This window comes from Hippocampus zosterae, chromosome 13 (assembly GCF_025434085.1).
Source record: "Hippocampus zosterae strain Florida chromosome 13, ASM2543408v3, whole genome shotgun sequence".
In the NCBI taxonomy this organism is placed as follows: Eukaryota; Metazoa; Chordata; class Actinopteri; order Syngnathiformes; family Syngnathidae; genus Hippocampus; species Hippocampus zosterae.
In genome coordinates, this window is record NC_067463.1 from 10,898,039 (window position 1) to 10,968,151 (window position 70,113).

Consider the following 70,113-nt stretch of genomic DNA (forward strand, 5'->3'; position numbering starts at 1 on the left):
TGCGACTTTATTTGTCCCACCTCAGAATTGGACACGTATTTTTACATGATTCTGCTTACTAACGAACTGATATATTTCTTAAAATAACCGGTTTCCAGTATGTAGAAGGGGCTTTTGTTATTTTTGGCTTTAGAGCCACCAACAGTGCACCACAGCCAACAATGTAGAATGTAGAATGTGTTCAGAAAAAAATGATCCTGTCAAGTATTTGTGTGCAGTCATGTCCTTCATATGTACACAACAGGTGATTTCACTCAAAACTTCACTTGATATATTGAACTGTCAGCGAGGTGCTGACAGGGAACACACGCACACACACACACACACACACACACACACACACACACACACACACAGACACACACACAGACACCGTTTCTTATTGAAAGTTGTCACTTTCACGCCTCTTCTTCATGCAGAATTTCATTAGTTGACTGAAGGGGTGTTATGAGGGGAAGAAAGGTGATAACGATTGTAAGGGCCCATGACTGACAGAGGCAGAGCAAAATAACATTTTCAATTTGCGGCATTGAAGAGGTGACGTATAATATGGTATTTTTTCATCTGTCTGTAAATCCCTTCGGAATGCCCGTGGTTGGTTTAATCTTTCCGACCTCAATTCTCTCACTCTAGCACTTCTGTCTCACAGTTCTGAGGTTCGGGGTGTGAATCTCGTTTTCAAGCCTTCGTGTGTGGATTTCGCGTGTTTTCCACGCACTTGTGTGAGTCCCATCTCCCACCCCAGTTACTCCACTTCTCTTTCACATAAAAAAGGACATTATTAATAGATTACTAAACTGTCCATGGGAATGGGTGATCGTGTGAATGGTGGTCTGTATGTGACCTGTAATTGACCGGGCACCACTATAAGGTGGAGCAGTGATAGGTCGACCTTAACCAGACCCTAATGAGTGGGCCCACCACCATTCTAGGACAAGGAGTATCGAAAAGGGATGGACGGACCTCTCTCGCTAGTTGGTGCGTCATCTTCACTTTTCGTTCGCACATGCTGTCCGCCACCCCCATTCACACACACATGAATGCATAATGTGTTTGAAAGTGCATTCCCGGCTCAGATATGACCCTTCATTGCAAATTGTAGCTGTGAAACACAAAGTGAACATTCAACCTCCACAGGGGGAATAAAGAGCCCACGCTGACACAGAAAGTGAATTGAATTCAATCTCTGCTTTGGTTACATCATCATTCTAATTGGCCGTGCTTGTATCTTGATATGACCAAGTTTTTGTGGATCAAAAGTGACTGCAATTGAAATAATGAGGATCAGCACTCCAATGCAGAATAATTAATGTTTGCCACTTCATAATTCTTCATATTCTCTGATGTCGAAATGGTCTCCCTCATTCCCGCGTGCAGTCTATGCAGTGACTTGACTGTGCTTCATTCATTATGAATAAGGGCCTGAAGTAGGCTGCACAGACTCAATCATTCTTGTGCCTGACCTGTCGAATAATAATCATTTGGAATTCTGGAGATGCTAATTTGATTTCTGATCTATATTAATCTGTGAAAGTTGGAGGAACATATGGGGGCATGTTTCATCTTGTTTTTCAAGGACTGGACATAAAATAGTCACTTATATCAGGACCAGACTTTCGGAGGATGAAGAGAGGATGTTTGCAAAAGTAGAAGTTGACACTTTTGTGGTCTACAATACATCAACCATAAATTCTGATTATAGAAACACCATTGCTTTTGGAAATTAAACTCTCTGAAAATATAACATTTTACAGGACAGATGACAAAACGTTCCTTTGTTGGGGAAACGTGAGATGTCACTTGGACAAGAAGCATTTGAGTTTGACTACTGGAGAATGAAGATGAATATGAGACAAGCGATCAATATATCACCATTTATGACCACGTATTTAGACCTTGAACTTATTCTAAGCTTAATGGAGACTTCTTCTTACTTTTTCTTTTCTGATTGACATAAAAATGATTTAGTAGATATAAACACATAACGGGGTAGGACTAGATAAGTTTTTTTTTACTTCATCCTACTCCCTTGAACATAATAACTGTGTTGAATGAAGACTGATTTCTTTCTTTTTACTTTTTTATCTACCTTATTTTCTGTCAAATTATTACTGTATATGTTTTATGTTCAATAAACAAACAAACAAACAAAGACCTGTAGTTTGCCTGTGGCCCATTTATATCATTAAACACTTGCATTTTTCTTCTGTGATGTTTTTAATGCTTTCACCAATGCCTCAAGTGGTCAGTCATTTTGCACACTTTTGCGTAAAGGTTCATTCTTTGCCACAAAATGTATGCATGGATATGTGCATCGTGCACCAACAGAGATCAAATTTGCTTTTTAAGCCTCTTTCCTCACTCTTTACACTGCTGCACTCTGCGGCTCATTTTTTATTTTTTGCTTCTTGAACATGGTAGGTTCTCTATTTGCTTTTAGTGACCTGGATAGTCTGTGGCCTCGTCTCATCTGTTCCCCCACCTCATTACCCAGCAGCACATTTGGCAGTCAGCAAACTTGCAGCTCCAGCTTTCTGCACTGATGCACTGAGTCTAACAACAGCAGCAGTATATCTGGAGAGTGGAAGTTATGGCTCGTTAGGTCTCCGTGTCAGTACATGTTCCTAAGCTATTATGCAAGGTGCCGACATATTTACTGATCAATGTGCAGAAATGGTTAGAGACAAAAATGCAATACAGGCACATGAATATAAATACTTAGGGAAGTAATAGCCTTTTTGTCACACCAGTGGTCAAAAGAACTACTGGTACTTAAAAATTGTACAGCCTAGTCACTTGCCAAAACATTAGGTACAACTGCAAAATCACACAGGTTAGGTGATACAAAAAAATATATATGAATGTTGTTATTCAGTGACGTGGAATGAGGCCGCGAGTGGCCTATTTATAGTGAATTCGTATCTAAATCCATGGTTGTGTCCGAATGTCCACCTTTGGCTGCCGACCACATGAGGGCAGAATCCTGTCTGCCTCACTTCGCAGAACAATTCTCAACAGAAAAAAACATACGTTTGCAACATACATGTATTAAATACATTAGCCTGGCTGTGGAAAACAGAATGCATATAAACGTGCCTAAAAACATTACATTGGAAAAGTGGAGAGAAAATGAGAACTTGGTAATTGTCTCCCGTAGAAGGGTGGTGTATTGTGCCATTTCTGCATCCGTGAGGAATCGTGCGATATGAGTTGAGAGTGTCTGCTCAATAATGTCGCACCCCGTATTTCAGGAGGAAATCCGCAAATTAAACACTTTGAACAATGACATAGTGGGAATAAAATCATTAAAACGCACAGACTAGTAAACTGAAATTGAAAATAATTGTAATCAACGGCCTGGTAGTCCAGTGGTTAGCACGTCGGCTTCACAGTGCAGAGGTACCGGGTTCGATTCCAGCTCCGGCCTCCCTGTGTGGAGTTTGCATGTTCTCCCCGGGCCTGCGTGGGTTTTCTCCGGGTGCTCCGGTTTCCTCCCACATTCCAAAAACATGCGTGGCAGGCTGATTGAACACTCTAAATTGTCCCTAGTTGTGAGTGTGAGTGCGAATGGATCTTCGTCTCTGTGTGCCCTGTGATTGGCTGGCAACCAATTCAGGGTGTCCCCCGCCTACTGCCCGGAGGCAGCTGGGATAGGCTCCAGCACCCCCCGCGACCCTAGTGAGGATCAAGCGGTACGGAAGATGAATGAATGTAATCAACATTTTTATATTATTGTGATTATCATGATGATGATGATGATGATTATTGTTATTATTTTATTTTAATCCCAGACGCACATGGAGATTCTGCATTCCAATGCACTTCCCTGTCAGGTGATATCCAACTACCTGGATGAAACTGAAAAACTCATAGATTCAGCAATACACGAAAATGTATTCATTTTAGTTTATTCACTGATGTAGTCAAAAAAATATTGATTTGTTCTGTGGCATGGTGATTATAGGATCGTGAAATTCAATAGAAACCATTTTTTTGTGCTTTAATAAATGAAGTTGGCATTTAGAAATTGCGTTTTGTATTTCTTTGGGTAGTCTCTGTATGATAAATTAGTTTCTGTAAAATTAGGTTGATGAACTGAAACCTTTATTTGTGATGAATATGCAAAGAACACAGAAATCAGGAAGGGGTCAAATACCGGTACTATTTCACAGCATTGTATACTGTAGCACAAACGACGGACACCAGTACTGCGATACACACGCACCGCCAGTAGGAGGTAGTGGTGTGATCAAAAGTTGCTAACCGTCACGTTTTGACAGAAGAAGAAGTAAGGAAAGCCAGGCGGAAGCACCGCAAACCCAAACAATTAATTACGTTTATCAAGTTATTCAATAAAGTCTGACAAACATTTCAACAGGAACGACAGGCGGAGTAGCAAATCGCTGTTTGAGTTCAAAAGGACGACTTTTACGGTCGCCCTCCCGGACTAAACCCCGGAGAGCAACAGAAGTGTCCGCCTGGTAAGCGCACTAGTTTGCTAACATTAGGTTGAGAACCATACCTAAGTGACTGACAAGCCATTATTGTTTGCTTATTTGACGCGTGTTGATTGTTTGTTTGTCGTTTATAAAACGGGCACGGTTAGACAGTTGTCTGGAGAATTTAGATCGCGCGATATTCTTAAAATTTACCAAGCATCTGTAGCTAGATTTAAACGAGCTAATTTTATAAACCTCAATTTGCAACCGTAAAGGTATTCCTAATTTAGCTCAAACATTGCCGTGAACGACATTCTTTTTTTCTGAATGTATTTTTTATGTATTTCTTCATTTTTACCTTGGATTCATTTCATTACTAGGCTCATGTTATTTAGTAGTCTTCCTTTTATTTATGTTTGCATATTGATACGTCGTTTGTTTGCATGCAGTTTTGCTCCAGATTAATTCAAGTATCAACAAGGCGACATATCACCTCTCTCGAACATTACATGATGAACCAATAACATTTTATTTTGTTAAATGTATTGGTGCTCATCTTTTTATCTGCTCTTTTAAGTAGTATAGATTGTATTAATATGCTGCACAGAATGGTGTCACTGACCTTTTTGAAGGTGAGTACTTTTGGGGACTGAACACATATGTATAACAAGGATTAACATTCTCAACTTCATTAATTAAAAGGATTGCGCCACGCAATGCACTCTGGGAACAGAGTGGCAAGTTTTGGCATTGACCAAAAAAAAAAACTTCATGAAAGGTGCTAGTGAATTGAGCAAATTGTGGCTTATTTTTCTGTGCACATGCATTGGTTTTGCCTTTTATGGGACCGAGCCTCACCATAGGTGAAGGGCAAGTATTAGCATGAGCATCTCGCTTCGTTGCGGTCAACTCAGCAGTTGGAAACCTTCGATGGCCACAAAGAGTTTCAGAATGGGCGGCGGTTGCTGTCAGGACCTGTCTGGACTTGTTAACATTCAAATTTGATCACTGAAATAATCTCTATAGTCTTAAATGTCTTGATTTATTTACATATTTATGGTGCAGCTTCAGTTACTCATGAGGTAATGAAACAAAGTCTACGTATGAATAAATATGAATGCATTCCACTTTGTTCTGTTCAGATATTTTGACAATTGTTCAGAATGGATCCTGCTCTTCTGAGGGAGAGGGAGCTCTTCAAGAAGAGAGCTCTGTCCACGCCGGTTGTGGAGAAGAGACCAGCTGCATCGGATTCTGGATCACACAAGAAAAAGAAGCCTAGAATCGAAAAGGAAGGCTTGTCGGGTTCTAAACCGAGTGCTGGTGAGTGATCATGAGACCAACAGAAAGTACATTTGCTTGCATTGTGCTTTAAACATAATTTAGTTTGTCATACAGAATTTGTCTAAACAAATCCAAGAATTCGATTATTTTGGATACAGAAATCGGGTGTAGAGATGTGGCAATCGATCGATGAATCGATAACTTATCGATTAATCGATAACTTATCGATTAATCATTTTGTATAATGAATCATTTCAATAGATTTTTTATTTTGGAATTGTCAAAATCCTTAGAATTTCAGTTTCTCAACAATATATTTTCTCCAACTTCCATGGTCCTATGTAGACTTTGATGAATCAAAATAAAATGTTTGCTTTCACTGTAGAATACGATTAGCATAATCTTTGCCCATTTTTTGACATGTTACGGATCAACCCAAAAACCAGTAATAAATAACTCTTTGGAACAATAGCAATAATAATCAAATATATTCAGTTAGATCTTTATGCTGTTTAAAACAAGAATGAATAATAATACATTTAATTTTGAATGCGCTTTTCATCGTACTCAGACACATTGTTTTGGATTTGATCAACTTAACAATTGTATTCAAGGAATGCTAATTATAATGAATATCAGAAAATCGAAATACAAAAGAAGAAAGAATAACTCTATATATACAAACCAAAAGGTGTAGAAATAGAATAGCATAGTATACACAAGGGGAAAAATATTTAATGATATGTAGTTTTTCATTTCTTTGTTTTGAAAAATGAACAATTCAGTTACATAATAAGGGGTAGGACTAGATAAGTTATTTACTTCTTCCTACTCCTTTGAGCATATAACTGTGATGTGTGTTTTTTTTCTCTCTTTTAACTATTTCTAATTTTCCTTTTATAATTTTGTTTGACCTTTGTCAACCTGTTATTGTGTGTACTATATATGCTCAATAAAACAAACAAACAAACAAACAAAAAACATTACAAGAGTTTTGACATGCTGATTCCAAAATTACAGTCAGTTTTTTTTTTTTTTTTTTAGCATGCCAAGTTTTTTTAACCAAAACTTAACAGGTAAGCAACATTCCACCGATTAGCTGTTGGAAGTAAGACTTGCCAGCTTATTATGATTGGACTCATCCATAGCTAGTGAAATGAAATGTGTGATAGAGTTCACAGCAATGTGAATGTCATGAATTTACAGTGTGTTTTTGCTTTTGTTTTCGTACGAAGGTGTGTGTAAAAGGAATCTAGACAACTTATCAGTGCAGATTTGCATTTATCTTTTTATTGTCCATTGAATTTATCTTGACTGGTTCTTCAGCATCCTCTCAACCTTTTGGCAGTTTTTGAAGCCCTAAATGCTTTTCCCGCTCCGCGCAGCTTCTATACCACCTCCGTGTTCGGTTCCGATTCACTGGAAATGTCGGTCACCAGATTGCCGCAGTTGCCTGACTCCACCATCTGGAGTTGCTGTTGTTCTTGGTGCTGTTCTTGTTGCTGTTGCTGCGTTTTTTCTTTGGCAAAGCAGCCGCAGTCCAGGAGTTCATAGAGCAGGGCCAAGGCCGCCAGAGAGATCACGGTGAGGATGAACAGCAGTATGATAACGAAGCAGGCCACATTCCAGCCTTGGTGCAGGGGCACCTGGGAGAGAGGAACGGATTCTGGGTACCAGGGCAGATTGTTGGTGGTGTTCGTTGTTGTGATGTTGGCCATGATTCCTGAATGAAAATGGAAGTGGAAAGAAAGTTATTTTCCAGTTTGCCTCTGGCTACAAGACATGATTTGTAGATGGGCCCCATCTACAAATCCATATATCGCAACATCGATACACACATTGCTATTGTAATTTGTATTGATATTGATCGATGTCAATGTCTCTCTAATTCATGGACTGCTGCAGTTTTATTTAAGTGCTGATTTTGCTGAATGTTTTTGTGTGTACATAGCTCCTCACTACAACACTTAAACTGAAAAGTGCTGCTCTGGGCGGTCACAGCGTGGAACAGGCACTGAGATTTGATTGAATATAAACAATTTGTCAATACATGCTGTATTTATGCTCTAGCAAGTACATAAAAATGTCGTTTTACTCTTGTGATTATTAAGTTGTTTTTTTAACTTACTAATCTGCTTCTACACTTATTCTCAGCATGAAAGTTTGATTCAGCTATACATCACACCCATCTCGTGTTTTGATATTTTGTTCACTTGAAAACCGACGAATGTCGGTCAATATGCACAAATAGATCCAACCTCCAGCCAGCTTACATGGCATTTGTGGCCCTGGATCGGATAAGTAGGAGAAGATGGATGGTTACAAGTTAACATCCATACATTGAAATATCAAGCCAAATTTCCCGTTTTATTCACAGACCCATCGTTTTAAATGTTTCCTTTTGAGCGAATGCCGACTGTTCAAAATCCTCAGTCTGCCAGCGTATGCACACGCATATATCTCGAAATACAGACATTCAGACAGACATCCTACCCACTTGACACACATAACACTCAGACATGGAAAGTCACGTACTGCAGCTGACCCAGTTTCCTGGAACGAGATTAAAAAAAAAAGGGTAATCGCGGGTGCCTCTTGTTGTAACATATGTTTTTCATTATGATGAGTCTATGACTCGAAATACCATTTTTCCATGTGAATGGAAACAATGACATGATCACCTGTGGTAGAAGCCACCGTAGGTTCAAGAAACTGTATGCGTATGTCTCAGAAAAAAAAGAAAAACAAAACATTGGTCAACATGTCAACATGCTGACCAACTGTCTATTCCTAATTTTCAAGTTACTTTGTTTACCGAAACAAATACTCCTGCTAGCTCAAGCATTTAATGTACCCTCAATGTCAATTCTTAATGTTTTTATGTCAGGCAAAACAATGAATCAGAATCAAACCTACTTGTAAAAACAAATATACATTATTTACTGAAGTGACAGGCAAGAACAACACATTGATCTGCGATTTTTCTGACTCACAATTTTCCTCAAATCAAGTTTCACTATGTACAGTAACATTTACAGGCTTGACAGAAAAATGATATCATACAATCAAGACGTTAAAAACATTACTCTAATTATGCATAGCCACTAAAGAGGCTGTGTGTGGGAGACAGGCCTTCAACGTTTTTAAAATGGTTCAATAAAAGTAGAACTACTGCTTGCTGTCATACATGTTTGCAAATATGTGTAATGGCGTGTGTAAAAAATATTTTTTGAAACAGAATTTATAAAATGTACTTTTTCTTAATATGTAAGTAAATAAATCTAATATAATCATACATTTTTGAGGGAGAAATGCAATACAGTACTCAAGGTAACTACATTTCCAGTGGGCTTGTCATCGCTTTGTCGTGGCCGGCCAATGCACTTTCGTTTGTTGTTGTGTATGCACTGCTTTTACATTGGTTCTGATTATAGTAAGTAGCTCAACTAGGGAAACCTATAAAATACCACATTACCATACTAATGCATCTGCTGAACCGAAGTGAGCCCCACCCCAGTCCTCTCAAAAGCGCCCTCGAGCCACTTGTCTGGACACACACTTGGCAGTCGGCTCTCACTCATGCACCATCTCTCATTGGCCTAGCTCCTCACAGCTGTCTCTCCATCATTGATTTGTCAGTGAAGGCTTCAGTTTCCACCTCAGCGTGCACACGAGTGTGCGTTTGTGCTTGGCAGCCTCGTTGAAGAGCCAGCGGACACATTCATGTTTATTTTATCGTGTGCATGTTCCATCTTGGCCTCAATGTACAGGAAGCATGGCTGGCTTTCATTCTTCATCCATCTTTGCTCGGACGTAAATATTACTCTGGATAGGAAACCTCCTTTGCCGCGTAGTCTGAGAACAGCCTGCATGCCACACATTCCTGCCCCCCCCCAAAAAAAACCCACACAACAGGAAAAAAAGAGAAGAAACCCACCTGCTTATGTGGTGTTGCGATCGCGCTAGTCAATAGATGCTCTCGCTTCCTTTCGCTGCCCCACCTATATCCTCTCCTCCTCTTCCTCCCTCCCTTTGCGTTCACTCCGCCTCTGAGCTCTCTTTCAGCACCGGCCGCCGCTCCTTGCAGAGCCTCATGGCTGAGAACGGTCTCCTCACAGTCATTGGCTCTTTCCCCCCGGCTTTGTCTCCGACCCATTTGTCACCCAGCCTGTCACAATTCCAGTAGTCTGCCCATGAGCAACTCAACAGTCGTAGTTGCTCCCGCCCACTTTGTTCATCAATCATGAATCACTGCATCACTCTGCTCTGATTGGAACGTCTCTGCAGTCTCCATGGGCTGAGTTTTTTCATTGGGCTCCCGGCACATAATGGGATGAGTCGCGAAGGCTTACACAGAATTCATTATTAGATGAGTGAGCGTAAAGGGAATTGTAGCATGATTGATGATATATGTTCTTGAGAACGCAAATGTGTTTCGACTGAATCAGTGCGTCTGCCATCAAATAGACACTTCAATTTTGCGTCAACTAACTGTAATGTGATTATTCCAAAATACAAATCATAGAGGTTGTCAAGTTGATTGATTTTGCACGTTAGTAATTTATTAATTCTTCCGAACTATGAATGCAAACTGCCCCCTTATTTTTAGCCTATCACTGGGCTTTCATTAAAAATCCATTGAAGTAACACACACACATATCTATCCACAGTAAGATTCCGAGTTTGACATACTTCCCTACACTTTAACTGATTTCCTTACCATTTTCTGAGCGTTGTACTATTTGGGACTGTTCAATCAAACATTTTCACTTCCTGCTACGGCTGCTAGTTGTCACTTCTCGTTTACTGATAACACTACTCTTACAACTGATGGCGTTTTATTGAATCTAATCCATTTTTTCTTCTCTACTTTCTTTACAGAGTCTAGCAATGGCACTTTCAACATTAAAACTAGCTCTGGCTACAAATTTGGTTGTCTTGCAAAGATAGTCAATTACATGAAGGTAAGATGGAAACTGTTTGACCTCCCTGAACGATAGCGACTCGATGTAACAGTAATACTCGATGTATCGTACCCACTGCCACAATATTAGGATGAGCCGCTCTTGCACAATCTAATGAGATCCAGTGGGAAAAGTTGTTAATAATTCAAATGCAGGGATAATATTGCACAGTTTTGATTGATGCTGTCAGAGAGGCAATCATTTAAAGAAATGGTTCTTGTTGTTTGCTGAGGCATATTCCAGCTTTGTGAAGAAGGCTTTTTTTGTGTGCAATAACCATCAAACAAAGCTCGATTTGCTGTTCGAGTCCACTGTGATTTTGCATATTAGAAACCAATTTTTTCTTGAGGGACACAAACAGCTTGTTGATCATGCTGTTATTCCACAGAAGGATCCCATAATCTGACTCAAATTGACAGATTGCCTGCAATATGGGCATTTGATTTCGCACAGATTTGATTGGCTGGATTGAATCAGCCTCTACTGTGCATGTAATGCACATTTTCTTTTTGATGGGCCGTAATGTTTTTTTATTTCGCCGATCGATCAATGAAATACGAAATAAAGTCAAAGTCAGCTTTATTGTCATATATGCTCTATGTACAACATACAGCACATATGAAATGTCTTTCCTCTCAACCACAGTGCAAACATGACAACTGCACACACACACACTCCATTACTACTTCAGCAGGTGTAATGGCGAACTTGTCACTGTCACAGCACACTCACCGCTCCTTTTATCTTGTCTTGCCTTCAAGTAATACATATGCCAAAGCCCCTTGTCAATCAATGCAGTATGACTGCTCTACAAAATCAGGAGTTCCAACACATATCGATAGGTTCTTCATAAAATTTTTCGAAAGGTTCCAGTAAAAGTATTCAGTGATATTTTGTTACGTTTTGAAAGCAGATACATTGTTACTAAAAATCAAGTTTTGCTTTTTTTATATTCAAATCACATTACTTGGTTTGATTATTCATTTATTTTATTCTTTTTGATAACATTTTTAAATGTACAGTAAATTAAAAAAAAAAATAATACACGCATTGCATATCGTTGGTCAGACTCCTGATTGTGTAACGCCTAATACAGTACAGAGTCCCCTTCCAAATAAAGTGCCCCCTTTCAATTACATTGTTTTTTTTTAAAGTATATAGTAAATAAATCGGGTTTTTGGATCCACATATTACTCCATCTCGTGAACGGATCGGTGATGGGTTATTGTTTTTGTAAACTCGCTGATCGACTCCAAAAATCCTTTTCATATCTCATCTGTCAGCACTGGGCTTTTAAACCTTGGGTACAAATTGACATGGGCCTTTGGTTGATCCTCTTGCTAGTCTTAGAAATGCTTCTTCTGTAGTTTTAGAATCTGTGATAGGAGATGAATTTGTCCATTTTGGTACAAGACTGAATTTATCGTTTAACTTTGTGTGCACGTGTTCTGGTTTCACAGACCAGACATCAGAATGGCGACACACACTTCCTAACATTAGAGGAAATTCTGGACGAGACCAAACTACTCGACATCAGCATGAAACAAAAGCAGTGGCTCATGACTGAGGTCTGTATACACAACATTGTCCAAAGTACTGTATTGTCGTTCATCACTTGTTTTTGCTGAGTTCTGCAAGTAAAAATACTAACTAATACTATTCTCTCCTCGCTACAGGCTTTAGTCAGTAATCCAAAAATTGAGGTGCGGGATGGCACGTATGGTTTCAAGCCCAAGTACAACCTGAAGGACAAAAAAGCTTTATTGAGGTTGCTGGACAAACATGACCAGCTGGGCCTGGGAGGAGTGCTGCTGGACGAAGTGGAGGAGGGGCTCCCCAACTCGGCGAAGGCCATCAAGGTAAGTCCAATCAAACATCCCCCTCATGATGGTCATTTTCTTGAACAGCAAATTACATTTTTACCACGCTTTACAGAAATTAATCCTCAAATGTTTTCAGGCATTAGGGGATCAGATCACATTTGTGACAAGACCAGATAAGAGGAAGATTCTGTTCTACAACGATAAACACTGTCAATTTCTGGTGGATGAAGGTCAGTGTTTTTACATGGCTCTTGTGTGCGTCTGCACAGTCACATTTTTTTGTTATAGGTAGTAACAATTGAAGTGGACAAGCGGTATAGAAAATGATGTGGGTTTTTTTCACAATCCATATCATTTGACAAGGTTTGTGAAAATAAATAAAATATTTATACCATATCAAAATATATTTATATTTTAAAATAAATACTATGGTTTCGTAATTATAATATATGAGGTAACATTCTACCACAAAATGGAAAACTGTTTGAACGATCCCTCAGTTCTGTTTGTGTAACATATTTTATTAATTCGGTCGAAATCATCTTTTCTCGTCGAATCTGTCACGGTAGAATTTCAGAAACTGTGGAGGAGCGTTCCAGTTGATTCCATGGATGAAGAAAAGATTGAAGAGTACTTGAAAAAGCAAGGCATCACCTCCATGCAGGAATCGGGGCCAAAGAAAGTGGTCAGTATCTTCCTGGTTTCGAATCAATTTGATATCCAAATCCTACATTACTCCTTAACTTCAATATAACAAGTTACTGGAGAGAGTAACTATTACATTACTTTTTTTAGGGTGGGGGGAAATGGGGAAAAATGCCAGAAATCTTAAATATTTGACAGAGTAAAACTGTATAGATGGTTACTTTATTGAATATTCATTGGACTTTCAGCAAAATTGGTAGACATTGAAATTTGCTATTCGTTAAACTACTATAAGCTGTGGATTCGCAAGCAACTCCCGTAGTCAACATCTGGCCAGTACAACACATTTAACACTGCCTGAGCCAATCATCACTTCTTTAGTTCTTAAAAAAATGCAACTCCATTGAGGAATATAGGTGGTTGGATAAACAAATTCAATGATCTAATAATTGAAGTACTGTACCACCTAATTTGCCAGTCATGGTGTTATCATGATTCAAATGATTATTAGATTGCACAAAAATAACATCATTACTAAGAATCTCGTTTGTCCATCACTGGAACTTGCAAATGCACACCCGCAATTATAAATGAATAATATGAAGCCAACATGAAAAGATGCTGATTGGCCCCATTACTTTTTGAGGGGACACAATCTAATCGGCCTAAAGTTCGGAAAGATGGATTTCTGAGTCCATCTGCCTCGAGAGGTTCGGCCAAGCCCCTTTCCGCTGAAGCTTCGATTGCCTCTCATATTTCACTGGAAATGAATGAACAGCAAACATCACTGCCAAGCCTGTACTGACTGTTCTATGCTCCCTGCAGTTACCAGTTCAAAAGAGGAAGAAGCAATCTGGTCAGCGAAAGAGACACTTCAAGACCCACAACAACCATTTGGCAGGAGTATTGGAGGACTACGCAGATGGTGTGCCGGTCAAAAAGTGAAATCAAACACTTGGAAAGCGGACGGCTCAAATCCTGTATTAGCTTATTTTGCAGCCCGTGTGAATAGTGACTGCTTTGTGGTATCCATTTTAGCTATTGAGCAAGAAGGACGCTTGAAAACAGGATATCAATCTTTCTGGACAAAGCCATCGTTGAAGGGGCTAACACCACTTTGCAAACAAAACCAGGCTGAAATGTGTGTAAATACACCAAAATCTGTGTATAGAAGATATTTTCCGCAATGCTTCTTAAATACAGTTCTATACTGATAGTTCACTTTCCAAAAAAAAAAAAACGTGCAGAAGAAAAAAATCTGTTGTGCGTCACAGATGTCATTCCAGCATGGATCATATTTGATGGCAACATGAGCTAATATTTTCAGTTGTTTTACTTTGCCGGGGCCATTCCATCCTGCTTTTAATAAAATACGACATTTCTTTATAAGGTCTTCTAAATTGTCTATTGTGAAGCATTGTAGGTTTTGTTGAATTAAATATGCACTAAGATACTAGATTTGCTGCATCACAAGGCAGCAGTGTTCAAGTGTAAGGTGTAACACTAAGCTTCGGGAGAAACTGCCATGCTCACATATTTTGGGCAAAATGGATTAGTATTTGGTTCCGACAGTAAGAGATGGGACTGATGAGTAGACCCATCTCCAAATATACACCAAATATCAGGTCACAACAATTACAATGTAATTTTATTCTTTTCATAGGGCTGATTGATATGGTTGCAGAGTGTATCACGAATGTTTCTTATCAATATATAATTTTTTAAACTATGATTTCATTAACGATCAAAATTAAAACATGAGCAACAATACTCTTCAAAATATCTTGCGCTTGTAATTGTGGCACAAATCCAATGCCATATTGTACACTCTGCCGCCAGCAGAATGACTGGGTTGGCTTTCTGCCCCCCCCCCTTTTCTTTTTCAATCAATATTTTAATGAGTGCAATTGATAATGATCAGGTCTCTCTTGCGTTAAATATTGAAATACTGCCCAACCCATTTTTTTGTGTTTAAATTGGGCAAACAGCAACCATTTTATGTTCTCTCCAGAAAAATTCACTGTCAGTGACGCACTTAAAAATTGCTCTAATCAATCCCAAAGTTAAGATTTGAAATAAACGGTGCATTCCTGTGGAAAAAGTTGAACAATTAATCATGAGTACAAAACTGAGCATGTTTAATTTATCAGATCATATAGTTTAGCACAGAAGGAGCGGTATAAAGGTGTTTGGCTTCGTAGAATATACCAGCAAGGAAAAGTACTGATGAGAATAATGTTGAGTAATATGTACATATGTCATTTCACCTTGACCTACTTCAGATTTTGCTATTCACAATTCCAATGTTGCATGTTTAACTAGCAGTGTGGCTGGCTTTAATGGTTTTCTTCAAGTGATGGTAGTTGGGCAAAATCTTCATTAAGAAATCGAGCTGTAGAGTTTGAGGCTGTAAGACAAAAGAGAAGAAACATTTAAGCAGGGTGATGATTTTTGAAATGATTGTGAAAGCAATCCTGCCAAACCATCGAACAATATTTGCATCCATATACCTGTGGTCTCTCAGTCTGCACCCGCCTCATACATCCAGAACCATAAATTACTGTGTTCTCTGGTATGACCTCGCAGGTGTTCACCTGGCAGAAGGCGCCAATGATGCAGCCACTGGTTAGGATTACATTCCTACCTACATCAGCTGGACAATACAATAGAAGACACAGAGTAATTACAACAGAATGCTTCTATTTCCAATCTGTGATAAGAAAACTCACCTTTTGATTCGATAACATTGTTGTCGCCAATTTTGAGGGCTTGTGACACTGCAGAATCAGTCAGGGCAAATGTGTAATGTTTGGACAGGCGAAAAGCTTTACAAAAGTTCAATTATGATTCAGAAAGGTAATGACAAAGAAAAGGATACAACAGCCAACTTCAAATACATTATTGATACCAATGGTCATCGTCTTTGGTTCCACTTCGACATCTGGGGTGATGTTTTCTGGATAACTATTAAAATAGAAACAAGGATGTAAAATAGGTATCCTGTTATATATATGCATGTTTTTTTTTTAAAGACTAGGTCGTTTTCGGATTTATTCCCTCCACACTTCCTTAATCCCTATACAGTAAAGAGGATTTTATGTTGATCGTTCACTCCTCAGTCAGATGAAAAACAGTTTTGACAACAACCTCCCCAACTAATCTCCGTCTTTCCCTTGATAAATTCGATCTTCTCATCCTGATTCAAATTTGGTGCCAGTAAATAGTGCAATTAATTCAGCTGTAGATATATCCCCTAAGGTGAAATACTGCCATCTGGAAATGAATTGGAAATATCAAAATACGGTTGGCGAGAGCTACAATTTGGTCCAGGGATGAATGAGTGGACAAGGAGTGATTGCAAACAGACGAATATTTATTTATTTTTTTGTTTACATCAGTCGTGACTGACATCCAGTGTCACCTGTTAATGATGACAGCTTGTTCCTCGATCAAATTGCCTTCTCCGATCACAATGGGTCCCGCTTCTGCAATAATTCGTGCTTTTGGGTGAACCACTGTCCTTGGGCCTGAGTTAAAGCAAGAGAATACAGCGTAATTGGATGCAGTGTACCGATAGTAGTTGCTACATTATCAATCGTGAAGCTGCTTAAACGCTATACAAAGCGAAGCAGCTTACCTATTGTAACATCTCCTTTGATCTCACTTTCAACACACACCACAGCCCCTGCTGCAATCTTGACGCTGGAAAAACGAACATATTACATACACGTTTGAAAAAATTGGCGAACAACCGAGCACCGCTAACAAGCTATACACAACGTAGACGCCCAACTTAGCTACACGTTAGCTACACGTCGATTTATTCGTCTTTTGGTTAGCCTCAAGCACTAAATAGGGCCGCCCGGCGTCGTTAATTGGTAGGTTTTCCTCGTCCTTACCTTTTCTGGGAGTTTTGTTTATCTGCCATTGTGATGAAATCAGAAAGGATCTGTACCTCGACACTCGACTGCACTCGATAATCGACTTGACAGCCTTACCGTTGAAGGTAGAGGCATGCGCAAATTCTTCCCCTCCTAGGCATGAAACAGATTTCCGAACCACTCCTCTTGTGCAGTCATTGCTCATCAGTTATTTTTAGACGCACATAAGCTGCAATACTTTGTTACTTGTTTGATTATATCAATAAAATGCTATCTGTATTATCCACCCAACAGCGTTATAGTGTTGTCTTTGCGATCAATTCACCAACACAAACGTATATCCATCGAAAGGCAAATCACAAATATAATTAATGCTCGTTTGTTGGCATTGCCAATGTACTTTGACCCTTCTCACTTCCACTAATACAAAAAAACAGGATCAAGTCGGAAGTGGTATTTGTCTGCCATGGGAAAAAGGAACATAAACAAAAATATTAGGGACGCAACTTCAGTCTCCGCGGTTAAAAAGGTACAAGAGAGCGAAATGGCAAAACCGAAGAAATATAGCATGTTTTGCTATCCAGTTATTGCCTCACTAATAGCCATTTGTGTAGCACCACTGAAAGCTGAACTGTCTTCCTGTAAGTATATTCGGTAGAATTCAAGTCGCATTGTCACTTGGATGGCAAGGTTAGCAAGCTAATAGCTAATTAAATCACACCGTTCTCCACGTGACTGAAATATCCAATTCCTTATCTCGAGAGATCATGCTATTTCACCGAACCCTACATATCTACTAACTATAAGACATTTGATTCAATCCCGTGTGCGCAAGATAACAAATAGAGACATTTTTTAAACTGGCACTAGAATTCAGCAGCGTCTATGCATTCACGTAAATCTTAAAAAACGACCTTAAGGCTTTTAAAATTCCCTCTCGGGGGTATTTGTCGGATTAAATGAGCATGTGACTGCAGCCGTCACAAAGCCAGCCCACTAGCTCACATGCTTCTGTCTTGCAGGCATTAACGTTAACCGTGTATACCCATTTCCCCCTCACCATCAAATTCCACATCTGTTTCCTTTGGTATATTAGTCAAATCATGCTGATTGGAAGTACATTTTGCGATGTAAGTTAAAGTGCATTTCTATCTGACTTTCTAATCAGTTGTAGGACATCAAAATAGCCTTTCTCTCATTTGTGTGGGACGAAATTCCATCTGCACGTCATTATATAAGGTAAATGTACTGGTTCGAATTAGATTTTATTGATTTATATTCTTATTGTTGTAAAGAATATGCAGGTGTGGCCGGTTGTAGAAGACAAGGAGCAACTTCACCATCATTGCATACTCAGTGCACACAAACGCATACATGCAAAGTGGATGTCATTACTCATGATGTGCTTCTGTCTCTCTCTACAGTTGGATTGTCTCAGTCCAAGCAACACTTAAACCTAAAGATGGATGAAGCTTTTTTGACAGTCATCAATGAACTGGATACCGAGGTGGCAGTGTCCTGGGTGTCACAGCGATGCTATCAGGTAAATGTATGTCCACGTGCACCTAATTGTCCGAATCTGTATGTAATTTTTCTTCTGTTTTGGATCCGCTAGTGTCTTTATCAACAGCTTGGAGTGGTCCCTGCTGTGACAAGCCCAGGTCAGCCAAGCTCGGAAGAGTTCATTGTTAGCACACAACATGAAATGACACTCCAAGTCAACACCACCCCTGTCAGCCTCAACCTCTGCTCGTAAGTTGGAAAAAAACACAATAATTGCTTTTAGTAGAACAGTAAATGAAATGAAAAAAAGAATAATGTAAGAAACAACAACAACCATGTCCAATCTCTTTGCTTGTATTTCCATTGTTTCAGAGTAGATCTTTGTACTTGACGTTCTTCATTGTTTGCTCCATATTGCAATCTTTGTACTTTCTTGCTGGCTAAAGCTTTTTTGGCTCCTCACTGCTAAAGTGGTTCTCTTCAGAATTGTAAGCGCCAATTGTTTGAGTTGTTTTTGCATGATGTGACAATGAAGTTCTTTTTCATCTGCAGCGTCCCGTTCCACTTTGGGGAGCAGGGCAACTATTCTCTATGGCTGACAAATATAAATAACTCGGCGGTCAACTGCTCAATTGTGACTGATGCAGACCCAGTAAATAGTTACATACGTAAGTCCATCACACAAATTATACTATAAGCGTGATTTTAATTGTTGATGCAGTGTAACTCTTGTCCTAAAATCTGTGTAGCCCTTTTGGTGGCATTCCTTGTCTTTGCTGGGCTGGGAATATTGACTGCTTTGGGAAGAGCGATATTTGCGTAAGTCATGAGATCATGTGTAAAAATAAATGATGGCCGAATTTAAATACATTAAAATGTAAAATGAAATTCATAACCAAATATTTATCTCTTCAAAAGACTTGATTTAGTAAGGAGCGTCCTCTTCAGAATTGGGGGTACCATGGAGACCGAGAGGCTGATCAACTCTGTGAGTATTTAACCCAGAACTTGTGGCTTTTACCTTCATTTTCAGAAGCATGATGTGTGTCTTTGACTTAGGTCCTTGAATGAGGTAGCATGTATTCAGTGGTGAATGTCTCTCTCCAGGAGCTGGGCTCCCCTGGCAGGATGGTGATGCCAGTGACTGACAACATCCTTCCACCCCCACCCAATCCCAGCAAGAGGCTGCGATCTCTCGACACATTCAGAGGGTAAAACTGGCTGTCTTATTTTGTGCCATGTGCCCCACTCGCCTACTTAAACTTTGTTGGTGGACCTGTTTGGTTTGGCAGTTGTATCACCTCTTGACATGTAACAGAATAGAGGTGTGCTTGGCAAAGGAATGTAACTTCTGTATAATTTTTTTTTTAAACCAGAGTTGGAGAAATGTTGGTTGTAACTAATTTGATTTATGCTATCATGTTAATTACCGGTACTTGACAGGATCTCCTTGATTATTATGGTGTTTGTGAACTATGGAGGAGGGCGATATTGGTTCTTCAGACACGAGAGCTGGAACGGTGAGGGTTTGTTGCATTGTCTTGAAATACCCCCCAAAAACAGATCCTGAGGGACTGTTTGCTCTTTGTTTCATTGCAGGCCTAACTGTTGCAGATCTGGTCTTCCCTTGGTAAAAATCCAAGTTTCAACCGTCATTTCCATTTTCATGCACTTCTCGTTTATGTTTGTCATGGTTTCTAGCGCTCACTTCTCTTTTCAGGTTTGTTTTCATAATGGGAACATCTATCGCACTTTCAATCAATTCCATGCTCCGCTCAGGCTCCAGCCGTACTTCACTGCTGAAGAAAGTAGTGTGGAGAAGCCTGCAGCTCTTCATTATTGGCGTCCTCCTCATCAATCCCAACTACTGCCAGGGATTTTGTGAGTTTGAGCTTCGTGTGTGTTTTTGCTACTCTGCTGTGTTCAGCTCTGTAAATATTTCTACTCCACACCGCAGTGTCATGGGACAACTTGCGGATCCCAGGTGTGCTGCAGCGTCTTGCCTGGTCATACTTTGTTGTAGCCTGCCTAGATTTGTTGGTGGCAAGGGCTCATCTTGACATCCTACCAACGGTTAGACATGTTTATATACACTTCAGAGCTACAAAGGTGTAAATTACATCTAATTGCATCCTGACTGTGGTAATGTTTTGTTAATATGTCTATGAGGAAATATATGTCTTTTCCTCAGGATGCATGGTGGTACTCTTGCATTGAAGTATTGCTCTACTGGCCAGCCTGGGTCTTTGTGCTCCTCTTAGAAATCCTTTGGCTCTGCCTCACTTTTCTGCTTCCTGTACCAGGCTGCCCAACGTGAGTTAAAGATGGTGGAGTGTGTTTGTGTGTACAGTTTGGGTACTTACGATATGTTGTCATGTAATTTCTGGAAAGGATGCATTACCACCACTAAAGCGGTTATCTTTTTGCCAGGTCGGTTTGTTATTGCCACAATCCAAAAAGTTGTGACCCAAAAGTTGTACAACTGGAGCCTAAACCAAAAATAACCAAAGAGTGACTTCGCCAGAAACATTTTTAGCAAAAGTCCATACCTAATTCCACTGAAAAATCAGTGGCCGATCCAAAGTGGGCTGTGCACAAGATTTACTCAAAATCCGACTCATTTTTCGGCTTCTGTAAATAGTGGCTACATGTTTTCAAAGCCAAACTTTGCCATGGCGATAGGTCACATTCCTGTTTTATAACATTTTTTTTAAACTGCCGTCATATTTCTGTGAATTTGATTTTCCTCTGTCCTCTCTTTTGAAACAGTGGCTATCTTGGTCCAGGTGGGATTGGCGACATGGGCATGTATGTAAATTGTACTGGTGGAGCAGCTGGTCTTGTTGACCGCTGGCTGCTCGGAGAAAACCACATCTACCAGACGCCCTCTGCAGGGGTGAGTGACAGACAAATACAACTGTCTAACTAAAATGGACACATACCAGACATTAGAAAATATTGCAAACTTTGTGGACTAAAGTTATTTTTCATTGAAGGTCATTTATGCCACTCACATACCATATGATCCTGAGGGTGTTCTTGGCAGCATCAACTCCATTGTCATGGCTTTTTTGGGGTTACAGGTACATATTTCTGTCTCTTTCTTAGCTATTTTAGTTTCACTTATACACAAGTAGGCCAAATTATTATGACACAGCAGTTTTAGAGAGAAGAACCCACAATGGTCTCTGCCAAGAAAGCAATGCATATTTGACATATAAGTCACAAAGCCACAGACGGAAACAAAGAAATACCGTAACCTACCATGAAACCTGTTTTTTTTTTTTGCACCCAGCAAAGGGTGTCTTGAATCTGTGCAAGGTACAATTGAATGTAAAGACTGTCATGTCCTCAGCTACAGGTAATAGTTCCTCAAAAAGATGACACATAACACAGATGCAGCCAAAACACAAATAAATGGCTAAAGAACAAACCGTTTGCCTTTTCTGAGGAGCATACAGGCCAAGCAGTTAAGAGGAATGGGGGAAAAAAATCATGCTGACAGGGGCACACATCTCATTGAGTTTTGAGAAATATGATCGATTGCTTCAAAAAGTTGCGCAACACAATAATTAGTGTAGTGTACGCAATGTCTGATTTCCAATTGCTCATTTTCAGTAAATTGTTAGAATCCCCCCTCCCTCCTCCACCCATGTTAGGTCAGTGAACATTGTACCTTTATATTTCATAACAGAAAGGTACCAACAATTTTCTTTAGATGTGTGTAGCTCATGAGAGCAAAGAAGAACTCCACTGCAAAATGCTTTAACCATTGTCTCTTCGACTTTCTCAGGCAGGAAAGATCATTTTACACTACAGAGATCTTCATTCAAATATTATAGCAAGGTTCCTCATTTGGGGTCTCTTTTTGGTGAGCACTTCAGCTTTATAATGTTCAAGCGCGTGTTATTTTCGAGAAATTGCAGTCCTTTGATATGATGGAACACTGTACAGTACTTGGATTACATTAGTGATGACATTTTTTGAACGGGTAACTTTATTAGAATATATTTTTAAAGTAACCATTAAAACTCTGCTCATGGAATACTTTGTGAACCACACGCGCACGCTCATGACAATATGGGATAATATATCAGTATTTTGTGTCACATACAGGGCATCGTATCAGCTGTTCTCACAAAGTGTTCCACAGACCATGGATACATACCTGTCAATAAGAATCTATGGTAATTATGATGTTCTCTGGTCTTTCATGTTTTTTTTTTACTCAAATACTTGAATACAGCATCCCCTTTAATTTTAGGTCTCTGTCCTATGTGACAACACTGGCCTGCTTTGCCTATGTACTGCTTGTTGTGGTCTACTACACCATAGATGTGAAAAAGTGGTGGTCTGGAGCACCGTTCTTTTACCCAGGTGAGCACTGCACTCATTGTCACAACGCTAGATTCCAGTTTAGCAATATAGAAAACACTTAATAGACCTTTCAAGCCGAAAATTGGGTACACCTGCATGGTCTTATGGAATTAAATACAAGTGCTGTGGCACACATTCTGTCATGACAAAGATGGTGTGTGTTTCAGGAAATAAGAACAATAAAAAATCCCAAAGCTAAACAGTATCACAACAATCTTCCACCTATGCTTTTTTTTTTTTTAAATCAGGCATGAACTCCATCCTGGTGTATGTGGGCCATGAGGTGTTTGAGGACTACTTCCCCTTCCGCTGGCGCATGGCCAACACTCAGTCCCATGCTGAGCACCTCACCCAGAACCTGGTGGCTGTTTCTTGTTGGGTTCTCATCTCCTATGTGCTGTATAGGAAAAAGATATTCTGGAAAATATAAGAGGTGCTGTGATTTTGGACTCAGCCTTGCTGGATTAATCTTCTAAAATGCTCGGAATTGGACAGTAGGGGACACAACTGCATCCAGGCTGTATTTGAAAATCTCTATGACTGTTCTGTTTGCATGATTTTGTTTCTTAATGTTTTGGTCACATGCATACTGGATAAAGGACACGGAATGACTTTTGACATGGCTTTCTAGCAGCTGACTTGTGCTAGATATCTTGTGACTCAGGAAGTAATGGGACCAAAATAGATTGTTATATTGGGAATATGATGATGGTCAGAGTTAATCTTTGTTTTCCTCAACACTAATAACTGATTTTTAATTCCTGATTTTGCACAGCCTGCGAGTATGAAAGTAGTCACGTGTAGCTGTCTAGCCCCTTTGTAGGCCACTTGGAGCTTGGTATTCCTCCAGTCGTCACCCAGCAGCAAACATTCACCTTCACGTTTGATATTTCTATTTCATGTAAAACTGAAATTGTTTGAATGTATAGTCATGAACCAAGTGCTATTTCAGACCTCTGCAATGCCATAAATTCTCTGTATAACATTGAAGTAATTGGGGTATTTTATGTCACTGTTTTGTCTGTTGGGTTGTAAAGCAGTAGGCATGACTTGTTTTTTTCCCCTGAGGTATCCAAAAATAGTTACCACAAAATAAATTAACTTCTGTGCTGATGACCTATCAGTTAGTTTGTTTTTGGGTAGCCCATCTCTTAAATTAATCCACTTAATTTTGCCTTGACTGATCTTTTGCTTGATATATTTGCCAGTGTCTTGTTCAGACTTCCTAAATATCACTTGGTCATACACAAACCCCATTGCTGTCAATGATATTATTTTGTTTTGTAACCTATACTTTTACTGTTCATCTATTGAAAGGATATTAATATAAAAAAAGACACACACACAAAGCAGAATATTGTTGAGGTTGACTTTAAATGTGAGTTGTGTGTTTACAATTTACCTCTGAAAAATATACATTAAGATATACCGGTAATAACTGTTCATATCTGACGTTTATGATGTATTTGGCATGTCTACGTTAAACTGCATCTCGTTTAAATGCATTTGATTTCTCATGTACCTGCTGACTGAGTACACTTTTGCATGATGAACGCAGGTCAGTTTTTGTGGAACAAGTCAGCAATGTTGTCTTTATAAAAAAACATAAATGTAAATAAGGGTTTCAGATCTAATCATTGATTAATAACTGTATTCCTTTTTAATTTGCTAACAAAATAACCCTAAAATTTACCAAAATATGCACTAGCGAGAGCAGAACCACTTGTTTGAGTACATACCAAAAATCTGCATTTGGAGGGACATGTTCCTGTTACTGCAATTGTTAGTTTCTCTTTTAATACAAATTATAAACCTTTTCCGAATGGAAACAAATGGTGGCATTGTTTTGACTGTTTCAACCCAGCCCCACCTCCCAACCGCCACATCCACAACTGTTCTGTTGCAAACTATACAGTAGTTTTATTTTCTTTGCACGAAGTCTTCAATACCTTAAAGCAAAAATGTTTCCTTTTTCTTGGTTTAACGTTGGATTTGCTTATTTGATGTTTCTACTGTTGTGAACAGTGAGCTTGTGTGATATTTAACCGTTGTCCTGTGTTAAAACACGTCTCCATACTTGTTTCATTGCTCAACACACCGTGGGAATGTAGACTGTAACGTCCTTGAGAGGAAAAAAACAGATGTGTGAGTGGTTGTTGATCTCGCGATAGCACCGAACGCTGTCAATGGGTGTCTATTGTGAGAATTTTCCTATTCACGCGCGACTTTACAACTTTCCCACGCCTGTTGTTTGGGCGGCTGGTCGCGGCTCCTGCCTCCCTCACTTTCTCACCATTCGGTGACCTCCTGTCAACCCCCGAATTTGGACCGTACTCCTCCTGCTGCCTCCAGTTTGGTTCCGTTGGCCCTGGTGGTATGGTGATAGTAGGCTCGGTGTGGGGTGCCCTCAGGAGGGGTCTCGCGATTATTCGGGGAGGAAGGGGGGCGTTTTTTGGAAAATGGCGCCTGTTGTTACTGGGTAAGTGGAGATATTATAGAGTAAATGTTTCCTTGCTCAATACTGGTGTAGACTATCTGGGTTCGCGTAAGTTTGAGAAGGTTCTGTGCTCCAGAGAGGTGTTCAAACAAAGTTCTGTCGGCAGTACCTGCCGCATGTGGTCGCACAGTGTCAAACTATGTCAACAAAGCTAGAGACCCAAACGTGGATCGTGCATGCATGAATATTTATTGAGGTTCCATTAGCGAAAAATAGTTTTCCTATTTACAGTACAAGTTTTAATATTGTACTTATCAATAAGTAACTTTTGACATTCATCACGACTCTGATCTGTTCCTGATATACATCTTCATGATTACTTGAATGTTTTTTTCTAGGTAACAATACTATCACTACATGTGTAATAATAATTCTAATTTTTGAAGTCACGTTCAACTTGCATTCTTTTTGTAGGAAATTTGGTGATCTCTGTCAACCCCAACGTTTAACAAGGTAAACAAAATATGTAAAAAAAAATAATGTGTGGCATTTATTATTGTTACTCTGTTAGGCTCTGATTAGGTAGAACCGGACTGGATAATACTGAGAGCCGTTTGTAATTGTAATATTTTGTCCAACTCAAAGTGTTAACATGATCTTTTCAGGGAGGCAATGCGAGTGTACTTAAAGGAAAAAGATGATCAAACAGTCCTTATTCTGCATGCAAAAGTGGCACAAAAGTCCTACGGCAATGAGAAAAGGTATGTGTGCGTGTGTATGTGTGTGTGTGTGTACTTGGTTTCACAAAGAATGTCGTTTTTTGATTATCATCCCTATTTATTTATTTATATGGGTAGGTTTTTCTGCCCTCCACCATGCGTCTATCTGCTGGGAAGCGGCTGGAAAAAGAAGCTTGAGGCGATGCAGAAGGAGGGCTGCACAGAGCAGGAGGCTCAGCCCTGTGCTTTCATCGGAATTGGCAACAGTGAATTGGAGATGCAGCAACTCAATTTGGAAGGGAAGGTGAGAACTCTTGTGCCACTGAAGGTAGTGGATATGAATACAATGTTACTACTACGTATATATATATATATATATATATATATATATATATATATATATATATATACACTACACTGTACTACATATACATATTATTGCGATTCTATGCTACTGCATACTACAACCATAATAATAAACTTTGTTAGATTAATGCCTTCGTCATTGTGAAGCAAAGTGGAAATAAAGTGTTATTTTCCTTGCACATTGTAAAGACGTAAAAGATTTACGTAGACGGTACATCATTGTATGAATGATGTGTGTCCTTTTAAGGTGAGCCAGAACCAAAAGAAACTTCATAATTCAGAATTTCCCCACTGTAGGGCTCAGAATGTCACGCTGTGTTTCACCTCTGCTGAAACAACTTTGGTGTTTTTGTCCCCGCACTAGAACTTCTGCGCTGCTAAGACCTTGTATATCAGTGACACAGACAAAAGGAAACACTTCATGTTGTCTGTGAGAATGCTGTATGCCAACAGCGCAAACATTGGAGGTTTCCTCAGTAAGAGAATCAAAGTCATCTCCAAGCCTTCCAAGAAGAAGCAGTCCTTGAAAAATGCAGACTGTGAGTATGAACGTATACACAATATGCTCTTTTTGGAATGTGTTCGATAGAGTACCTATTCTTGTCTTTGCCGCCGTGTCTCACAGTGTGTATTGCATCGGGAACAAAGGTAGCTTTATTTAACCGCCTGCGATCACAAACAGTCAGCACCAGGTATCTACACGTGGAGGGTGGAAACTTTCATGCTAGTTCCTTGCAGTGGGGGGCCTTCTACATCCATCTCTGTGAGTACTTCTATCCACTTAAAATTGTCTGTTCTGTTGAATTCCCTTTCCACTTGCTCTTTTCCAGCATTGTTTCATGTCATGATGTCATACATCATCATTATGCTTTTTCTCATTTTCTTCAGTGGACGATGACGAATCTGAAGGGGAGGAGTTTGCTGTGCGAGACGGTTACATTCATTACGGCCAGACAGTCAAACTGGTCTGTTCTGTAACTGGCATGGCACTGCCCAGATTGGTATGCATGTGACTTCACATACACTCGATGGACAAAATAATGGGGTAACTTGGCCAACCTCCAGGCAAAATGGAAGACAAATAATTTTGGAAAGTGTCTGCCTAGTTATATCTATGCATTTGTAGAGAAGAACATTTCTGAAGTCAAATCAGAGTCACAGTCTCCGAATGAGGAAACTATTTTCATTCTAGTGCTTCACAGTGTTTTGTGCTTTGATAGAAGCGAGGATTGTTCAAGATGAAGATTTAAGCACTTCAGTGTCTCCATTTTGTACCTGATTAATTCATTTTAACAAATGTCCCAATTGTTTTGTCCATACAGTATTATCAGAATGATGTTGCTGATTCAAGAGAGAATTCCAAATGTTGAATAACTAGTCTTGCCATTACCATGATGCATGGAGGATTTGGAATGTTATTTACTGGTTGGTCGCTATACTACAGTGTATTTATTGATTTATTTTTTAATCGGCCTTCTGTCAGGTCTTTCCGGAACACTGAAGGTTGTCATTGTACAAAATGTTTTTGTAGGACAACAAATTAACCCTGGAGAACCCACAGGGTCAAATTCTGCCCCTATAAATCCTGCGACTCAAATGCTACCCTTAAATCTCAAAGGGTCAAATTTGTCCCTCATCCTAAATGAGGATTAAAGCATTAAATATTTAGAAAACCATATTTTGATGTTCAGTGAACATATAGCTGTCATTTAATGTAAAATTCATCATTTTCCAAAGAAGAAAAGGGATCTTGGGTCCTCCACGGTTAAATTTCGGAAAGAACAAAAGGGGTTTAAGTCAATTAAGGAATACGACGTTACAAGGTATGCCTTTTGTCACTATGTCCATACACCTTATTTAATGAGATTTGATGTTTGTACAACTGATGTGCCATGATGCTTCCAAGCTAGTATGTATCTACTGCTAAACGTGCCCCCCCCCCCTTAATTTCTAAGGTCATCCGTAAAGTGGATAAGCAGGCAGCGTTGTGGGATGCAGATGACCCGGTGTCACAACTCCACAAGTGTGCCTTTTACCTGAAGGATACAGAACGGATGTACCTCTGTCTCTCACAGGATAGAATAATTCAATACCAGGTAGGCAGCTAAAGCAATGCAATTCAAGTTGGCCAGAGAGTAAACCAAGTATGATATACAGGTACTTTCAATGATGAGTAAAACAGTCGTCTGCACTTGGCGGAATCTTAGGCTGCTCGACGGGATTTTGATGCCAATTTAAGGCTGCTTTGTGCAGTGTAAAAAAGAAAACAACACACATACTGTATATATATAAAGAGAGGGAGAGAGGGAGAGAGACACATGAGGCTATGGCGCCATCTCCTGGCAATTAGATTTTGTTTCGCTCAGAAACAGCGACTACTGTATTACTTTTTTAGTAAATAACAGGATAGATTTTAAAAAAAAGGCGATAGGTGAATTTGCATGAACCGAATTGTGAATGGACAGTGGAACACTGTTTGCATTGTTGAATGAATACCGCTCAAAACAGCAGAGATTTGAAGCAGCGAGGTGGCCAATTCCTTCTTTTTAAGTTTTGTTGCTGACAGGAGTTGAACAATCCAGCCAAGAAACTGAAATAGTCTCCATGTGTCCCCACAAGGCTTCGTTAGTGGCGCTGCATGTGAGCAAATGATTGAAATGTCTCGCAGTCACGTCTTCATTCTGATTGGTTAGTTTTGTTGCACGATGAAAGTTTTTCCAAATCAATAATCAAAAATTAAATGAAAGGCACAAGATGGGGCCACAGAGGAATTATTTTTCAAAAGATAATTTCAATGCAGTGAGGAGAAAAGTCTGTGAATCCGATGGAATTTTTGTCATTTTCTGCTTAAATCCGTCATCAAATGTTGATAGAACAGAATGAATAAACTGTCGGCTTAAACTAACACCATAAAAAATGTATAGCTTTTCATATTTTTATTGAAAATACCATGTAAAGCATTCACAGGACAGGGAGGAGAAAGTAAGCATACCCTTTGATGTAATAACGAATTGAACGTCATTTGACAGAAATAACCCTCAACCATACTTCAACGTAAGTGTAAAATGATTTTTTTGCTTCAGGCTGCGCCATGCATCAAAGAAGGAAACAAGGAGATCATTAACGACGGCGCCTGCTGGACCATCATCAGCACAGACAAGGCTGAGTATACATTCTATGAGGGCATGGGCCCTGTGAGCACTTCAGTCACTCCTGTACCTGTCGTGGAGAGCCTGCAGGTGCGCACGCACACACAGAGTTTGGACAATGTGCTTTTTGATGCCTTGAAACAATCTTTTTTTAAGTTTGATGGCTGTGTCGTTTCAGTTAAATGGCGGAGGAGATGTAGCCATGTTAGAGCTGACTGGACACAACTTCTCCCCGAAACTAACGGTGTGGTTTGGAGATGTGGAGGCTGATACCATATATAGGTATGATAGTTGTGAGTACAAATGTAGACTACTGTACTCACAAAAAATAGTTAGTGATATTCTTTCAGTTTTTGTCTTAAGTTCCTAGTTGAACCTGAAATGCATTTGACATTTCAGGATTTTAGCTAAAATTTCACCTTAAAGCGCAATATCCTAAGTCTTTGTGAGGAGTATACTTTGTGTGTGTGTGGACTTAAATACGGAAAGCTTTGTGATATTCATGTGTCTTCCAAGATGTGGCGAGATCATCCTGTGTGTGGTGCCAGACATTTCGGCTTTCAGAGAGGGCTGGCGCTGGGTCAGGCAGCCAGTGCAAGTCCCGGTCACGCTGGTCCGTAACGATGGAATCATCTATGCCACCTCGCTCACCTTCACCTACACTTCAGAACCAGGACCCCGACCTCACTGCAGTGTTGCTGAGGCCATATTGAGGACACACACCAGCTCCTCATCAACAGCATCATCATCCCAGACCTCTTCGTCTTCACCTCCCTCCTCACTGGGCGCACTCACAAATGGCCAGGTGGCTTACCGTAGTTGTGACTCAGGCATGTTATCAGGGTCATCAGCCATGTCCATGTTGTCATCGTGATACTCATAGCAAGCGTGTTATTTTTGAAACATGCACAATGACTAAACTGTTTTGCGTTTCTGAGGAGGACCTTCTGAAGAACACTTGATGAAAGCGCAAGTGTTTGGTTCCATCTAGTGGAGTATTTTGGACACGCGTGCCCCTTTCAGGCTTTTGGACTCAAGGCAAAGGATGGGCCTTTCAGCTCGTTTAAACCCCATGTGTTATAATTTCTACAATTTTTGTAGATTTTTGCGTATTGTCATCTTTAAATCAAAGACAAAGCATTAAATTTGTGTGATATGAAATATTCCAATTCATGTTTTATATATATATATATAGACTTTTATATATATATAGACTTTTATATATATATATATTGGGGAGAGCACAATACTGCTTTTATTGTCCATAGAGGGCAAAAATACAAAGAAAAAAATAAGAACTATATGTGTATATATAGCGCTGATGCCACTGAACATGTCGAGTGGTAGAAGGTAAAATAAACATTCAGGAATAATAGTTTTACAATTTTTGAAAAATTGTATTGTTGCATTATATAAACTTATTTACATCGACTGCACCATATGGGTTATTAAAAACCGTAAGGGCAAACGACATTGTTCATTGTTGTTTGCCAGGAACCATTGCTGCGGCAGTTTTTGTATAGAGATAAGAGTACAAAAGATGTGACTTCTTTGTATTTCTGCTTTGTTATACAAGCTTTTGCTGAGATTCCGTTTACATACCATTCAACATAGAAATGTCGCTCTTTCGAATCGATAGTTATGGAAATTTTATTTTGATTACATTATTGAGCAACATGAGCAGTACAATATATTAGAAAACCTGATGATTCAGTTACTGCACACTATAAACAATAATAGACATATTGTTACATTGAAACCTCTGTGTTAATTCAGCTAAGGGTATTAGTTATCAGGGATACCAATCATCCGTGAGTGAGTCCTTCTGATACCGAAAAGGGCAAAGGGATGTGTTGTGGCTGCAGGCTACAAAGTACGAGCTGTAAGTGATCGTTTTTTGTGTGTTTTGCAATGAAAGCCATTCATTGTCATGTCGATCGTACTTTTCCACACAAATCGGCCGATCATGATTTGGCGGCCGATTGACCAAACGGCGCAGCACGAAATTCAACACACTTTCTTGTCGGTATCTAGGGAGACCCAATACAGCTCTGGTCATGGGTCTAATTAGATTTTGTGTTCCTATTCAAGAACCTAGTGCACCCTACTTAACTCAATGCTGCAGGGGCCCTGTTGGGCATGGCTACAGGTCAACGCCGTGTCACTATTTTTAAACTGGGAGGAGATTGCTGGAATGAAACCTTACACTTTGTTAGGCTACTGTTAGCGCGGCTGTGAGACTGTTTGTGTCCTTTTGCGCTATTAATGTACTTGCATAATCATATGGGTTCTACAGCCAGACTAGGTTGTGGAGCATGTCTGCTGAAACACACACACACATAGACCGTACCATAACATGCAGGCAAAGTTAACTGGCATAGTTGTTGAAACGAGATTCATCCGAGTCTCCGACCCATCAAAGCCATGACCAATGTCATGCTATTCCTGGTTGTATCAAAGCAAAAGCCTAAAATGGAAACTTTTTATGCCACCTAAATCAGCACTATAATCCGAAAACAAATCAAAGACAGAAAATAAGTATATGGCAGTCAGCGGAACAACTGTTAACGGCATTTTATTTTCACCCTCAACACATTTGGGATGGGGGTTGGCGTATGAGGAAACCTAATAATGTGATGAGACCCTGCTACCGACTGAGACAGAGAGAGATAGTGAGAGCGGTGTCTTGAGGTCTTGACACGACTGTGAAAGAAGACTGAAGTACTGCATTTTGTTTATCATATACAAAATAGATACCAAGGGAACACTTGGAAGCAGGATTAAATACATCATTTGTTCATCTTCATCCTCAGGATTTTATACTGTTCTTTGATAACCACGTCGTTCTTCAAGATGGAACAATTTCTGGATGCGCCATCATCGGCTTTGAACTAAGGAATATAACTCAGAGATTTTTCCGGAATTCCACAGGGCAACGGTTTAGGCACCGTGCAGTTGCCCTCGGTACTTGAACGTTTTGTTCATTCCTCAGTCCGCATTTCATTTTTGTTTTCAGGATTTCCTCAACTTTCGACATGCTTCCCTTTGTCCTGTTTTTATTCCTCATTTTCCCTGCTGCTCTTTTGGTCGTTGTGCAAAGTGCCGGTGAGCTGCCAGGCGTCAGTTTCCCAAGTGGGGGTACAGGTTTCAATCCAGGGGGTAAGTTGACTGAATGAATCACACAGGAATTCCTGTAAAGCATCATGAAGTAACATGGTACTCCAAGTATGCATATTTGTGAGTAAAGACCAATTCATTTTACTTTTATGTACTTTTTCTATTCAAGTAATAAGACTACTGTTACTTTTCTAACATCACAAAGCATTACATTTTAGAATACTTCCACATGTGGGTAACATCAGAATTTCTGAAAGTGGCACCTTTCACCATCACCACTAACTACCGGTAGTGCATTTTTAATCAAGTAGCAGAATTAGTCAAGAAACGGAGTTACTTTTAAAATAATGAGTATAGTAACTAATTTACTCTTTAAAATTTAGACTTGCTTCCAAAGGATTTCCAGCTTGTGGGGAAAATAAAACAAATTGTGCCCCCTACCTGAGGGCCAAGCATACCCCCACCCCCCGCATCCCTCTCATTCCCCATCTCCTTTTTATTGGATTTGTCCAGATTGTCCAGGAAAATGGGTGGAGATACTTTGTTGTTTTCTATAGCGGTGATTCCCGAACTTTATTGAGCCAAGGCACATTTTCGAAGTTTGAAAAATCACATGGCACACCACCAAGAAAAAACAGTCACAAAAACAGAATACAAATGACAATTTCATACTTTTTGCCATTTATTTGTTCTTTCTGTCACTATAAGTTGCTGGCATAGATGGACAACAATACATTATTTGTGATTAATAAATAATTGTCTCACCAATTAAGTGAAAGTTAAGCTAATGTGTGTACTGGGGAATCACTGGTTGGGAATCACTGGTCTATAGGCATGCATTTCTGGGCTGTGACTGTCTTTAGATATTTAGAATATACCTTTCTAAACACTGCAATATAAAAGGCCTACCTGTGTTATGTAAACGTCTTAAAACAAAAAGAAAAATACTGTACATACAAAAACTCGCACATGTAGCTCGGAAAGTCTTTGCCTTAAACACTTGAGAATTAATAGCCACCATCAGCGAAGAACTGCAGGATTTCATCAGAAACCAAGGAAGCGTGACCTTTGCTTTGGTTGTAGTGTACGATGTTGAACAGATGGGAAGATGATTTAGCAAATAATGCCTCAAATAACCTCACGGCATCGAGCAATAAGGTTAATGTTGGTCCATCGTTACTCACTGAAACCTTTCCTTTAATTCAACGTACAATCGTATTATTTTTCACAGAGCTTTCTGGTATACGCGTTTCACAAGCAGATATTTTGACTTGTTGTCTCTCGAGCCGCCCATAGCACAAAGATATCTGAGTCACGGAGACAAAAATGGGCTGTGACTAAGAGACCTGGAAAAACAATAATCTGTAGGTCATTTTCCACTACAGTATTTTGGTCTTCTCTATTCAGATCCTGATTTCGGAACATGCTATACAGTCCAACACCTACACAAGACGGTTTATTTTGATAGGTTGAATGATTAACCAGCACGTATTTTCTAGAATTACAGTATATGACAGCCAAACTGTCTTCCTCTTACATCATATTTTAGGACACCTCTGTCCTAACCTCACGTAGAACATTCAGTTCTTACAAATTAAATATTTACCTTATAACAAAGGGGGGTGGAGGGGGGGATGGTAGCGTAATAAAGGTATGTTGTTGTCTAATTGTTTATTTTATAAATTAAAACAAATGTCAACAAAAATAAACTATTTCATTTGTTTTTTAATAAAAAGAAAAAAAATAAACGAAAGCGCCGTCTGTTGGAGCGACATCGAAAGAGCAATCATATAAACAGCGCATGGTCTGTCGGTTCGAGAAAACATTTCAACAACACAAGGAAGGCAATTCTCCGTTAGAACTGCAAAATAATTGCAATATGTTGTTTTCAAACTAAAGAACCAGTCAATCGCTTTAATTGTGACTTATTTATTTTTTCACTTTGAACATGCAGTACAAAACACAGAGAACACTATGTCCTGTCAGTCCAAAACGTAATAGGAATAAGTTAAAATTTCCTAATGAAGCATTCATTTATGTATTGATTGAAATAGTGTTGTATACTGTACGGTAATAGTGTCATTTATTTGTCTTTTGGACCTGTGTAGACCCATGCATGGTGGTGTCGCCACCGTGTATAAGTGAAGCCGATCGTTACAGCCTGGAGGCTCTGCAGAGCATCCATCAGATGATGGATGATGACAAGGATGGAGGGATTGAGGTTGAGGAGAGTGTGGAGGTACGATGTTTTCTCATCCTTCCTGAAATAATTTCATATCCTCACCAAGTTGCAAGAGACATGCAGGATTAAAATCAACGACAAGAGGGGCTTTGGCTGAAGAAAAAGTGCTGTAGAGACATCAAGGGAGTGACATGAGCTCGTCACAGCTCAGTCCCAAGATGTCTTCAGTCATCAAATGAAGCTTTCATCTTTATCCAAGGCTACATTTCTAGACACTATGCAGACAAGTGTCTGTATCCATTTTAAATACAGAATCAAACGACGCCACGCGAGGTCACCCGAGGCAAAGAAGTCCGAGGTGAGGGACCAGATAAAACCCCTATGGTGAGACAAATTACATAAGAGTGAGAAGGGTAAGACGCCCTTCCACTCGCCCTCGGTGAGTGGCGCTGAGCAGGTGCGGGCATGCTTATTGCTTGTAAGTCACCCAAGTTGATGAGAGGATAGAAGCATGCGGGTGATGGGATGGGATGGGTTCGAAGTGTAGTTGTTGCTCTTCCGCATCGAGACGAGCCAGATGAGGTGGCTCTAGCGTCTGTTTCGCATGCCTTCTGAACGCCACCCTGGTGAGGTGTTCTGGGTCAGTCATAAAAGAAGGAGAACTTGGAAACAGCCCAGGACATACTGGAGAGACCATGCCTGCCGGCTGGCCTGGGAATATCTCGGGAACCCTCCGGAAAACCTGGACGAAGCGGCACGGGAGAGGGCTTCCCTGCTCGAACTGCTGCTCCACTAATGAAACCCATAAATCATTGAGCAAATTTGTTCAGTCTGAATGTATGCATTTAGCTGAGATTTTATTTAGGCTGTGAATAAAATGGCCTTCCTGAATGTCAAAAACATTGGTGTGCAAATTATCCAATTACTAAAAAAGGATTCAGAGCACGCAATCATAATATTGTATATCAACCAGAAACAGAAACTGCATTTATATGACGTGTGGAAGTCAGAAGTGTTGATCCATATGTGCAGCTCAAGTTCATGAATTTGAAAATGCTTCACCAGCCAAGTGTAAATGTATGCTGGTAAGTGGAGACACATTGCTTCCATAGCACCACTCCTCAATGTATACACAGACTAGAACGCTAAAAATACACTTTTCCAGTCAGACCTGGACACAGGGTTGGTGAGCAGGCACGTGTAACTTAGCCGGTATGCAGATAAAATGTTTTCATTTGCTTTTGGAGCGTCATGTAAATGAGGATAATGTTGACAGACCATAAAACCTGCAAAGAAATATGCACAGGAATAAAAACTGTGGAATTCTAGCTCAGAATATGGAGACCTGACTGTATTTTGCCAAAGCCTTTTCAATTTGATAAGCCTAAAAAAAACAAAAAACACATGATCCTAAAGCAGAAAACATAAGCAAAGGAACAATACAACTGATCAATTGATCAGATTAGTATTTTGGATATAAACTGTGCTATGATTTTTTTTCAAGGTGTTTTCAACCTGTCGCTGCTAACTCCAAACCTTTTCTTAAAATCTTGCAGTTCATCATTGAAGACATGAAGCAACAGCAGACCAACAAACATAGCCACCTGCACCGAGAAGACCAGCACATCACAGTGGAGGAGCTTTGGAAAGGCTGGAAGTCATCTGAAGGTGTTTGTCCAGAAGATGAAATGTGTACAAACATTTGAAACTTTACCAAGTCTCACTTGTTTTCTCACTTCCTAGTTCATAATTGGACCCAAGACGACGTTATCCGCTGGCTCAGGGAGTTTGTCGAATTGCCGCAGTACGAAAAGAACTTTAAAGACTTCAAAGTCAATGGAAACACACTCCCGAGGTGATAATATTCTGTGTCCAAGCAAATGTCTGAAAACACACTCATCTTAATTAAAACAACAAGAACAACAAAAACAGCACCCCTCTGCCTTTTCTATAGAATTGCAGCCAATGAGCCTTCATTCCTGAGCGGCCAGCTGAGAGTTCAGGATCAGAGAGACAAACAGAAGCTCAACATCAAAGCTCTTGATGTTGTGCTGTTTGGACCACCGTCCCGTAAGGAACATGGATGAAGGCTTGTCTCTTTTAACACAAGTTTCCTCGAAATGTGAAGGACAACTCGTGACAATGACGATGCTCGGATTGAATTTTTACTCTCAGAGAGCTCCAGAGATTTTGCAGGTCTTAAATGATCAATGTGTGGATCAATAAAGCCTCTGGCTCCATCTTGCAAAACTGTACTCATATTCACGGTACATTGGGTGCAAGATAACACTTCATTTCACCTGCTATTGATTATGACGACATTGCAAAGAAGCAATCAACCACTTATCCATGATACATGAAAAATACACATTTTTTTAATCACAACCATTTTTTTTCCCCTCACAGGCCCCCCTCACAATTATATGAAAGATCTACTGCTCATGGTGTCAGTGGTGATGGGAGTTGGGGGCTGCTGGTTTGCTCAGGTCCAGAACAAAAGCAGCAAGATCCATATCAACAAGATGATGAAGGATTTGGAAAGTCTGCAGCGGGCTGAACAAAGCCTCCTCGACATGCAGGAACAGTAAGCACACAAGGCAAATTCCACCGTTCATCATCACCAGGAATTGATGTTATCAACGTGACGGTGCAATTTGCCTCCTATTCAGACTGGAGCGGGCCCAGGAGGAGAAACGTAATGTGGCGGAGGAGAAACAAAACTTGGAGGAAAAGATGAGGGATGAGATCATAGGGGCACAGGAGGAAGCCCATCGCCTGCAAGAGCTGAGACAGGGCGCCGTCAGTGAACTAAGTCGCCTCCGATATGCAGAAGAAGAACTTGTGCAGGTACCTCACATGCATTCATAGCTGGCACCATGCAAAGTTCACTCCAATTTAAACAAAGCATTTAAAGACTGACAAATATGGCGGCCTCAGGTCCGTGGAGCACTGAGGCAGGCCGAAAAGGACATGCATGCTACTTGGACTGCCTCAGAAGTCCTCCAGCAGTGGCTCCAGTTGACACATGAAGTTGAGGTCCAGTACTACAATGTCAAGAAACACAGTGCTGAATTACAGCTCGCCACTGCCAAAGAAGAGGTGAGACATGGAAAAATACAGTTGAAACAGGTGTGTCAGAAAAGTTCCGGCTGCTTCATCAGGACAACACACCTGCTCACAGAGCCTCCAAACAGTTCCTGGCCGAGAAGAAATTTGTTCTGCTAGAGCAGTGTCCTTACTCAACCTAGCTGGCTCTGTGTGATTTTTAATTGTTTTCCTCCTCCCCAAAACTAAAAACGGTAATCGGTGGAACAGGTTTTAAGAACTGAACCACATCAAGACGGTCATGACGACAGAACTGTGGAGGATCTAAAAAAAAAATTAAATAAAAATCCTGCGTGGCAGAGAATGCCCGGGGAGCATGTTTGATTCCAGGGCGATGGCTATATTTGTGACACCAGAGCCGGAACCTTTCTGACATTCATCGTACGCAACGCAACTAATCGTGACTCATCATTTCATTCTGAATATCTTCTTGCATCCTTTTCTTCAGGCAGAAAAGATTAAGAAGAAGAGGAGCTCAGTGTTTGGGACTCTGCATGTGGCCCACAGTTCATCTTTGGATCAGGTTGACCACAAGATTCTCGAGGCAAAGTGAGTCGCATAGTAACTATCGTTAGGTTTGACTTTTGGTCTCCCAAAGTAAACAGGTCTCTCCAAGAGGAGATAAATAAAGCACTAACGTCTATCTCTCTCCAAAAGGAATGCCTTGTCAGACGTAACCGCGTGCCTGCGGGAGCGTCTCCATCGCTGGCAACAAATAGAGTGCATCTGTGGCTTCCCCATCATCAGGAATCCTGGCCTTACCAACCTCACCGCTCTACTCTACTCAGAGTCACTTGCTGCTGGTTTTCCACGAGTCCCTCAGCCATCTCACTTATGGCACAGCTCACTTCATGGGTCAATCGAGGACCTGTTAGAAGAGTCTTCCGCGGCGATGCTGTCTCAAATTCCAGGTGAGGTACTTCTGCAAGTTTTGTCTTTGTTGTTCAGCGGTTATGTGGAGTGACTTGGTCGTTAATTTGAAAAGTCCGCCGACACTGACTCCGAGTTGCAGCCCTTTCAAATCAAAAGTTATGATTGTATACTATGTGTCATGAGTAAAAGCAGAGCCTTCATTTTAAAACTGATTCTGTAACCTCAAGTAGAGTATGTTAGCTTGCTTGCTAGATATTTTTATTGTTGCGCCCCGATAATCTTAGGGAAAAGTTAAATGCAAAGAAGTCATTGGACAAAATTGGACAAAATGACGCAGTCCCAACCTCCACCCTTATGAGTTTAAAGCGGTGCCCAGCATGTGCCAAGTAGTAATCGTAAGTGTTTATGTGAAAATGAAGTTCTGATGATGTGTTAGGCGTGGCCCACCTTTTTGCACTTCTTTCTGTTTGCTGGTTTGCAACGATTGACTTTGCTGATTGGCTTACACGATGTCTTCTAGTTGCAGGTGTACCACTTAAGAGCTCCCCTCGACCTCGAACGTCTACCATACGCCGGTCACGCCGTCACGGCGTCACACAACCGCCTACCACTCTAATCTCGGCAGACCCCGACCTTCTCATCCCAATTCGAACTCCCTATCCTTGTTTCGATGAGGATGACGGAGTCTTTCGCAAAACTGTAAAGAAACAGTAAGTCTCTGGTACCTTCATATTGCAGTACAATGTTTTTCAATCTTTGATTCAAATTGTCATTATCCTTTTCCTTGTTTCAATAGAGACTCCCAAGAAAGGTTCTCAGATTCCGACCATTCCACTTCACCTCCTCATAGCAAAATGTACCCTTGTTCCCCTACTGATGGCTCCCGTCGAAAGCTCTATCGTGACGAAACAGAACCTCTTGTCGAAAGGTCTCTGACAAAGCCTGCGACTAAAGAAGCGGAAGCCGACGTTGAATCTCCAGTTCGAAAAATTTCTCTGGAAGAACTTGAAGCCCCTGTAGATGTTTCCTGCCGGAAGATGGTGAAAGATAAAGCTCCGGACTGTTCTTTGGAAAATCCTTCGATGATGATGTCAAAAGATGGATCGTTAATTGAGGCGTCATTCAGGAGGCGATCCAGAGGTGGGAGTGAAAGTGCACCGGATTTTGTCATTAGAAAGGTATCGGCCAGTGAATTTGATGCAGAATTCCCACCTTGCAAAATAGAAATAATAGAGGACGTAACAGACAATTTATCGAGGAGTCTACCAAAAGATCGAGGTGAGTTTCCACTTGAAGTCAGGAAGATTGTTTGGGATGAAGTGGAGGCATCAGAATTGGGACAAAAGAAGTTATCAAGAGCTATGATGGGGGCTTCGGTAGACACTGCCTCAAGAAAGCTGCTGGATGGTTCCGAGGGTCCGTTTGACTTGGTCGCCAGAAGGATTACGAGAGACTCAATGGGAATGTCCTTGGATGGAAGTCCTTGTTGGCAGCTTGATTGCTCTGTGAGAGGGACAGCCAAAGACAAAATGGCTGAGGTGCCTATAATACCCTCAAGAAAAATCTCAAAAGAGGGGTATTTTGCAGACACTTTTTCTGCACAGGCTGTCCCCAGAGAGGAAACAGAGCAACAAATGCACCACACATCTTCACCGGAGAAGCTAGAATTGGGTTCTGAAGCCTCAATAAGTCGGAGGCAATGTAAAGCGGAATGTGACGTACCTCTGAGAAGGAGAGCACCTCGATTGTCGAGAGATGAGCGGCTTACACAAGAAAATAACCCCCTCGACTCACCCATAGAAGCATATCGTCATCAAGTAGTGAGGGACGAATCTGAGGAGTCTGAATCAAACTTAGCGCCCTGTGAAAGTGAGCAGCCAGACCTTACCGCGACCTCCGACGTGCCATGGAAGCCATCTGCAGATATTTTTGCACTTGGTCCATTGAGCCGGCTTGTTTATGACGGCATCCTAGAGAAGTCTTGCAACTCCATGGCAGCAACCCCAACGAGCCTTTCTGCCTCACCTCCCAACATTCCCCAGAGCTTTCCCAAGATTCAGGCAGTGTCTGAGCCACCAGTGGCGCCAGCAAGAGGAATCGACCAATCCAGTCCATCCACGGCTGAAGCGAAAGATGACAGAAACAGGGATAAAGAGAAGAGCAAGAAGTCTTTGAAGCTGAAAAATCTTTTCAAAAAGAAAAATGAGGCAATGACAGAGAAGGTACAAAGCGGTCTCCAGAAACTCTGACGATGAGATTGAGCACACATTTATCTTATCCACTTTTTTTTCCCCCCCCGAAATGAAATCATCCAGCGGAGGTTTCATTTGAACCCTTTCAGGTACAGCGGTTACTACAAGTAGACAGTTTATCATGTTATCAGGTTACAGGGTGCATGAAAGGATTGAGGTTTTGTGAAGAATGTCTCAAAAAATATTGCTTCATTAATACATCAAAGTGATGTTCTGCCATTGTCTCAAAGTAATGGCCCGAGATTTGAAACAAATAAGCACCTAATCCCTTCAAAAGCCTCCTTTTTTTCCCTTTCAGGAAAATGTACGCTTCACTCGGTCATTTGATGGACGTCCATTTATGTTGACATAGGGATCATAATCATGTAACTGAGTCCAATTGAACTCCAGGTGGGTGTACAGCGTGCTTTGAAGGGGGTTTGTATTTTTGGACATTTTGACATGGGTTGGTTGTACATTTCTACCTGTTTTCTTGTCTGTGGATCGGAGATCAAGTCACAGGGATGACACATTTGTCAAAATAAACAGATTTGATGACACAAAGGTCTTATAGATGTGCCGCTTATATATGAATGTGATCATCGAAAGGCGCCCTTAGTATTATTGACAGATGAATGCGCAAAAATGTAAATAATTCATTCATTAATCTCTTACACTTTTACTTCATCATGTTTTTGTTTGATGATTGGCTTTGTACAGAATGGCCAATAATTGTGTTGTATTTTCATGGAAAACGCTGCATATTTGCTGACTATATTTTTTGTTCATTTCCAAGCAATATCAGCACTTTGGATGTGTTTTGTCTGAAAACTAAAAGTTTCTAACTACTGCCACGCCCCCTTTGTAATAAATACAATGTTGTGTAATCACAATCCCATTTATGTTTTGCCAGATCGAGTAAGCATGTTTCAATGAAACTTGAAATATTGATGTCATTTACGGATCAACGTGACCCTCATTGTTTACAAACTCAATCAACTTGAGCAATGTTTCTTAATTTTATATACCTGTTAATGAGACGTGTCACTATCATGTTTAATTGAATTGTTTCAAAGCGGATTTGAGCTTTTTTTTCATTACATGATAAACTTTCTTTGTTTCTTTATTTGAGGCCTACAATTCTGACGCAACTGTAGAAAGCCTAATATTATTGATTGCTGATTCCGCACATTTCCTTAAGAATAAAAGTCATTAAGCATTATGAATGTCCTACATTTTGCCTTCCTGTGCATTTTTTTTAATCCGTTTTGAGTCACAGCGTTCTTTTGCAGCGTGCGCGTGGAATGCAGTAAAAAGTCCTCTCTGAGTCCTAAGAAGAAGAGAATAATTACATTTTAGAAAGTCACTTGCGAAGAAATACAAATTTATGCACAAAATAACCAAAGTTTAATTATTTTAGCATTTTTTTTCTTTAAAAAAATAAATAAAAGGGAAGTATGGATTTATATGAGAACTGTACTGTACAGTTCAAAGCTTGACAAGTACTGCATCGTTTCTCCACCAGGGGTCAGGAGTGCTTCATCGAGACCTGTTTATGATTCGTGGTTGTTAGAGTAAATCGGATTTGGCCGAATTTCTTTCCACAATGACTTTCATGTCCAAAACATTCATTCATTCATTCATTCATCTTCCGAGCCGCTTGATCCTCACTAGGGTCGCGGGGGGTGCTGGAGCCTATCCCAGCTGTCTTCGGGCAGTAGGCGGGGGACACCTTGAATCGGTTGCCAGTCAATTGCAGGGCACACAGAACGAACAACCATGCGCACTCACACTCACACCTAGGGACAATTTAGTGTGTTCAATCAGCCTGCCACGCATGTTTTTGGAAAGTGGGAGGAAACCGGAGCACCCGGAGAAAACCCACGCGGGCCCGGGGAGAACATGCAAACTCCACACAGGGAGGTCTGAGCTGGAATCGAATCCGGTACCACTGCACTGTGAAGCCGACGTGCTAACCACTGGACTACCGAGCGCCCAGGTCCAAAACAATAATTACCAATTATTGTCCATGGTAAATAGTATAATAAAGTGTTTCATTTGAAGGTCATTTCTTAAAGCGAGCAAGCCTGCGCTGGTTAGTAGTAAAGTTTTAACCTCAAGAGTAAAGACAGTAAGATTTCAATTGCACAATGAACAACAACTTGCCACTAATTGCCACTTAGTGGCAAAGTGGAAAGTTGTTGTTTTTGGCCATGATTTTTGGCTAAAAACGGCTGACTATATACATGGTCGTTTTTTTTTTCTGCTAAAAACGGCTTACTATATACCGGTACTTTACATGGTTGTATTTTTCGGCTAAAAACGGCTTACTATACATGGTTGTTTTTTTTTCCGTTGAAAAACGCCTTACTTATACATGGCCTTTTTTTTCGGCTAAAAACGCCTTACTATACATGGTTGTATTTTTTCCGTTGAAAAACGCATTACTATACATGGTCATTTTGGGGGGCTAAAAACGCCTTACTATACACGGTCGTTTTTTTCGGAATAAAACATCTTACTATACATGGTCGTTATTTTCGGGTTAATACGCCTTACTTTTCATGGTTGTTTTTTTTCGGCTAAAAACACCTTACTATATACATGGTCGTTTTTTTTCAGCTAAAAATGCCTTCCTATAGATCAGAGGTGGGTAAACTACGACCCGCGGGCCGGATCCGGCCTGTTGGTCTTTTTAATCCGGCCCGCAGAAGATTGGTGCACAATTAAGATTTGATTGCATTCATTTCGTTTGGACTTGTAATGACGGGTATTTCAACACCAGATGGCGCAGTTGCTTCAAGTTGCAGAGCACAGGGAGGGAAGGGAAGACGAAAGAGGGAGAGAGTAATGACCATGGAGGGGGATGTGATATATATCTGATTAAACGAAGCGGGTAACAAAGTACGAAACATTCAGGAGACGCCTGGAGTCGGAAAGACTCAAATCTACGAGACTTTGAAAAACAAGGAAGCGATTCTGACACGGTCTGATTCTGGCAATTTTCATGTTCGGAGTGAATTGCTTGTGGCACGAGTAAATGAACATTTCCGAGAATGGTTTAATTGTTAGCATGTTAAAAATGTTCCGCAAACTGGACCGCTAATAAGAGAGGAGGCGAGTTCCATAGCGGTAACTATGAGCATCGAAGACTTCGAAGAACCTGTTCTGGCCCAGCGTCGGGCGCGGAGTATGGCCAGATATGGTTTTACAATGCGGCTCAGATCTGGGCCGAACGCGGCCCACATCATGGATGCCAGACGTGGGCCACTGCAGGACCGTCATTCATTGAGGTATGTGGGCTGAGTGTACTGCCGTGTCTGCCCCAGAGCTGGGCCAGACCAATTTTGCTGACTGGGTATGTTGTTGTTTGTGTTTTTATCATTTGCAATTGAATAAGTAGACCATTTCAGAATTCGAAATTTGGGACTCTCTCAATGCATAATGGGACTCATACTTTTCTGATCAGTGAGTCCCTGGGACTCACGGCCTGTAAACTGTAAAATTATCACTGCAGAGATTACCGCTTTTTCTGCACTCAGTGATTGACTTCTATGCAAAGTCATTTATCAACTTGTCTTCCGTGCCATGTCATGCCTGTTGAGTATTGATTTACTTCATATTATACTATATACCGGTACTTTACATGGTTGTATTTTTCGGCTAAAAACGGCTTACTATACATGGTTGTTTTTTTTTCCGTTGAAAAACGCCTTACTATACATGGCCATTTTTTTCGGCTAAAAACGCCTTACTATACATGGTCGTTTTTTTCGGCTAAAAACGCATTACTATACATGGTCATTTTTTGGGGCTAAAAACGCCTTACTATACACGGTCGTTTTTTTTCGGAATAAAACACCTTACTATATACATGGTCGTTTTTTTTCAGCTAAAAATGCCTTCCTATAGATCAGAGGTGGGTAAACTACGACCCGCGGCCCGGATCCGGCCTGTTGGTCTTTTTAATCTTTTTAATCTTTTAATGCACTAAAACATTAATTCATAAATGTATATCATATGCTTTTATTTTTGTTTTTCTCAGTATAAATAACACATACCCTGACTGTTCTACTCTTTGAATGAAAACACTTCATTCAAGCGTTAGGGAGTCCAAGGGGTTATGATGGAGGGGTGTTGCAAATCATGAAGACCTGCCAAGTGGTATGATAGCATTGTTTTATACATGTCCTCGGCTAGGCCTGAGCTTCAAAATCAGTCCTTGGTCCTTGGCCTCGAAAGCAAGTCCTTGGTCCTTGCCGTTGGCCTCTGAAAATTTCTCAAGTCCTTGGCCTTGGCCTTGCTTCGGAAAATTTTCCAAGTACTTGGCCTTGGCCTTGGCCTCGGAGTCCAGTTCTTGGCCTTGTCCTTGACCTTGGGTTGCCGGTCCTTGGACACAACACTGCTAAGTGGCATGGAAAGGAGAAGAAACCAGTCCTTAATTGGAAGGAAATTATTGTAATTTGTACTCATGTATGTAAGTAGTAATCAGAAGAGAGCCAATCAGTGTCTGTGCCAGAACAAATGCAGAAGTTTTCATTAGGTCCGCTCTGAACACAAAACAAGATATTTGCCGATTGTCTATTTAAAACAACTACACATTTGCCTTGCGAAAGTACGCATAGTGTGGGACTTACAAAACAAAACACCACTGACATACTAACACTTAGCAATGAAAACCACTGCTCAAGAAACTAGGGGCATTTGAACACAAATGGTGAAGCAGCGTAGACAGCTAATGTAACAATCCACACAGGCATATATTCTTTGTCCTCTGTGAACAACAACTATCAAAGCATCTTACTGAGTGATATAGAGTGGTTGTAGAAGAGGAAACTATTCTTCATTAGTATTTGAGTTACTATCGTATCATATTTCCTATTGTGGCCAAGGCGGGCACATTAGAAAGAGAAAACCATTGTGGATACATTTTAAGACCAAAGTAGAAACTTAACTTTCGCTCCTCAATGTTGTATGTGTTGGCGTTAGTGAGTGGGGCCGCAAAATCAAGACCGCTTGCACACTCAGAAATACAAGAGTTGCTTTACAGAGATTAATAACATGAAATGAAACCCACCTAAAATAAATGACAATCAATTTACGGTTAACATGTGAGCCAAGTGCAGAGTGGCTAAACGAAAACTGACAGGCAGAGACCAAAGTCCAGTGTGATCCGGTGATCTACATTGATAACTTTGATTCATTAGCACTGACCAAACGGTAAAAAGTGGGACACACAGATGCCACTGCTGGCCGTTCTCCAGACAAACACGCGCACACACACGCGGTCACGCCTTTTAATGATGTTCCCTGATAACAAAATAGATTACTGGGTCCTCACACTCAGTAGGTTCCAGTCCATCTAAATCATTTGACGGACATGTTCGCCATGCCCCAAAGCAAAAGCTGGCAGAGACTTGACAGCTCAGTAACTAACCTTGAAGTTGACTTCAATTTATGATGAGGAATGACGATTTTTAATTCGACTTCCAGCCCACGTTCCAAAAAAAAAAGGCTGGTGGTTCTTGCAGGCAACATGCTGAACTTTTTTTTCTGGGAAATTGTAAGCTTGCTCCTAGTTTGAGTGTTTTGCTCTCTTCAAGGACACTCACGTCCAACCGTACCCTTGAAAATACAACATATTTAAACCCAAATAATGAGCTCTCCTTGAGCACATTCAGTTGTGTTTTTCGGCCTCAGCAGAGCTGAATCACTCACTGATTCCTTCCAAAATATTACAGTTTGGAATTTGTAGCGGCAGAGATCACTGCAGCTACCTTGCTCTCACTGTGACATTACATCAATGCATAAAATTGTACTTGCCGTGATACATTGCAATTTAACTTATTCCACCTGGCGTTGCGAGAAAGCACTTTTAACTCCAACTCAATTCCAAAGAGGGAGCTAAACAGAAAATATGTATGACTGAGTGGAGCCTGGAGAGCCATTGGATGCAAAAGCTAAACTGTGCTGAAAAATATTCACGTCAGCAATGCAAGGCGGGCTTGCAAAGGGGCCATTTATGTGCAAATTGACGAGTCCCCAACTATCATGTGATTTTGTCCTTGAACTGCGCTTGCTGTGCTACTCCAACATGTACATACATGTCCACTCATACATGTACATACGTACATGGATGAGAGATATAAAGCTAACATTTCTCAGTATTATTTGGACTTTCTCCTCATATAGTGACTTCACTGTGTCAACCACAATATTACCGGTACTGCATGTGAAAGGTGTAATGTACTTTATTTAAAGATCAATAATGCCACTTAACTATCTGCACTACATGGGTAGATCTCTGCTTTTGTCTTCTTTTCAGACATCACATCATTCTTTTTCCAAAATCCAAATTCTTTTCAGGTCAGCGTTTAAATGATGAACAGTTTTTGCCGTGGTGTGCTTTCTCTTCAACCCGCCCCATTCTTTTGAATGTAATTAGCTTTTCTTCCAGACAAGAGAATAAAGTTTGCTGCCGTAGACAATGTTGAATACATTGTCATATTTTTATCATGTGAAGGGATATTTTACTAATTTTGGTATTTTCAGAAGTAGAAAGTTAATATTTGGGCAATACCGATTTTGATAACCTTGATCATTATTTTTCATGCACAGCTTGCAAACTTCACATGAGCTGTGATTCTGAGTCAAAAGCAAGTGACAAAACACGTTTATAAAGGTGTTAATTGGACGTGAAAAATAATAGAGTGATCAGATTCATTATACAAAAAAAAAACTCTTTTACTGCTGAAAATAAAAAAAGGTTATTATCCCTTTAATAAAACATTTGATTTGGTTGCCTGAGATTAACCTGCAAAAAATAATAATTAAAAAAATTAAAAAGCCCCACCATTTTAGAAAGTTGCTCCTCAAATAAAGTTGTTGATTCGCAAAACTGTCCTACAAAGAAAAATGCATCATCATCATCATTATTATTACCATTATTATCATTACTGTTGCTGTCGAGCTGAAACAAAAATCTCTTTCTGGTGATTAAATGCCAATCCTATCCTGGTGATGACCAGGAGTGTTTGAGAGCACGGCACTGTGAGTGTGGGTGAGCGAATTGATATCGGCCGGCTTTGGAATACAGTATCCTTCAAAATGGAGGAGAAACAGATGTGGAGTTGTCTTTTGTGATTAATCGTCGGACGCCCAGCACATATTTTCATATAAAGCACATCTCGGAGCGTCAGAGCAGCCATCTGTAATTGATGACGATAATAAAGAATTGTGCAGACAGTCTGCACGACTGCGTGAAGATGGCACCTGTTGTAGTTGTTGAACAGAAAAAAAATAGTTCTTTAACAAGGAAAGCCTGAATGCAGCCCAACGGCCCTTAAGATCCTCGGGGGGCGCTGGGGGGTGGGGGGAAGCTGCATTTCAAATGAAAAGTCTTTCTCTTTGCGCGTGCGGGCACTTTTCTGTTAATTGTGTTTCATATATGCAACCATTGGGTAGCATCACCGCTGATGCATTCCTCTCTGGCTGTATGCATCACCTCGAGTTCATTTGCTCGTTTTGTCTGCGTGTGGGAAAGTTGAATTGATGTTTATGTGCTCAATGACATGCGCAAGGTCAGTCAGTGCCTCTGCTTAGAAGATGAGACTTTCACTGTGTGCTTTACAGCTGCTGTTGCAGTCTGTTTGTCACTAGATGGCGATGTGGAGCTTTAATGAAGCCAACTATGATGGCTGAACTCAAAGTACCATTGTCTGCCCTTCAACTTTGTGTATACGATTGATACAATTTGAAAAGTGTCATTTACTCCTCGCCACTGTGTGCCGCAGAGATTGTTTTTTTTTTGGGTGATACTCAGCCGCGACGCAAAAATAATAAATAAATAAATTTTAAAAAAGCTATTTAGTTCAGCGCAGAATTTAAATCAGCCCGGAATTGTCCACCTTTCTCTTGCAAGTTTAATTGTTTCATGCATTATTCACCGAGAAATGATTAAAAATGTTCAAAAAGTGAGGTTAACAATGTTAATGAATGTGAAACAAATGTGACCCATTTGAAGGCCATGAATCCCTTTATGTACCCTGTAACCTGAGAACATGATACGCTGTCCACTGTTGTAACCACAGTCCCCGAAAGGGTTAATAGCGCTCTTGACAGTATCAATCATCAACGCCAGGCTTTTCTTTGACAGTTCATTCTCCACCAAAAGTCACACCCCTTAGGACAGGGGTGGCCATTAGGTAGATCCTGATCTCGCGGTAGATCTAAGACAGGTCCCAAGTAGATCCGAGGAGGAAGAAAAAAAAAACAAACAACCATTTGTGTGTCTTTGTACATGTTAGTAATATATTTTTTGTGTTAATATACACTGCACACTAATCAGTCTCATTTTCACAAAAAAAAATATTTAAAAAATAAAATAAAGCAGGTAAATCTTAAATTTGTGTGTGTGTGTGCGTGCGCACGCCGGTAAGGGTAGATCCCGTGAGGTTAGTTGATCAAAAAGTAGATCTTCGATCCAAAAAGTTTGGGCACCCCTGCCTTAGGATGTGGGGTGAGTTTGAAATAATATTTTGAGCACCAGTCCTGGAACTTTTTCGACACATCATGTATAACGTTACTTACTTGTTCAGTTATCAATACAAGCTACACAAATAACCTTTCTCACAATCCCTCACTGAAATTCAATGTGTTCCCAAAGTTTATCCAGCAGTCCACAAAATGTGTCAATCTGACAGCGAATGATCTCCATATTTGCCTGGAGATTGAATGGCGAGCCTGAAATCAGCCTGGATAAGCTTCAGCTCCAGCTCCTGATGTCTCTGAACTGGATAAGCGCTATAGAAAGTGAGTGGATAGATGCTGACTTTCCAAGTCACTGATTGAGAAAGTAGTTCACTCATCTCACTTCCATACAAGCATCCAAGGTTCTGTTACTACTCAATAACGGTGTGAATCTGAGAGGGAATGCTCATGTGTTTTGATGCAGTATGTGTGCTGTGACCAGCCTATAGTGTAGTCTGCCTTCGGCTCAGAGTGAGCTGGAATAGGCTCCGGCTCCCTGCGAGTAGTTTTGGAAAATGGATGGATTGTTTTTAGAAATTCCTACTGACTCACAAACATCTCCTGGCCAGCACAAACATCTCATTTTTGGAAGAAACCATCCATCCATTCATCTATTTTCTAATTCGCTTATCCTCACGAGGGTCGTGGGCATGCTGGAGCCTAAATGACACAACATGGTAGACATCAACCAGCACATATTGTCCGAGAGAGTCAGTTGCTGAGCAATTTTTTTTTTGTTGCTTTTTCTTTGGCTTTTGAGACACCAACAGAGCCTCAGTATTGTGTTTTGGTGAATGTCAGAAGAAAAAATTAGAAAGGTATACTCTACAGGGGACCAGTCCAAGGTGCAAAATATAAGCCAGCTTTCCCGTGGCCCTAATGAGGAAAAGCAGCTTATAGAAAAGGAAAGGTTGAATAGAAACAGCCACGATTAAAAGACCACCAACTAATTTGCACCCAAGCATCAAAACATAGATGTTAGCACATATATATCTTTTATTTTATTATTTTTTTTATGTGGCCATGGCTCCTTTCAAGGGTTGCCAAGGTGATTGTGAAGGTTACACAATAATCCTCCTTCAGACTTTTTTTTTCAAGTCAAAACAGACAAAGTCTAAAACTTGACCGCTCAATTTAAAGTTGAAATGATGTTTCACTGTAAAGTACAGAGAGGAGCATTTGATCTTTCTTCGTCCAATTATCTTGTTCGGTTGCCGAGCAGACATGTACAATCACTCAAAAAAGAAAAAAAAACACTCGCTGTAATTGCATTGCATGGAGGAATAATAATGGCTATAAGGCAGAAAATGATAAATGTGTTCATACTGTATGTGCAGAGCACATTATTCTTAGATTCCAGGTGTGCGTCTATCACTTTCTTTCCAGATGGCCAATATATGTTTGCATATTCATTGTCGATTATTGAGCAGCACAACATTATGTAGGTACCGACAAATGTGACATTGACAATCTGCTCCCTATATGCAGTGCGCAAACCAAAAACAACGCTACTATGCATTTCACGGCTGTATTTTCCAGTCAAGGTCTACTCGAACGAAATGTCTGACGCATTTTCTACACCCAGCCCAGAAGAGTTTTTCCATGTCCTTGTGCGATCCAAACAAACTCATTACGATGTTGTTTTTACGGTCGAGGTTGTTGACATGCCTCGGATTCATCCCAAGTGGTTACGTGTCATTGAGTAGCATCTGTGAATGTTTTGGTATGTTGCTTGAATGCTCTCTGCAACTCCAAAATGTTACATTGCTATCACATTTATAAAACGATCTTGGCTTTGTGTATAGCAGTTGTTTTTTCAATCCAAAGAAACATATTTCTTACAGAGGAGTAAGTTAAGGCCACACTTGAAAAGAAAATAAAATCATTCTATTCAAAGATTGAAACAATATTTTTGAAAGTAAGAATAAAGTTGCCGACTGTGAAAATGAACATATTCCGTCGACATATCAAGAGGAGGACTGTCAAGTGCTTCACGCGTACTACCGGGTTGCAAAAGCTCAAGTCATCTCCAATTGCACAATCAGCAAACAAAGCTTCATTTAGCTAAGTCAAGGCGATCAAGAAAATACGGCAGGCAAATTGCATCAACGATGATTTTAGCCTTCTGTACCGCCGTAGTTTAAATGTGTTAAGTGCCAGTTGAAAAAAATAAAATAATAATAACGTAAGCTAATTGAAAGTGGTTAGAACGTCAACCTCACGGTGCAGAGGTCGTGGGTTCGATCCCGGCTTCGGCCTTCCTGTTTGGAGTTTGCATGTTCTCTCTGTGCCTGCGTGGGTTTTCTCCGGGTGCTCCTATTTCCTCCCACATTTCAAAAACATGCATGGCAGGCTGATTGAACACTCCAAATTGTTCTTATGTGTGAGTGTGAGTGCGGATGGTTGTTCGTTTCTGTGTGCCCTGCGATTGGCTGGCTACCAGTTCAGGGTGTCCCTCGCCTACTGCCCGAAGACAGCTGGGATAGGCTCCAGCATGCCCCGCGACCCTTGTGAAAATAAAGCGGATCGGAAAGTGGATGGATGGATGGATGGATAATATTGTATGAACAATCGACAGGTTTCCAACGCGAGACATCGTTGACTGATCTTAAACTATCGCGTTTAGGTCTCTCTGACAATTTTGACATTTGTTTATTGAAATGAAGACGGCTCATTAGATACCCACTTTAATTCTCGTAGGTTTATGGCTTTTTCTCAAAAGCATACTATTCCTTTTTCTTTTCAGGGAATTTCTCATTTTGAGTGTGCTTTAAAGGAGAACATGTAAAACCTGCCCCAAGATCAAAAGCAAAAGGTTGATTCATAACTAAATGCAATCACTCAGCTAATACCGGGTCTTAATGGAAAAATTAAGTACCACTGTGCATGGGTGGGAGTTTTTTATGCATTTATTTTTTTGGAGCGTGAGTAAATCTAGAGTGGGTGCTCAATGACATATTTCCACTCAATTAGCGAAAAAGCAAGCGAAGGGGTGGGCCTCAAGCGACGTATTTTTAATTGTTTTGAGTTGCCACTAAACCTCAAGGATCAACAAGAAACTAATTTAAATATGAGACATCTTTTTACAGCCACATCGTCACCTATTAATTACAATTTTAACAGACGACTTTAGCCACAAGCCGGTTTGCAACATTGAATTAATTAGTCCTCAAGGACAAACGGAAACACACTTTATATCGGAAGTGCTTTTGCACGCCTTAGCGGGCACGCCATCAGAATACGGAGCAATGGGGGTGGCGAGTCTCAGATTAAAAACACTCAGCGGCCACAATATTTAGTGTAGCTGCATAGTCTCATGAGATGCGACACATCGACCATGACAAAATTCTCCCAAACAAGTGTCTTACGGTCCATTGAAAGAAATGTTTAGCCCCGGCGCTACACCGGAGTAAAAGTTGCCATGTGAAGACTCCTAATGTCAATTTGTGAAGCATTATCGTAATTGCCTCAAGTGCACGAAACCGCACAGTAGGACGATATTTTCTTACCAGGAAGACGGTGCAGCTCTGAAGTTGTGTTCGTCCTTGTGCAGCAGCAGACACATTAATGAGGGTGTCTCCCACAAAACAACCTTTTCACAGACACACGCACATATGACAGTGGAACCTTGAAAAATTAATATCAAAATGACTTTTTTTTGTCTCATAGGAAATATGATGTAAAATGCATATACCTGTATATTTTTTTCAGGATTCAAAGTGTGACAATTTTGAGTTTGGAGCCGAATGCCTGGATGAAAGGATGCAGTGCTCACACACCCGAAAAAAATAAAAAATAAAAAAAATAAAGATTTTCAAAAGAACCAAAAGGCAAACATGGCAGAAGGAATAAAAAAACTACGACTTCAAAAGAAGTCCAAGCATTAGATACAAAGTAACTCACCAGTTATGGGAATACACCACCTATAAAAGAAAACAAGACATGAATCGGAGAACTGTGACTGACTGACATCAGTGGAAACAACAAACACGAATGAACGCAAAGAGACAGAAAGAAACCAGAGAACCTAATACAAGCAAAAAGGGGAGACAGGACAACAGGACAACACACGTGTGGCTGAGTGAGCTGATTGGAAAAAACGACGGACTGGGTTGACGAACACAGGTGGGGGGGAGACCCAATGAGCGGGAAAAGACGTCAACCACAAGGAAACAAGATTCAACATGCGACAAATCCAAACAACACCCACAATCATAAAGCTTCATTGAACATTTTTTTCTTAAAGGTCATACAATAAACTTGCCTGTTGTAGAATGCTTGTTGTCATTATCTCAAGTCCACTGATCTAATTGAGTGCATCGAAAGCGGCCGATATTTTGCATTCTATGCATAATCACTGATCGACTGTAATATCATAACTGATGCGATCTATCACCGACATTGACCGCCTCCGTGAAATAAGACATTACAGCAAACATGTCATTCACTCCAGGGTCATTCTTTGCATCGTGTCTATGACCCTGAAAGTTAATCTGCAGTATTTTTAGCCTTGTCAAGTGTCTGGTGAGCAAAAAGACTTTACAACAAGAGGTGGAACTCCGTACCCTCGACGACCCAATCACAAAGTAAATGTTGTTTTGTTTTTTTGACTGGTAAAAAGACCATAATGTGACGAGACGTCTGTGGTGTTCGTTATATTTTGAGCGCACGCGGTTCCCCTGATGATTTGCAACAGTATTTAATCTGATGCTTCCGCTGGAGCTACTTTGGAAAGTAGACCCAGAAGTTCACTGATTTCACTTAGAAATTTAGAAATGTCGTATTTTACGATGCATACAGCTAATAGGTGAGGCAGATCCCAATCAGTGGCTGATGGATCTTTTGTTTTTACATTCTCATCTGCATGGTTTAAAAAAATCTATGCATCAACTTCTTCGAGAATGACTTGTGTTGCATAATAATAATAATAATACATCACATTTGTAAGGAAAAGCTAGACCTCTTCTCATGTCAGTTATCGTTATTGCAGACTCAAAATTGCCCACATGTTTGAATCCGATTGTGAATGAGTGTTTTGTCGATACGGTTTGTGAATGCAAAGTTGACCAAACCAAAAGAAATTATATGACATTTTGGGCCTCGTGTTAATCAGTGCCAAATACATTTGACCAAAATAACACACCGACTCTCACGATGACACGTCTGCATGTTTCTCAGCGTCAACCGAAACACTTTCCGATCCATTTAACCTTATTAATCTTTTTTAATCATTTGAGTGTTCATACCCATTAAATATCAGAGCGATTGAGTCACATGTCGACTTGATGGAGATTAGCAGTCAGCAGGTTGAGTCACGCTGATGTTGAGTGCAGACTCACAAACCAAACACCTCCCATTTGCGGCACGCAGGTGACTCGTTCTCAATTACTGACCGATACAAGATAATCAGACGGGGTGACATTTTAGAGAGAGGCTAAACGAGGAACGCATATACACACACCCGCGTACACACACGATGGGTGCGCGTGCATAGCGGAGAAGAAGTGGAGCAGGTTAAATGAAGTGAGCGAGACAAGGAGGCACGCATTAAATGAGCGAGAGAAGATCGCTCTGCCCTCCACCTAGTGTGATTGTAACCATCGAAAGAACAAGTGAGGCCGGATGGTCGGCAAACGACACAACACACAGAATTCAAACTCGCACGCACACACGCGCACACTGCAGGATTCCAAGCAGAATGCAACGAGAAGGTGGAGTGAGAAACGCTTTTGCTAAAACATGCCAACATCAAAGCCCATTGAAGGAAACAGGAAAGCGAGCCCGCTCGAGCGCCTTCATTTGCTGCATTTGACACAATATTGTCTTTCACAATGCTTCATTCTTTGATTGAGTATGATGGAAAATAAGCATTTTGTTTGAAAAATGCCAAGTGATGAAGGGATTTTCACAGGTGTCAAATTCCAGGTCCCGAAAGTGCAAACCCCGCCACCGTCTGGCTTTCACCACGGGTGCTTCTATTCAACCGGCAGGTAAACGAGCTGTCTGCCGGTTGAGTTGAACCATCTGTGGCTGTACTCCTATTTGTATGTCACTGTGGAGACAGACTAATGATGTCTGGAAGAGCTGTGCCATAGAAGAGTTTCGCATGGATAGAGCTCAGCTGACATCATGCTTCACTTAAGTAGTTGCCAAACAGGACAAAGTCAAGACACAATCAGCCAACAATCACTGATTTGATTCTTTTCATCGCCATTTTGTATGAGGCACATGTATCCAAATGCGACTGAAGCGGACCGTCACAAAAAAAAAAAAAATACAGTTTGCGACTTGAGCAATTGGGCGCCGCACATCTGATGACTCACTGGAATGGGAAAACGAGGACCCGGTATCTGGTTTTGGTGTTCTACATACGTTGGATAATGGCCAGTGTTGTTCGAGGACAGTGTTAACCATGTGAAAATGGGGTCTCACCTGCTGGATTGGACACTGTCATTTTTACATCTTCAACTCGAATGGAAATAAACGTCCCATTCGTGATCACGTTGATGACTTTTAACTCTCTTTCAGCCTGTCCCAGCTGTTTCCGGGCAGTAGACAAGAGACACCCTGAACCGGTATAGCCCTGAAATAGCCCTGAAACCCTACCCGTCCAAAAGGTTAGTGTGGAAGTCGAATGGGTTGTCTAAAATACTACAAACAAAAAAAAGAAGAAGAAATTAAAAAGACAGTAATGAAAACCCAATCGCTTTATTGATGAATATGTCCTTACCCTTGTAATTATGCAAAAACAGATGAAAGATGGAGAAAGATAGACGGCGAGGAGGAGAAAAAAAAACCTTTCTTGTCATCTGCACTTGTGCCGTTTCCTCATGTGGCTGTTTGGAGCCGCTGGCTGAAGGGCTTGTGTTCAATCACACTTTCCTCTGAGACAGAAATTAGAGTGGAGCCGCACCGCACACACGTACCCAAACGCGCGCTCACACACCGCCTTCAGCACAACGACTCATCTGCATCTCCGCACACACATGCTTGTCTCGGACCCAAAGACTGCCTCCCCGCTCCCTCCTCCCAGCCGGCTGGCTGATGCCAAGGGGCATGTCCAACATGAATACCATCTCATAGCCGTTTCTCAACGATGATAATTCAATTAGTGAGGAGGATGGCCAGTGCACCGCAGCACGTGGCCGTCAGAAGTTGTGCCAGAAACCTCAGGTCACGTTACACTGAGAAGTGGGGTGGGGTGGGGGGGTTCTATTACCTGATGTTACCTGCATGTCATAACAAGAAGAGACAAGGTCCAACCTGTGGGGGTAACCTATCTTTGCCGGCTCACTTGCGATACACCGCAGGGCAGTCGTAGCGCTTGGATCACCGCGCACACACTTACACATTTCACACTTCAGTCGCGGTCACAACTATGCCTCATTTGCAAAGGGCAAGGATATATTTTGGTAAAATGAAATGGATGCCTCTATCTTGAACATGTTACGTCCGATTGCAGTAATACATGCCGACGGGTTATCTCATTAACTCCAGTTACAAGAAGACATCTCCTATCGAAAAAGAGGATAGTTGTTCACATCCAATAATTAGGGATTTGTCTTAAATGTCAAGAAGGTATGAGGACATCCCTTGCAACCATTTGCTATTTGAACCAATATAGTTTGTGCTTTTTCGCTCCTATATTCTCCATTCTAGCAAAAATCTATCAAGAATTGCAATAAGATTCCTGTGCAACAGCTTGCAAACAATCATGAATAAAAGAGCACACACATGGAAGAAACATATGGTCATCTGTACTGAAAGGCACACGCATATCACACACACACACACACACACACACACACACATACATTCCTGCACTTGTGGCACAGTGAGGACCGAGTAAAAAGGCCTACAAAGCGAGGACCACCCTTTCTGCTTGACAAAGAAATGAAAAAGACACATTTCTAGACACAGGAGGGTGCCCTTAGGCAATACATTCCTTTAGATTAAATAAAACACCAAAGGTTAACAAAAAGTTTTTAACTAGATAAGTGAGGACCGGGCACTGGCCATGCGTTCTTAATGATTTTGAAGTAGATTAGGTGCCATTCACCTTACTAAACATTTAATGATGTAAATTTATAATCAGATATGTTATTTTTAAACAGTTTCTCACCATTAACAGGGTACTGTCATTTATTTAGTTTTATTTAGTTCTGATATTTGTGTGTTCAATACGCCACATTTGCACTGTGGCTGAGAGAGGAAAGTATTTTAATCTGTGCTGTACATTACACAGAGAGCATATTTGACAATAAAAGCTGACTTGACTTTATGATTTATTTTTGACAAACAAAAGTACTCTTATTCAAAACACGCACACACACTATAAAGCAAATACATCAATGCAATGCCTCACATGTCTTCTCGTCCTACTCCACTGCTCTCCTAATATCATTTTTGACATGACACCGATATTTTTTACCTCCTCTACATGCTGAGAGGAGTATTGAGAATCGTGTCCTCTTAACTGGGGCAGCCAGACGGACAGTGCAGATCTGTGTGTGTGCGCGTGCATGCATGTCTGTGTGCGTGTGTGCAGTACAGAGTGTCTTTAAAAGGCCACACGTTTGTTGGAGGGGAAATGGTGCCTCGGAAAAAAAAAATCACTCAGGAAGCATTTGTTCCGGGAGGAGATGAGTAAGGAGATGAGTTGTTTTTCTTATATAGACGCTGAAGTGCGCGCACACAGATGCACCGACTACAAGCTCACTACACCTCCTTACACACACTTACACACGGCTCTCCTGAGGCAGTGAGAGGGAAGATGAGTTGATGGAGGCTTGCAGGTAGTGGATGATATTAAAGACATCCTATTTTTAGTGGAGAATGGAGGCTGAAGTCTTCGAATGCAGGCTTTCCTGCACGGGAACTAAGCAAGAGGCATGAAAAATAGATGAATGGCAAGCTTTTATGTCCGTCACCATATAGGGGAGGCATTGAGTTTGAGAAAGACAACAGCGTGGTAATGACTCAAGATCGAGGTTATTTTTCCTTCAGTTAAGGGGTTTTATTGTTTTATAACATCGCCCCCACTATGCATAAACACACTTAGGGGCACTTTTTGCCTTCGAGGGCCAACACATACATGCTCGGTTCACAAGGGCCCATTAACATGTGAACTGATTACATATTGTGCTCTTTACAAGGTCAGGCAGGCGAGTGTAAACCCTTAGCCTTTATTTTGGCGGGATATTCCCACTGAGATGAGACGAAAGCCGAGCTGATAAAGTGTCAGGACACAGACACCCCTGCAAAGCCATTGAGTGATGCATCTGTGAGGCAAACACAAGAAGTGGCTCACGGCGACACAGCTGGAGGACTGTGTGCCGAGTCACTCCCAACACTTTGCACGCATTGCTTTTTTTGTATTCAAACAAATATCAAAAAATTGGACCTAGAGTTGTTGAAAAGCGCCATTAAAGGAAATATCGGTACTTTATTTTTCTTTTGAAAAATTGCCATTGTGAGTATAAAAAACAACAACAACAACAACAAAAAAGATTAAAATCTGCTTTGATAACAAGCAATGACTCATGGAGACGGCATGATTCTTCTTACCTTACTCCTTTGTAGCAAGGGGGGAATTCCCTGGGTTATATGAAATGACTGCAAAAGAAAGTAAACGGGGCACGTTCATGAAACAGCAGGTTTATTTTAAGAATGTTTTAGGAACAGAGCTCGCCTTATCATTTTCAGTAACTTCTTACTTAATTTGGAACTATCATGCTACAGAGTGGGGACACATTTATTTAAAAAAAACGGAGCATGTAGAGCTATCTTCAATTTAGCTCTACCGTGTAATGCTTTTCACCTTAAAAATCTGCTCATCTAGTTAATGCAATGAAAAAGGTTCCATTTTATCCATTCTTGCATCACCATTCAACAACATTTCATTGCCATTTAGGACATTGAATTACATGCAGTAATTACTGCAGATGCACGTTTCCATCAGTGTGAGAGCTGTGATAGAGGCGAGTGTGCATTAGCGTATGCATGTGTGTGTGTGTGTGTGTGTGTGCGTGTGCGTGAAAGGGGGGTATGCGTGTGCGCATAAGTGTGTGTCATGTGGTCTGTGCTGGGACTTTGATGTGATCTGATCACTTGTGATTTGTGCTTTGGGGGCCCTCTGTGGCTTGTGGGAGCAAAAACACTATGGTGTCATCATGTTTCAAATCTCTTTCTTCTGCTCTGCTAATTGGTAAGAGCCACGGGCTCTACTACAAGACAGATGCAGCGCCATCGTGCCCGCTGGGATGGTAGTGTGTGTTTGTGTGTGTGTGTGTGTGTGTGTGTGTTTGATTGCAGGTGGGTGGCGGATCTTGCATTCGATGCAGCCCGTTTGTGTGGGGATGCGTTTGCTGCGAGATTGACAATGACTTTCCCTGATATGAATATTTTGTCGGATGTGTCTATGGAGGGTTATTACCTGTCATATCCTTTTTCTGCCAACCTATTTGTGATTGTCCTTTCTTGGCTGTGCTCATAACACACACGGCGGTAGTACTAGTGACTCTGTTGCTGTCGGGATTATATTACAGTTCAAGATGTTCTGTGCCGAGCTCGTCCAGTCTACAGCTCTTGACAGCATGAGGTCAACCTCTCCAGTTCCTCGCAATGACAATTCATTCTTTAAATGGCCCTCCCTTCAGACATTCTGCAGTGGTTACCAGAAGCATTATTCTGCCCCTCAGTTTTTCTTTGACTGGTTCAGAGGGAGTTGCCTGGCCCAGGGTCATGTGCCACCCGGTTTTACTCATAGTGCTCAAACAAATTGCTTGCATTGGAAATTAAGTCAAATGGGGTCGCCGTACCTCATCTGTAGAGATCGAAAGATAAGGTTGTTGGCTGTCCTGTAAAATGTGGAATCATCCTTTGATTGGGAATTAAATGTCGGGTCCCGTTTTAAACCAATCCGGAACGTGGTTGTTCCGTATTTTCCTAATTGTCCAATGCGTCTGTCACACACAAATGTCATCACTAAATTTGACAACAATGAACAAAATGAAAGACGGGAAATATTAATGAGAGCAACGTGGTATTGGTGGGAGGTACGCAGGACATCCTGCAGGCCCGCGAGCATAGCCTACGTTGGTACGTTCTCCTCTGCTCTGTGCCAAATCCACCGTCTGTTTGCCTGTCTGCCTGCACGCAGGCGGCCCAGCCCCTTTGCACTGCCGCTGCGGATTGTTTTGCCCTTTCCCCCCATTTGTTTCATCTTTTCATTTGGGTTCAGACAAGTGTTTAATTTTATTGTAGTTATCTTGATTATAGTTATATTATAGTAAAAGTGTCCCCAGAAAGGCTTTCCATATCAGGGGGCGGCCATTTTGCCAATTGCTGTCGACTGAAAATGACATCACAGTTGCTCAGGATTCTGGTAATGTTGGTCAGGGCTCAATTTCAGAAAAAACAGATGAGCCGTGATTGGCCGCAAAATGCCAATGAGATGGATTTTGCTGCTTTACTCACAAAAAAAAACAATATTTATCAAAATGCCATGTTTAGGCCAGTGGAGATGCATAGAACATATTATTGCAAAGAATTTCTTTGGTTTGACTTCCCTGTTTTGTAAATATAACCATGTAAATATAGACCATTAACCTTGACAAAACAGTTGTTAGCATTGCCTTAGCCTAGCTCATGCTCTAGCTTGGCATGCTTTAGCTTATCACATGCTCTTGGACCATGGGCTATAATGTGTCTGGTTCTTGCTACGAGGAAGAAATATATCTACAAGAATGATTAATTGCTACATGAGTACTTGAAATCAAATGATTAGATTCAAAAGTTGTTCAACAAACTCAATCGTTGGACAATATTATAGTGTCTAGTTTTAGACATACTGTACGGTCATCGAACTTGTCAAGCACCTGTGTGTTCTGCATCACATGGTTATACTGTGTAAGGGTCACGAATCAGGAGGATATGTAGAGTGAGGTTCGCTCGAGGATGTGCATTTGAGAAAAAGGATGAAGGAGCCTCTAAGAAGAAAAGAGGGAATGCAGGCTCGGAAAGGTGAGAGATGATGAGCTTGTGAAAGTAAGGGGGAGGGGGGTTGAGTGGGTAGAATGTGTGACATCTGGAAAGTAAATGGAGGATTAAGAGGATGGGATGACATGAAATGAGGGTGAAAATCAGCACAGTGTAAGAGGAGAATTGCCAGGTCTTAGAGCCAAAGGGGTAACATCAAGGTGATTGGGAGGGGGGAAAAAACTTGAACGTGCTCAAAGGGAAGAGTCAAAGAGTCAAAGAAGATAAGAAAATACAGAAAAGTCACACTGATAACTCATCTCTGTGTCTTGTGAGCGAAAAGGGTGTGGGGATTCTTGTGAAAAAGCAGAGGCGGTGGGTCAGGTAGGTTCAACATAAGCCAAACAGAGGTGAAAATGGGTTAGCCTCTCACACATTCAAAGATCAGACCTATGGGGCTGATAGAATGTAGAGAAAACTGGTAAGTCAAGACACAAGAGAGAGAGAGAGAGAGAGAGAGAGAGAGAGCTCGTGTCAGCAAGAAGGAGAAGAAAAATATTTTGCGTCAACAGTAATAACGGGCAACTTATTCATGGATAAAACTGACTCGAATTTTTCATTCTCTCAAAAAAAATGTGCGAAGGCTCATAGATTCTGCCGCCTGCCGATATTGAAAAGCTGATTAACAAGGGTGCCATAAGGATCCAAGCGACTGACAGAAGGCATTTGTGGCATTGATGTGGTGGGACCCAAAGTGTTGTTCTTTTTTTTCCACAGGGTTTGAAATCGCTGGCAGCATCCATGCTGATTAACATGTGGCAGTATATCAAAGCAATTCCCAGATATACAAATATGCCCCTCTGGAACGACAACTTGGGTTGGTGTTAAACATCCGAAGAGCTTTGAGATAATGACATGACATCATTGATGAGGCACAGTCATGTCTGCCGATGACTTCACCTTTGATTGCCTTACAATAAAAATTGCATTTTGCACTCAAGGGGCATGTTCTGTTTTGTTGCTGGCTGCGGTTTTCCTCTTGAATAGAATGCATTTTCTTATACTGAGGAGTAAATACAAGAGACCCTTATCCTCGTCAATTGTTATTGTTTATTGTATCATGCTATTCTTACTGATCCTTCAATGGGGCATGCTTTTCAGTCGCCCTGGATGCACTTTGAGGAGAATATCAACTGTCCCAAGCCAATAAGCTAAGATGTGAACCATCTAGTGGAAAATAGGAAATGTTAAATGTTTCACTTTGATCGCATCATATGTTGTTGTGCTACTCCTTTTCGGTTTAAAGTTAAGCATTTGAAGAAATAGTGTAGACATGAGCTGAGGATTTTCGAAGACTGTGAAAAGTCCTGATTTTACACAGTTCCTCCACTCGAGTGTATTCCTCCCTAAAAGGAATTTACTTGTCTCACCAAATTGAAGATGTGATTCTTTTTTGAACAGATTGTGACCTACAATAAAAATAATGTAATGAGATAACAGCTGTTGGTTGCAATTTGAGCAGGATGTCTGCAATCCAATGTCCATAAAACCACTAGAAAATCCCCAAGAAATTGATTAAGTTTTTTTCTTTTATATTAGGTATTAGTTATATAATATCTTATATAACAATAAAATTAATATTTTATCGCAACTCACATGAGTGGAGTTTTCTTTGTTTGGGTATTTTCACAGAGGGGCACAGTCAGAAAGGGTTGTTTGCGCCATTGTGGGAGGGAACACAGTCGACTTACTTCCTGGCCAATGAAACCGGCTCTTCACATTTCGCTTAAAAGTCAGCGCAGTTGAGGCACGCACATGACATCTGACATTGCCGAAACAGAAATAGACTCACAGGAAGTGCACAAAGACCATTTGTGAGGGACTGCAAGCAGACGTCAACGGGTGGATAATGTGGGGCATCTGTGTGTTTGGCTAGTCTCTCACAAAATATTTTCAGCACACAATAGCTTCAGTGCCAAGCTTTGTTACAGCTGCAAGCTGTTGTGAAAGTGCCATATCAATGAAGTTGAGTTGGAGAGTTGAAAATGATTGACCCCCGGCATTGACTCTGACATGGATGATGAAACCAGAGAGGCAAATTTTTAAAATGACCTCTGCAATGGTGAGAATGTGCTCACAACCCACATTGACATCACAGGTGACCTTTAAAAGCTGGAGAGTGTGACTGTGATATAACCTCCACCCTCCTCCACCCTCCATGCATTACCCCTCTTTTTTATGACAGAAGCAATTATTTCTCCTCTTATCTAGAACCTTCCCCTCCCGTTCTCATTTGCTATCCCCCGCCCCCACAACCACAAAGTTTCTCAAACGTCTACTCTGTCGCAAACCTCAACTAGCCAACACAAAATGTACAGTATGTCTGATTTAAAAGCTGGTGCTGATTTGGCACCGGGTCATTACAGTTAATGCCATTTCGAGTTTCCGGTTTCACTGGACGGCATTGTCAAGTGTTTGATCTATACGTAGACTCCTAAGGAATCCCCTCTTCTTTATTCCACCGCAAATATCTGTGACAGGCGTAGAAATGAGACGGAGGACGCTAAGAGACTTTTCAATCTCTTCTGAAAAGGAAATTGAAGCTAAGAGGCAGGGTGCTTGGAGAATGGGGCCAAATCTCATACATTTCTGGAGTTTTCATCAGTTTATTTCATGGGAGAATGGTGGTTTTAATATTTCAGCTAACCGATTGAGGGATCACGATTGAGGACTGTATTAGAACTTCCACACAAGCCTTGTGTTTGCAATATCCCCCCCATTCAATTGAAATAAATGAATTTTTTTCATCAGGTTTTGAGCCGTTATGTGAGGTACTAACAAACTTGAACATTTAACATTCCTCCCTTTATAAGGGAACATTCACACAACACATTTTTGCCCAGGAAAGGGGTTTTGGCAGTTTCTTTATCCAACACAGTCACTAAAAGCGTATTTCAAAGTCACTTTTGAATAAGGACGCAAAGTCGCTCTTCAAAAAGTGACATTGTGTGGTGTGTTCATGAAATAGAACATTCATTCATTCATCTTTCGAGCCGCTTGATCCTCACTAGGGTCGCGGGGGGTGCTGGAGCCTATCCCAGCTGTCTTCGGGCAGTAGGCGGGGGACACCCTGAATCGGTTGCCAGCCAATCGCAGGGCACACAGAAACGAACAACCATCCGCACTCACACTCACACCTAGGGACAATTTAGAGTGTTCAATCAGCCTGCCACACATGTTTTTGGAATGTGGGAGGAAACCGGAGCACCCGGAGAAAACCCACGCAGGCCCGGGGAGAACATGCAAACTCCACACAGGGAGGCCGGAGCTGGAATCGAACCCGGTACCTCTGCACTGTGAAGCAGACGTGCTAACCACTGGACTACCGGGCCGCCCTTGAAATAGAACAGCTTGTATGTTTTTATAGATGGTGATCTTGACTTCTGGTGTCGTGCAAGCAAACGAGCTGAGCCAAAAGTGTGCTACGAGTTAAATTGCAGAGGTAAGCTAAGTTCCATGTCGATTAGGTACTTAGTTGAGAAAAGCAAAAGAAAGCATAATATGGTGACTTGTTTGGAAGAGCTACTACTGAGCTATTTAAGTCCTATTGCGCCGGAAAACTCATCGGCTGTCATCTGAAAGCAATATTTTGGTAAATGTGAGATTTCATGGCCACTTTTAGACTGCTCTGAAGTCAGAACGATCCTATTTTCCCAATGCCGTACGTTGATCTCAAAATGTTGAGATGAACCCTTTCAGGGACATCAGGTTCCTACAGTTGACAGCTTATCATATTAGCAGGTTACAGGGTGCATGAAAGGGTTACATTTTGCATGTTGATGTTCTGGTGAGCAACAAAGCTGTTGAAGAAAGAAGAAAAGCGCTTGGAAGTTTGATTAAGAGGGTGAGGGGGGAGATAAGAAAAGAAGATGTGTTTCAAAAGTGTTAACCTGTCAGGTGGTAATGAAAGTGTGACATCTGTACCTCTATTAAAAACTCCTTTCGAGATATCACAATTACATCTCCTCCACACTCGTTTACTCTGCTCGCACCTCTAATTGCTGCGTGGGACGTCACCTTTAACTGTCAAACAAGCCTGTATGTAATCAAGAGGGGATCAAATACAAGTAGCATGCGAACATAAATTCACCAAAATAGGATCAGTTTAAAGTAGATCATGACACATGTGCTTATAGGCATGCAATTATGGGGTGCTTGTGAACTGGGCACCCTTCATTATTTTTCTTTTTCTTTCAAGGCTGGCAGTCTTGATAAAGAGCACATGCATTTTTAATGAACGACATTGGGCTATCATGGAAAGGCACTAACAAGGACAATGACAGTCAAACATGGGAGTGTTTTCTCATGCTTATGTGTGTGTGTATGTGTGTGTGTGTGAGTGTGTGTGTATACGTGTTATTGCAAGTGTATGTTTCCTTCCTTGTTCCTGCACAGGGCCTCTGCGTCCGGAATTAGCAGTGAGACATAATTGCATGAAAACTAATTTCATTTCTGAAAACCCCACTTAATAGAGATTTCATTGTCTCATCCTCTGTGGTTATAAATTATGTGAATCACGTCTCTTTTTGCTTATAAGTATATATGAAAATTAAGCTCCTTAGTGGATAATCGTTACTTTTTGAATACTGATGACTTGTAATACATTATGGGTTATCTCACGTACTTCAGTGGGCCGTGCGGAGGAATTTTCAACCGTCAGTGCTATCTTCGTTTCATCCTGGTTGCTTTGTGGGGCTGATTTGCTCTTAATGGGCATTTAATAGTCCGACAGAAGCATCAATATGTAGTCATTTCACAAGCGTCAAATCAAATTCAAATTACCACGTTTCCTTGAATTCAGATTACACTTCACAACTGTAGGGGGAGCGTTGGAGTGCGAGAATTTGGGAATTTCGTATATCATATATCACTCGATGGGCAGCACGGTGGACGACTGGTTAACACAGCCGCCTCACAGTGCGGAGGTCGGGGGTTCAATTCTGGGCCTTCCTGTGTGGAGTTTGCATGCAGTCCCCATTCCCCACTTGGGTTTCCTCCCACGTTCCAAAAAACGCACACAGTAATTGATCACTCTAAATTCTCCTTAGGTGTGATTGTGAGTGTGGATGTGCCCTGTACAATTACAGAGCATATAGTGTATAGACCTGGCTACCAATTCAGGGTGAATCCCGCCTACTGCACAAAGACAGCAGGGATAGGCTCCAGCTCACCCGCGACCCTTGTGAAGTTGGAGCGGTTCAGATCATGGATGGCTATATCACTAAGCACATCTTGGTGATGCCATTACCACCTGAAATAGTTGTTTTTATTTTTTGGCAAAGGCAACCTCATAAATCTTTCAAAGCGTAGACCTTATAAATGTTTTAGTGTTTTTCTAGTGTGGTGCATATTGATTCAATGCCGAAGTAAGCTTTTCAGCTATTCGGGCTTGTGGCAGCTCATAATAGGACGAACACCCCAACAGGCCTTTGGAGAAACAGTGTCAGGCCAAAAAACAAAATCACGTAGCTGGTGAGTATATTTTTTCAAAGATCTTGTTTGGCAACTAGTGTTCCTGATAGGTTTATTACCATGCATCCATCCATCCATTTTCTGAATCGCTTTATCCTCACAAGGGTCGCAAAATTAAATTTCTGATGTTCTTGTTTTGTTGTGTTGTATTGAAGCTAAATGAATCTAATTTGAATGTCAATCTTTAAATTAAGAGCAAGAGTTGCTAAAGACGATGCTCCGTGAATAGTCAAGTTAGTTGGTTATTTGTGAGGGAGGCTTTGCGAATGCAGCGGCAACTTTCTCTTTGTCACAATACGTCAGCAGGGTATGAAAGTCCCTGACTCCAGCCTGTTATCGACGAGCCTTCGAGTCCATCAATGCCAACAACAAAGAATGATGCATTGGAGTTTGTGACTGGTCAAATAGAGCATAAATAGATAAAATTATAATTAGCTAGTCGGCCGTTGACCGAGTGGTTAGCATGTCGACCTCACAGTGCAGAGGTCATGCGTTCAATCCCGGCTCCAGCCTTCCTGTGTGGAGTTTGTATGTTCTCCCCGGGCCTGCGTGGGTTTTCTCCGGGTACTCCTGTTTCCTCCCACATTTAAAAAACATGCATGGCAGTTCCGATTGAGCACTCAAAATTATACCGAGGTGTGAGTGTGAGCGCAAATGGTTGTTTGTCTCTGTGTACCCTCCGATTGGCTGGAACCCGGTTCAGGGTGTATCCCGCCTGCTGCCCGAAGACAGCTGGGATCGGCTCTACCATCCTCCGCAACCCTTGTGAGGATAATAATAAAAGCGGATCAGAAAATGGATGACTGGATCTAGTTAGCCAAACTTCTGTTGTGGCTTGAGCAGTTACATTTGGTTATGATAACATGGCTTTGGTGGCAACATCCACAGTAATCTAGATATGGGCCACCCTTAATTGTCTCAACATTCAACTGCAGCCATAGCTGTCGACTAGAGACGTGCAAAAGCATGAAGAGCAAAAACTAAACAATGATTTAAACACAGCTTTGTAATCCTCTGGTCCGTGCCACATTTTCCACTGTGAAAACGTGTCACCAAGATGTGGACAGGCGCTCCTTTTGACTGATGTGTGGAGCAATTATAAAAGACAGATCCTCTTGCAATGGTGACGGCATGCTCAAGCGACCAAAACACTCCTGGATTGGGTCCCAGTCGCTGAGAGCCATTAGTATGCATGCAGGCTCCTTCTGCACCAGGATGAAGCACTGGATAATCAATAAACTGGCAATGCTTTGATTCAACTTATTTCTCTGAACAAGTTTAATTTTATGCATGTCATATACAGTGAACGCTGTAGGTTTATTTATTTGAGCCAGTTTTTGGTGTTTGCTCTCATATCGATATTGCTTTCATTGCAAACATACATTGATTTTGACATACAGTACAAGTATGAAAAGTTTAGCCGCTGTAGCTTCACAATTACATTTACAACAGCTGAGCTTTCTATTGTAATGTTGTCCTACTTTGACAGCCAACGACATTCCCACAATGCTTGTTTTTTTTTTTTGTTGCTTTTTTTTTATGTTCCTTTCTGGAACAGCTTTGTTTGATTGCTGTGTTCTTGGCAAAGATGCACTTACATTTGAATTGTAAGATAATGTTTTATCCCCCTTGTGTCTGTCTGTATATGTGTGCATGCTTTGGTGTCTGTGAAAGAGAGAGAGGAGCTGTGAATTACTGAGAAAGTCAAAGAAAAACAACAATATTGTCATGATTCGGTTTGGGACCACCAGGTGGCACTGTAGGGCTCCCACTGCAGCTGCACAGCCGTTGGTCGTTAGGTAATTGGCTCTGTAAAAGGACTCCCGCCCCAACGCTCATGGTCAGGTCATTGATTGCTCTTTGCTACTGTCATGTTTGTTTGTTTGCTGTTCCTTTGCTGCTTTCATGTTTGTTCAGGTAGTGTTTTGGTTATTGATCGTTTTTGTTTCAGTCATGGTTTTTGTTTGTTACTTTGGACTTTGTTTTGGATTTAGTTTTCTCTGTTTTAAATACAATTCGTGTAGTACACCCTGCTCCTTCCTCCTGCCTGGTTTTTGGGGGTCCTCTACCACCTCGCTATGTCACAAGTATGTGTGAGCCAAGTCACACTGAAAAATTCAAATTTATTATTTCAGAATACTACGGCGAGCAGAGCTTTTTACTTAATCAATGCCTGCCTGAAGGAATAAATTGGGCTCAGCAAATCATCAATTTGCTTGGACAGGATGGCGATGCATAATTTTATGTTCCTTGACAAGTTAATGATCATTAATGCATGCACGTAAGCTCGATGGTGAAAGGACTAACCACATGAAGGATCAGCATAAAGTGTAAATGACCTTCTAATTAATTTAAATGAGTTCTAATGTCATTAATAGTGGCTGCGTTCGATGTGTACATCAATTGTGATGTCTGATATCGGAAGTACGGCTGTGGTTTTACAACGGCTACCAATAAAAGTGGAAGTTATTTCAGAACCAGCCACCGTGAGGTTTCTAAGCAACCGGGAGAGGTGCAGTGACAAAAGCATGAACTCTCATTGCATTCATCTCATCTGACCTCTTTGCAACCAAAACAAAACACAAAAAACAAATCACTAAAAACACTTTTCAGAGGGTCGTATATGACACTACCACTGCAGTTGTTGTGTTATTATTTTCTCTTTGTTCCTTTTGACGGGTGCGATATCGGTCTGTTCCTAACCTGTTTTATAACCAAGTGTCAAAACAGACTTCGAAGTTAAATAATTTTTGGGGCTGCATTCATGAAACTGAAACCCAAGTCCTGAGGTAGAAATGTATTTTCTTTTCAGGACAAAACAATTTTATTGGCACAAAAATGAAAGGCATGCCGAACATATTAAATCGATTAGAAACATGCTTTTGGATTGAAAATCTTTTTCAAGAGTGAACGTGCGACCACATTTGCGTTTTCTCAAGAACAATTTCAACCCAAAACTTGCCGAACGAGATCAAAGT

At 40.9% G+C, this 70,113-nt stretch overlaps 6 protein-coding genes across 10 annotated transcripts; 4 read left to right on the top strand and 2 right to left on the bottom strand.

The window, feature by feature from the left end:
• The first annotated feature begins 4,280 nt into the window (after positions 1-4,280).
• gtf2e2 (general transcription factor IIE, polypeptide 2, beta) lies at positions 4,281-14,540 on the top strand. Its single transcript, XM_052084602.1, has 8 exons — positions 4,281-4,481; positions 5,582-5,762; positions 10,605-10,687; positions 12,148-12,255; positions 12,364-12,546; positions 12,647-12,740; positions 13,080-13,195; positions 13,981-14,540. Exons 2-8 carry the CDS (start codon positions 5,603-5,605, stop codon positions 14,098-14,100), a joined length of 864 nt encoding a protein of 287 aa, XP_051940562.1. The 5' UTR covers positions 4,281-4,481; positions 5,582-5,602; the 3' UTR covers positions 14,101-14,540.
• On the bottom strand, positions 6,985-9,956 carry smim18 (small integral membrane protein 18). The gene is made up of 2 exons (XM_052084606.1): positions 9,661-9,956; positions 6,985-7,446 (listed from the first exon to the last, which is right to left on the bottom strand). Exon 2 carries the CDS (start codon positions 7,439-7,441, stop codon positions 7,112-7,114), a length of 330 nt encoding a protein of 109 aa, XP_051940566.1. The 5' UTR covers positions 7,442-7,446; positions 9,661-9,956; the 3' UTR covers positions 6,985-7,111.
• Positions 14,541-15,271: 731 nt separating the features above from the next.
• dctn6 (dynactin subunit 6) lies at positions 15,272-17,243 on the bottom strand. 2 transcript variants are annotated; one of them, XM_052084604.1, is made up of 7 exons: positions 17,111-17,243; positions 16,793-16,857; positions 16,577-16,682; positions 16,034-16,119; positions 15,885-15,932; positions 15,666-15,808; positions 15,272-15,562 (listed from the first exon to the last, which is right to left on the bottom strand). In XM_052084604.1, exons 1-7 carry the CDS (start codon positions 17,239-17,241, stop codon positions 15,470-15,472), a joined length of 672 nt encoding a protein of 223 aa, XP_051940564.1. In that variant the 5' UTR covers positions 17,242-17,243; the 3' UTR covers positions 15,272-15,469. The 2 variants fall into 2 exon arrangements, with proteins under 2 accessions (XP_051940564.1, XP_051940565.1); XM_052084605.1 differs by having other exon boundaries at positions 17,055-17,206.
• A 259-nt stretch (positions 17,244-17,502) lies between these two features.
• Positions 17,503-24,996, top strand: hgsnat (heparan-alpha-glucosaminide N-acetyltransferase). 2 transcript variants are annotated; one of them, XM_052084598.1, is made up of 18 exons: positions 17,503-17,677; positions 18,461-18,579; positions 18,652-18,788; positions 19,092-19,207; positions 19,289-19,358; positions 19,458-19,527; positions 19,647-19,750; positions 19,983-20,059; positions 20,139-20,169; positions 20,260-20,420; positions 20,497-20,612; positions 20,731-20,852; positions 21,309-21,435; positions 21,536-21,622; positions 22,333-22,410; positions 22,656-22,726; positions 22,804-22,916; positions 23,165-24,996. In XM_052084598.1, the coding sequence occupies exons 1-18, from the start codon at positions 17,503-17,505 to the stop codon at positions 23,344-23,346; spliced, it is 1,956 nt and encodes a 651-aa protein (XP_051940558.1). In that variant the 3' UTR covers positions 23,347-24,996. The 2 variants fall into 2 exon arrangements, with proteins under 2 accessions (XP_051940558.1, XP_051940559.1); XM_052084599.1 differs by lacking the exon at positions 17,503-17,677 and adding an exon at positions 17,704-18,166.
• A 138-nt stretch (positions 24,997-25,134) lies between these two features.
• On the top strand, positions 25,135-30,748 carry LOC127613521 (recombining binding protein suppressor of hairless-like). 2 transcript variants are annotated; one of them, XM_052084600.1, is made up of 11 exons: positions 25,135-25,395; positions 25,828-25,866; positions 26,019-26,114; positions 26,211-26,376; positions 26,803-26,977; positions 27,064-27,201; positions 27,327-27,439; positions 28,394-28,534; positions 29,522-29,677; positions 29,766-29,869; positions 30,077-30,748. In XM_052084600.1, exons 1-11 carry the CDS (start codon positions 25,376-25,378, stop codon positions 30,459-30,461), a joined length of 1,533 nt encoding a protein of 510 aa, XP_051940560.1. In that variant the 5' UTR covers positions 25,135-25,375; the 3' UTR covers positions 30,462-30,748. The 2 variants fall into 2 exon arrangements, with proteins under 2 accessions (XP_051940560.1, XP_051940561.1); XM_052084601.1 differs by having other exon boundaries at positions 25,136-25,395; positions 30,104-30,748.
• A 1,415-nt stretch (positions 30,749-32,163) lies between these two features.
• Positions 32,164-41,272, top strand: LOC127613519 (stromal interaction molecule 2-like). 2 transcript variants are annotated; one of them, XM_052084597.1, is made up of 12 exons: positions 32,164-32,746; positions 34,813-34,943; positions 36,443-36,554; positions 36,630-36,741; positions 36,841-36,956; positions 37,293-37,470; positions 37,556-37,733; positions 37,824-37,985; positions 38,440-38,540; positions 38,649-38,902; positions 39,391-39,574; positions 39,661-41,272. In XM_052084597.1, the coding sequence occupies exons 1-12, from the start codon at positions 32,623-32,625 to the stop codon at positions 41,111-41,113; spliced, it is 3,105 nt and encodes a 1,034-aa protein (XP_051940557.1). In that variant the 5' UTR covers positions 32,164-32,622; the 3' UTR covers positions 41,114-41,272. The 2 variants fall into 2 exon arrangements, with proteins under 2 accessions (XP_051940557.1, XP_051940556.1); XM_052084596.1 differs by having other exon boundaries at positions 32,165-32,746; positions 39,385-39,574.
• The last annotated feature ends 28,841 nt before the right edge of the window (positions 41,273-70,113 follow it).

Coding starts and splice junctions, on each gene's coding strand:
- LOC127613521 (XM_052084600.1), top strand. CDS start 25,376: ATGGCGCCTGTTGTTACTGG. Junction 25,396..25,827: donor ATGGCGCCTGTTGTTACTGG/GTAAGTGGAGAT, acceptor TTCTTTTTGTAG/GAAATTTGGTGATCTCTGTC. Junction 26,377..26,802: donor AACTCAATTTGGAAGGGAAG/GTGAGAACTCTT, acceptor TCCCCGCACTAG/AACTTCTGCGCTGCTAAGAC.
- gtf2e2 (XM_052084602.1), top strand. CDS start 5,603: ATGGATCCTGCTCTTCTGAGGGAGAGGGAGCTCTTCAAGAAGAGAGCT. Junction 12,256..12,363: donor AGCAGTGGCTCATGACTGAG/GTCTGTATACAC, acceptor TCCTCGCTACAG/GCTTTAGTCAGTAATCCAAA. Junction 12,741..13,079: donor TCAATTTCTGGTGGATGAAG/GTCAGTGTTTTT, acceptor CTGTCACGGTAG/AATTTCAGAAACTGTGGAGG.
- hgsnat (XM_052084598.1), top strand. CDS start 17,503: ATGGGAAAAAGGAACATAAACAAAAATATTAGGGACGCAACTTCAGTC. Junction 19,359..19,457: donor TTGGGAAGAGCGATATTTGC/GTAAGTCATGAG, acceptor TCTCTTCAAAAG/ACTTGATTTAGTAAGGAGCG. Junction 22,411..22,655: donor TCATTTGGGGTCTCTTTTTG/GTGAGCACTTCA, acceptor TGTCACATACAG/GGCATCGTATCAGCTGTTCT.
- smim18 (XM_052084606.1), bottom strand. CDS start 7,441: ATGGCCAACATCACAACAACGAACACCACCAACAATCTGCCCTGGTAC.
- dctn6 (XM_052084604.1), bottom strand. CDS start 17,241: ATGAGCAATGACTGCACAAGAGGAGTGGTTCGGAAATCTGTTTCATGC. Junction 16,120..16,576: donor CAAGCTGTCATCATTAACAG/GTGACACTGGAT, acceptor CTATTTTAATAG/TTATCCAGAAAACATCACCC. Junction 15,809..15,884: donor CAATGTTATCGAATCAAAAG/GTGAGTTTTCTT, acceptor TGTATTGTCCAG/CTGATGTAGGTAGGAATGTA.
- LOC127613519 (XM_052084596.1), top strand. CDS start 32,623: ATGCTTCCCTTTGTCCTGTTTTTATTCCTCATTTTCCCTGCTGCTCTT. Junction 36,555..36,629: donor AGGCTGGAAGTCATCTGAAG/GTGTTTGTCCAG, acceptor CTCACTTCCTAG/TTCATAATTGGACCCAAGAC. Junction 36,957..37,292: donor GCTGTTTGGACCACCGTCCC/GTAAGGAACATG, acceptor TTCCCCTCACAG/GCCCCCCTCACAATTATATG.